The following is a 72,089-nucleotide window of genomic DNA, read 5'->3' on the forward strand; positions in this document are numbered from 1 at the left end:
CATCCACATTAGGCACACAAACTCTACCCTGCAACCTCAAAACTCCATCATCTCCTAAGGTAACCTGCTTGGCACCTCTAGGTTGCACAGTGTCTCAAAGGACACATAAATGAGAATCATCATACTGCCAATCTCGGATACGCTCCAACAATGAAGAACGATCGATTGTGCAAGCTAACACACAGCTGGGCTCAGAAACATCCAACCTCACAAACTGATTGGCCAAAGCCTGAACATCCAAAACAAGAGGTCTCTCACCGACCGGAATATAAGCAGGACTGCCCATACTGGCTGACTTCCTACTCAAAGTATCGGCCACCACATTGGCCTTTCCCGGATGATATAAGATGGTGATATCATAGTCTTTTAATAGCTCCAACCACTTTCTATGCCTCAAATTTAGCTCGTTCTGCCCGAACAAATATTGCAGACTCTTGTGATCCGTGAACACCTCACATGACACGCCATATAGATAATGCCTCCAAATATTCAACGCGTGAACAATGGCTGCTAGCTCCAAAACATGAACTGGAATGTTCTTCTCATGAATCTTCAACTACCGCAAAACGTAAGCAATGACCTTGCCATCCTGCATCAACACCGCACCAAGTCCAATACGAGATGCATCACAATAAACTGTATATGGCCTTGAACCAGTGGGCAAAACCAACACCGGTGTCGTAGTCAAAGCTGTCTTGAGATTCTGAAAGCTCGCCTCACACTCGTCCGACCACCTGAACTGGGCACCCTTCTGGGTCAACCTAGTCATCGGGGCTTCAATAGACGAAAAACCCTCCATAAACCGACGATAGTAGCCTGCCAACCCCAAGAAACTCCGGATCTCTGTAGCTGATGCGGGTCTAGGCCTGTTCTTGACTGCCTCTATCTTCTTCGGATCAACCTGAATACCCTCTGCTGATACAACATGACCCAAGAATGCAACTGAACTCAACCAGAACTCGCACTTCAAAAACTTGGCATACAACTGGCTGTCCTTCAAAGTCTGAAGAATCACTCTAAGATGATGCTCATGCTTCTCCCGGCTGCGGGAATAGATCAAAATATTATCAATGAAGACTATCACGAACAAATCTAAGTAAGGCTTGAACACTCGGTTCATCAATCCATAAAAGCTGTTGGGGTATTTGTCAACCCAAATAACATCACCAAGAACTCATAATGCCCGTACCGTGTGCAGAAAGCTGTCTTAGGGACATCAGATGCCCTAATCCTCAACTGATGGTAGCTAGATCTCAAGTCAATCTTCGAAAATACTTTGGCACCCTGAAGCTGATCAAAAAAATCATCAATCCTCGGCAATGGATACTTATTCTTGATTGTAACTTTGTTCAACTGCCGGTAATCAATACACATTCTCATCAATCCGTCCTTCTTCTTAACAAATAACATCGACGCACCCCAAGGCGAGACACTAAGTCTAATGAATCCTTTCTCAAGCAAGTCTTGCAACTGCTCCTTCAATTATTTCAACTCAGGCGTGGCCATACGATACGACAGAATAGAAATGCTCTGAATGTCTGAAGCCAAATCAATGTAGAAGTCAATATCCCTGTCGGGTGGCATACCCGACAGGTCTGAAGGAAATACCTCAAAAAATTCATGAACAACAGGCACGAAATCAATAGAAGGAACCTCAGCACTAGAATCACGAACATAGGCTAAATAGGCCAAACACCCCTTCTCGACCATACGCCGAGCCTTCATATATGAGATAACACTATTGGTAGAATGACCATGAGTCCCTCTCCACTCTAAATGAGGTAAACCTGGAAAGGCTAAGGTCACAGTCTTGGCATGACAGTCCAAGATAGCGTGGTAAGGTGATAACCAGTCCATCCCCAATATGACGTCAAAATCAACCATGTCCAGAAGTAACAAATCTACACGAGTCTCAAGACCCCCAATCACAAGTATACATGAACGATGGACTCAATCTATCATAATAGAATCACCCACCGATGTAGACACATATACCGGAGCACTCAAAGAATCACTAGACATGACCAGATACAGTGCACAATAAGATGACACATAGGAGTATGTAGATCCTGGATCAAATAAAACTGAAGCATCTCTGCTACAAACCAAAACAGTACCTGTGATAACTACATCGGAAGCCTCAGCCTCAAGCCTGGCTGGTAGAGCATAACATCGGGGCTGGGCCCTACCACCCTGAACTACATCTCCAGGACGGCCTGCCACTGGCTGGCCTTCACCTCTAATACCTCTACCTCCACCTCTAGCACCTCTACCTCCACCTCTAGTTGGTTGAGCGGGCTGTCAATGAACCTCATCACTCTCTCTCTCTCTCTCTCAGTGGGAAGTATAAGAAGAGCATGACAGACCAAATCAATAAACCTGGTCTCATACTGAGTGACAATCATAGAACCCTACTGGAGGAGCTCAAACTGCCTCCGATATATCTCTCTCTGGGTGATAGGGAGAAACTTCTCCAGAAATAGCTGAGTAAACTACTCCCAAGTCAAAATTGGTGATTTGGATGGTCTAGCCAAACAATAATCTCTCCACCAAGTCTTGACGGATCCAGACAAGTGGAAAGTAGCAAAGCGACCCCATTGGTCTCCACTACCCCATGTTCCTGAGAACCTCATGGCAACTGTCTTAATAATCCTGGGGATCCTCAGAAGATGCACCACTGAAAGTGGTAGTGAAGAGCTTGGTGAAACCTATCCAACCTCCACAAAGCATCTGAAGACGTAGTTGTTCTATCACCGGCTTGTGCTGCTGCTCGACTGAAGAAGCGGTACGCGACCTCACCATTCGCGAAAGGACAAGAGTAGAGGTTTCAATTTAGCATTGAGAGAACAAAATCTCACGACAGAAAAGAATAGATGTGAAGTTTTTCCTAACTCTGTAGCCTCTAGGGGATAAATATAGACATCTCCGTACCGATCCCTCAGACTCTACTAAGCTCGTCTGTGAATTGTGAGACCTATGTAACCTAGAGCTCTGATACCAACTTGTCATGACCCGGATTTTCTACCCTCGAGAGTCGTGATGGCGCCTACTGGTGAAAGCTAGGCAAGCCAACCATTTGCACAAATTACCTATTTCCCATTTTAATTCTTTAACAAGTGTGAATCAACAATTATAAACGGCGGAAATTTAAAGTAAGTGGAAGAAACGATAAATCATTTGAATATTTCCAATACAATTTCTTAAACAAAGACTACCCAGAACTGGTGTCACAACTTCACAAACGGTCTAGGAATACTACAAACAAGGTCTAAAAGATAAATGCAACACTGTTTCTGAAATACATAAATGAAACAGGATGAAAGGATATAGGGAGACGCTAGGGCCTGCGGACGCCTGCAAAACTACCTTGGATCTCTGTATGGATTGAAGGCAGCCACCCCAAGCTAAGGTCCAAAAGCTACTGCGTCGGTATCTACACATAGTGCAGAGTGTAGTATCAGGACAACCGACCTCCTGTACTGGTAAGTGCCTAGCCTAACCTCGGCGAAGTAGTGACGAGGCTAGGACAAGACTACCAACTAAACCTGTGCAGTTAAAGCATATATATATATATATATATATATATTAAAGCATATATATATATATAGCAAGTAATGATAAAGGAAACTAGCAGTTAAAGATGGGAAGGGGACATGCTGTGGGAGAATATTATTTACCAACAGTAACTCAGGAGAAAAGCAAAAAGAAAAATTTAAAATTCGCAACAGAAAGAACAAGGAAACAGTAACAAATCAATATCCACTATTTTCCTTTATTGTTGCGGGGCGCAACCCGATCCAAATCATAAAACATTGTTGCGGCGTGCAACCCAATCCATATCATATATCACTATTGCGGCGTGCAACCCGATCCAACTATAATATTATTGCAGCGTGCAACCCGATCCAAATATAATATTGTTGCGGCGTGCAACCCGATCCAAATATAATATTGTTGCAGCATGCAATCCGATCCAAATATAATATTGTTGCGGCATGCAACCCGATCCAAATATAATATTGTTGCGGCGTGCAACCCGATCCAAATATAATATTATTGCGGCGTGCAACCCGATCCCAATATACAATTCAATACCAATCACAAGAAAACCGACAAAGGAACAACAATATCCCGGCATGGGAATCAAAACATCATAATAAAATCAGGTAACAACAGAAAATCAGTAAATAAACATAAAGGACAACATAACTCAATTATCAGCAAGATTCAGGAAAATCAAGGGCAAGTGCACGACATCACCTTTTGTACTTTTACACTCTTCCTCACCCAAACAATAATCACAAGAAATAAGGACAAGGAAATAAATGAAATCACTATAAAATCCCGGCAAGGGAACAATATCAAAAATATCAACATCCCGGCAAGGGTGATAGCATTTAAAAGCAACAACATCCCGGCAAAGGAGACAATATAATAATCCTCTTCTCTTTTCCTTTTCACATTTACTTCACAACTCACTTCACAACTTGAGCCAATGCTCTATAAGGTTCAATTGTCAATTATACTTCCACAATTCATTATACAACTTGAACTAACGCTCCTCGATGTTCAAATATCACTATTACTTCCACAAGACTTGCTCAACAATAGAAATCATCACATAAGGCATGAACAATACAAACGGAGTCACATTAGTCAAATAAGACCCACGGGCATGCTTGACACCAACGTATAGATACTAGTCACCATGCTTATACGTCATACTCAACAAATAACATATAGCAAATAGGACACAACTCCTAATCCCTCAAGCTAAGGTTAGACCAAACACTTACCTCGATGTCACAAATACAATTCAAGCCTCAACTATCGCTTTACCTCTTGATTCCACCACCAGTTCGCTCGTATCTAGCCACAAGTTACTAAACTATATCTATAAATGCTAAACGAATCAATTCCAATGCATGAAAATAGGTTTTCTAAAGTTTTTTTCCCCAAAAAGTCAAAAATCGCCCCCGGGCCCACATGGTCAAAACTTAAGGTTCGAACCAAAACTCGATTACCCATTCCCCCACGAACCCAAATATAAAATTTGTTTTGAAATCGAACCTCAAATCGAGGTCCAAATACCCAAAATTCGAAAAACCTAGGTTCTGCCCAAAACTCCCAATTTCCCTCATGATAATCATTAATTTTGAGTTGAAATCATGTGAGAAGATGCTAAAGATTGAAGAAAACTAGTTAGAAACGACTTACAATCGATTTGGAAGAGAAGTTGTCTTTGAAAAATCGCCCAAGAGTGTTTTTGGTTTTGAAAGAGTGTGAAAAATGGTTGAAATGCGTCTAAATTATGAATTTACAGGTTGCTGGTATCGCAATTGCGACCAGGATTCGCAATTGCGAACCCAGAAGTCTGCTACTCTTGCATTTGCGAAGGGACTTTCGTATTTGCGAAGTCGCTTTTGCGATAAATCTATCGCATCGACACTGGGGAAATCCAGGCCACTTCGCATATGCGATGGCCCTTTTGCATTTGCAACGTCGCTTTTGCGATGACTGCTTCGCATTTGCGATCCCAAGGCAGACTAGGTCCCTTTCGCATTTGCGAATAAAATGTCGCATTTGCGACCAAGTCAATTTCCGGTCACCTTCGCATTTGCGAAGGACCTTTCGCAAATGCGATATCGCATTAGCGATAGAACAATCGCATTTGCGACTAAGGCTGCCCAGGTCCATTATCGGATTTGCGATGCTTCGTCGCAATTGCGAGCTCGCATTTGCGAGCCAGGCTTTGCAATTTTGAAGTCTGCGGACCTGAACACACCAGCTGAAAAACCTGCAACTTTCTAAGTCCAAATTCCACTCTGTGGCCTATCCAAAACTCACCTAAGCCCTCGGGGCTCCAAATCAAACATGCATACCAACCTAAAACACCATACGGACTTGCTCGTGCATTCAAATCACCAAAATAACATCAACAACTATGAATTTAGCATCAAAATCATGAAATCACTTAAGAACATCAAATTTACCAATTTTCTCAAATAAGGTCCGATTCACGTCATTTCAAGTCCGTTTCTTACCAAGCTTTACAGACTCAACTTAAATCACATATAAGACCTGTACTGGGCCCCGGAACCAGAATACGGGCCCGATACCACCAAGTTTCAACCACATGTCATTTCCAAAACTCATAAATAATTTCAGAAAATAATTTTCTTTAAAAATTCATTTCTCGGGTTTGGTACTCGGAATTCGATTCCGGGCATACGCCCAAATCTCATATTTTCCTACAGACCCTCCGGGACCATCAAATCACGGGTCCGGGTTTGTTTACCCAAAATGTTGACCGAAGTCAACTTAAATTCATTTTAAAGGCAAAATTCAACATTTTTCACAGATTTTCACATAATGGCTTTCCGGCTATGTGCCTGAACTATACACGCAAATCGAGGTGATGCAGAGAGAGGGTTTTAAGGCATCATAACGCAGAATTTATTTCTAAAGCAAGTGATGACCTTTTGGGTCATCATATCATCGGATCCTTTTCGCTAAAAATTTACACTATATACTATATATACTAGTTTAAAATTATTTTATATATATGTTAGATGTTAAATCCTCTTGACTTCTTTGTATGTTTACTTCATAAATTATATTTTGAATCTCTTTATTGAAATTTCTGACTTCACCACTGATCATGACATTTTAAGACCGTAAGTTCTAATATCTATCTTTGTCTTATTTTATATTCTGTCAAATACCGTCATATAAAATAAAACGAATGTAATACATTTGAAATATAAAGAACACCATCAAAGGTTGTGATAGGGCATGGCCTATTTACTAGCTATCGATTTTGCTTTGCATCTTTCTTCTGGATTTCATTCATATTTTCCTATGATTTCTGTGGTGATACTAATATTGTCTTTTTGTTTTTTGGACCCGAAGGTCTTTCGGATACAGCTTCTCTACTTCTTCGGGGTAGGAATAAGGTCTGCGTACACACTACCCTCTTCAGGCTTTATTAGTGGGATTTTACTGGGTTGTTGTTGTTGTTGTTGTTGTTAACCAGATATTTCCGGTTCGAGCCCTAAGCGTGAAGTCGCGTTGGTATGAATTACTTTTCCCCAAAAAGGGACTTTTCGGTGCAAATCCAACTTAGCCAGACACAAAAATAGGTACCGAACACCGGATTTAAATAAAAGACATACAGTCAAATATCTCTATAATAATCTCGTTTGTTCTGATTTTTTCTTGCTATTATAGTGAAGTGTTGTTATAGAAAACATATATTATAATATAACATAAAATTGGTTTCAAGAAATACTTAATTTTTAGAGTGAATGACTGTTATATAAGGATGCCGTTAGTTCTGGCCGTATAAAGGATAAATGAAAGAAAGGGATCAACGTCAGGTTAGCCATAAGCTACACAGAAACAAGCTTTTTATGAAGGATTCCATTCTCTACAAAATGGAAATGAGCTCCACACACCAGGGCTACCCCCATATCTCAGCTCCAGTAATCTCCACAGTCACAGATTTCAAAAACAAATCATGGCATTTTTTTGCTCTTCTTCATTGGCCATGTGTTTATCACGTGCCCTTTCAGAACCATCCACATCCTCTATCTGTAGTTCTTATCCACAAACAGATAGTGATGTTCTTCTTTCTTGATTTCTGTCTTGTTATTGGAATAGGTATTGCATAGTAATGAGTAATGAGTTTCAATAGTTTATAAATAAAAAATAAATAAGGCAGCTCGGTGTACAAAATATCTCGCGCTCACACAGAATTCAGGAAATGCTAGGCATCATACCCTGATTAATGTTGATTTCTTCCTCTGATTAGTATAGCCAAAGTAGTTTTCTGTCAATCTTATTTTACGTATTTACTGAATTATTTTACTCTATTGTCATGTAACTATCTCTAATAATCTAACTTATCATTTATTTTCCTCACATAAATTATACTTTGCCGTCCCAATTTATATGAAGGTGTTTGACTAGGCATGAAGTTTAAAAAAAAAGACTTTTGAAACTTGTGATCTAAAACAAATCATAGAAACTTGTGTAGCTAGAAATCATCTCATTAAGGGTAAAGAGAAAAATTTAAAGTTGAATATTACCACATATAGAAAGGTATTCCTTTTAGGGCAGGTTAAAAAAGAGAGTATCACACAAATTAGGACGGAGGGAGTATGTTTTCTAGGTTCTTTCATTTTAGTTGTGATGCAATCAACATTAAATTCATTCAATTTTTTTTTTACTTTATAAAATCAAGTTCTCATTTTTTTCATTCCACGCTTGTCTAATTTTTTAAACAAAGATGTTCATTAAATATATATGTATTTATTTAAGGCCTCTTATTAAGGCTTTGCTTTAGGTCTCGGATGCTATTATTGAGCCGACCCTGACCCTGATGCAAGTATTAGTGGCTAATTCCACAGTTCGAACTCATGACGTATAGGTCACGCAGAGACAACATTGACCGTTGCTTCAAGGCTCCCCTTCCGTTTCCGTAGTTTATATGTATGTATATTTAAGTACAAGAAGTGATAAGACAAAGCATCCCGCGTTCACACATGAGGGTCACTTTCCAATGGAGTGTGATGTAGGAAGCCTACCTTGATGTATCAGTGACTGATTTCACAGCTCAAAATCATGATCTATAGATCACACGAAAACAACTTGGCTGATGCTTAAAGATTCCCCTTCCCTTTCAGTGGTTTATATGCATGCATGCTTAAGTGAAGAAGTGATAGGACAATGCACATGCATGCAAAAGCTAATTTCACGATCTAAAATGAATGAATTCAAAAATGAGCATGATTTTATTATATATATTAAACATTTTTGTATACATATACATAATTTGAATCGGAAGCAATATATATTTAATTCATAAAACTCCAAATTTGCTCTTAAAAAGGAGGGTCATTTGCCTTGCTTTCAAGTTTGTTTGGTGTACTACAACTATACTTTATAAATATTTATAGATTTTCAAACAAATACAGAATTTAAGCAAAAACTATAAATTTATCTGAACTCGTACCTAATACACTAGCTCCGCTCTGCTCATCCAATTCTTATTGGCTCTGCAATAAAAAGAGACAGATTTTTCTTAATATTAAAATAGTGAAATAGTTGTACTATTTCCTATAGATTTGCTCCACTCGAGACATTCTTAAGTTTATTTCTCAGTTCCCCTTACCTTTTGCTTCATGTCAATCACATGGCAAACTCAGACCTTAGCTTTGGAACTTTCAAATATCAAAACTTTTTCCACTATGATATTATTGCTGCTATTTTCTTGACTTTCTTTTTTTATTTTGTTTTTTAAACCCCTTTTAATTTATTCTTCAACCTAATTAGTAGATTATAATCTGTGGGCTAATGATGGTTATGGCTTCAAAACAGCTGCCACAAAATGGTATATTCATGGGGGATACTAGCATAATCAGAGGTATTTAGATTTTAGAGTTGGGAATTTTAAAACAACGATCGCAGCAAGTGCTAATAATGCAACCTTTATTTTCCAAAAGCGGAAAAAATTTAAGTAACTATATAAGATAATGGTGTAAATTTATTTATATTATCAGTATATTTTTAAAAATTTTAATCGGTCATCATTAATACTTTTCATGGAAATTTAATTATCATATATTTGCCGTACAAAAATTCAGTAAATAAGTATAAATTGTTAATTTTGAATTCTGTAACTTAAAAAACTAAAATTTTGAATTCATAAACTTTAAATTTATGATTGATAACAAGCAGGAAATGTCGGTTGTCTAATGCCATTAATTAATAATTCCCTAAAGTTACCAATCATAAAAAAGTATACATATATCATATTCTAAGTACAAACTACAAGAAAGTGTTTTTTTTTTAATTAATTAACGATTTCCCATTTCAGGTATTTGTATTAATTCTTTCTTAGTACGGTAATAATATCAGATGGCTTTAATTTTATACACTGTATGAATTTTTTTTTACAGCATTAGGGCATATAAAAGCTAACTACCGGTATTCTTTATAATATTTAGTTGCTATCTCTTAGAAATATGAGATAGTAAATAAAGTAAGTAAATTATATAATAAAGTGCTAAACTATATCGAAAATGGAGAAAAAGTTTTACGCTATATATGGTTAACTCTATATAATCACGATATTTAACTAAAGTCCATACAAACTTGAGGAGTAAAACTTATGAGAGGTACCTTTGAATCTAATATTTATTGAAACAATCTAACATTTACTGAAATTTTGTTATTTTTATAGGTATATCTATGTTATGTGTCAAAAATGTTAGGTTCGGTTGAATTCGTAGCTCTAAAACTACATCCGGTACAGATTGGATTTAAACTTCATACTTCCAATATCTAAACTCTGAATCCTGAACTCTGAACTATAAACCCCTAATTCTAAACCCTGAACCTTGAAACTTTTAGGAAAAAGTGTGCGACACATCAAACATACTGTATTTACAATTCGTAGCATACTTTCAGCAAATTTACTATTCGTAGTTATATTTGAATTTTCTAGCAAATCTATGAAATAAGAGATTAATTATTTTGAACTGAAACAAGAGAGCAACAAGCTCTCATAGCTTAGCTGGTTAGAGTGTCTACATAGCTAGTGAAGGTTTTGAGTTCGAATCTCAATAAGAACATTTTATTTTTTTTGTATTTCAGTATTTCGCCTTAGTTGTATTCGCGTGTATACAGTTGATACACATTGTATCCTTTATACATACCCTTTTATGTCGCCTTGGTTATAAATACAATTGCGAATATAGTTGACACGGGCTGTATTCATTGCGCAACTCTGAAGCATGAACTATGAACCCTTATTCCTGAAGCATGAACCTTAAATCTTGAACTCTGATCCTTAAACCCTGAACTTTTTAGTATGATTCAAGTCTCTTTCCAATGTTTTTTTTTTTGGTTTCTCACCTGGTGTACGGTGCCTGCGTTGGAGCCTGACTATATCTGAATTCGTACCGCGTAGGGCCCTATTCGGGAGAAGCGCTCCCTACCAAGAATTTTTCCATACCCAAGGCTCGAACTCGAGACCTTTGATTAAGAGAGGAGCAGTCCCATCGTGCACCACATTCTTTGGTGGTCTCTTTCCTACGTTTGTTGCACCGACAATCCTCGTGAGTGTTTTAAACCAGACCTATAGTCCTAACTTAGAAAAACAAGACTTTGTCTGTTTGTTTTTTTTCGAGCCGTTACATTACTCTTTAACTATAAAAACGTTCCAAACATTTTTTCCTCTAAATTTCAACTCTTTTTCGTCCTATGAATTTGTCCCTTTGCATCACGGCCTTTCTATTAGGGAACAAGTTTCAATTATTGTTTGAAAAAACTTCCAAAAGCCATCATTATGTTAGCAAAGAGTCAAAATACATGAGTTAGAAATATACTTGTTGCTTGTAACCTAAGCAATATTTTTGACTTATAATGCATACTTTTGAATATGAAAGGGGAGTCTTGAAACAACGGTAAAACTTATAGGTAACAAGTTCGAGCTGTGGAGTAGTGGCTAATGCTTGCATTAAGGTAGATTGTCTACATTAATTACACTAGAGGCGGAGCCAGAACTTGAAATTTATGGGTTCGAAATTCTAAATCTTGTAAGTTACTATGTTCTAAATTAATAATTTATACATATTCAATGAATTTCTTAAGGCAAATATATGGTTAGGATCAAAGCTACTGGGTTCGGCCGAACCCGTAGGTTCTACTCTCCCTCCGCCCATGCATTACACCCCTTGGAATGCGGTTCTTTCCCGAACACTATGTAACCGTGAGATGCTTTGTGCACTGAACTACCTTTTTAATGTTGTCTATATCATACCCCTTGCGGTGCGACCCTTCTCCAAATTCTACGTGAATACGATATATTTTTGTGCACCGAACTACCTTTTGAATGCATACTTTGAATTAGTCCAAGAATTCGTATTAGCTAATTTATGATGCGTTAGTCTTTTTAGGTTGTTAAAGCCTATATTTAGGTCATTAAAAGGTTTGTACATGTGAATGTCTTTAGTTCTTTTTATAGCTATATAAACTAGATAGAATGTGGCCCTACTAATAGTTGGTAAGTTTTCATTTATGTTACGCGATTAATCCAATTAAGGGATAACTCCATATAATAAACTATTTTTATCGATTTCAAATCCACCTAACTCCTCTAATTCTCCCAAAAAAAGAATTTTCTTTTGTTGATATTATTGATTCAATTTAATGGAAAATCAAATTCCTTTTTATTTGTAAAAGTGACAAGTAAGTCAATAACAGAATCCTTTTCTCCCTCTTAACTCATATATAGCAATATTAATTTGTTTAACGTATTCATTACCGTTTCACCAAACGCTAGACTCTTTCCTCTAGTGGGATGGTTTCATGGCCAATAAGATATAATTTGAAAGCAAATTGAGTGTCACGAGTTTAAATCTTAATTATTTTATGATGGACTACTAAGTTGGACATATTTTGTTCTGCTATAAATTAACTATGCCGAAAGAGACGATAGCATACAAGGCTTTAATCAGATTCGGATTCAGCATTTAAAATTTATAGATTCCTATAATAATCTCAAATTTATATACAATAACAATTAGATTTAGTCGTCATTGTCATTGCCCCTTCTCCTTTATATTTCTTGACCCGAGGTTCTATCGGATATAACATCTTTGTCTTTTTAAAGGTAGAGGTAAGGTCTGCGTACATTATCCTCCCCAGACCCCACTTGTGGGAATATACTGGATTTATTGTTGTTATTGATGCTATTGTAACAACTGGATCACGTATTCAATCTTTATAGATATTTAATAAATTTTAATATATATATATATATATATATTAAAATTTATTAAATATCTATAAAGGTGTGAGGAAAAGTTATTGGGTTCTAGCGAACCCATACGTAATGCTTTGGAGCCGTCTCGGGCTTTAATGTTCTAATAATGTGGGCTAATCACTTTTCAGCTCTGTAATTAAAGTTAAAATAAAACGGGCTAGCTAGTTTTTGGACTGATCATTCAAAAATAGCCAGTATTTGCAAAGTCATTGAAAAATAGTCACCATTTTGCTGCAACAGGGACCGGTCCAGCATAACATACTAGAGAACGGTGCAACTGTGTATGAACTTCCAGCATATTATGCTGGAATTCCAACACGCGAAAAGTTTCAGCATAATATACTGGAGATTGGAGCACTTGTGTATGAATTTCCAGCATATTATACTGGACCAGTATATTATACTGGAACTCCAGTATATTATGTTGTAGTTCCAGTATACTTATGCTGGAACTCCATTATAATATACTGGAGTTCCAGTGTACTTATGCTGGAACTCCAGTATATTATGCTGCAGTATTTTCCGAATTTTGAACAATGTTTTGGTTAAGATTTATCTTTACATGAAAAGTAACTAAAATTCGATTATTTTTTAAACTATGACTATTTTTAAATGACAACTTGTAAATCTGACTATTTTTGAATTTCTCATGTACTTAAAAGGCTGTTATTGTCATGAAATTTCAAGTTCTATTAGTAAAATTTCATAAAAATATTTTGGAGTTTCACCTTAAACCCTAAATCCTGAACCCTTATCTGACTTTAATGACATATTTGCTTTGAGAAAGATTGAACATACAACAAGTGCTATTGGGCTGGCCCAGCATAAAAGTCTATGTAGATGCCAACTATTGACCATGTGGCACAAAAGCAAAATGGTGAACTGTGAACACATGGCTGCCACCTTTGTAGCCAAATCAGCAGTCATAATCATCTACTTGTAAAGTTTGTGGTCATGTGGATGTTTTTCATTCTCAAGCAACGTTTCATGCAATCACACAATCTACCCACCACTTTGAACTATACCCACAGTACCATATCGAAGCCAGAAAATTCGATAAGAGTGTCGTTGATTATGTAAAAGTATTCAAAGTCTATTTCTTATTAATAACAAGTTAATATTTTACTTTATATACAATATAATTATATTTTTCGGCGAAAGGTATTTAATTGACCACCTTAGCCATACATAGCTTCACCCGTGCATATAGCTATATGCCTATATCCATGGCGCTTCAACTCCAACTTAAGTACCACCGGACATTAAGTTACGCTGGGATGGATAGAATTAGTGGTGAAAGCAGGATTTTCACCAAAGGATTTAAAAAAATAAAAATAAGAAGTTAAGAGAATTCAATACTTAATATATATATATATATATATATATATATATATATATACATAAAAAAATAATTTAACCTTATATATAAAATATAATTTTTGGTAAAGAGAATTCGACAGAACCACCTTCCGCCCAGCTAGCTCCACCCCTGAATAGGATTCGATCAACTTTAATAAGAAACTTCGAATTCGATCCTTGTAAATGAAAAAAGTCGGCTAGAAAGTATTTTTTTTCTTTAATGCGCCTTACGTAGCACGAATTCAAATTAGTCAATGCCACAACATAAATTTCACACACCAAGTAAGAGAAAAAAAAACTCCAACCTAATAAAGGAAGATTTGTGGGAGAAATTCAAAAATAGCCAGATTTACAACTAGTCATTCAAAAATAGCACAGTTTCAAAAGTAATCAAAATTTAGCCACTTTTTATGTAAAGATAAATCTGAGCGAAAACACTGTTCAAAACCCGGAAAATACGCCAGTATATTATGCTGGAGTTCCAGCATAAGTATACTTGAACTCCAACATATTATACTGGAGTTCGAGGATAAGAATATGTTGGAGTTCCAGCATAAGTACATTAGAACTCCAGCATAATATACTAGAGTTCCAGCAAGTATACTGGTTCAACATAATATACTGGAGTTTGGAGAACTAGTGCTCCAGTCTCCAGTATATTATACTGGAGCCAGCAAAGTATACCGGTCCAGCATAATATGCTGGAGTTCATACACAGGTGCACCGAACTCCAGTATATTATGCTGGACCGGTCTCTGTTGCAGCAAAATAGTGGCTATTTTTCATTGACTTGGTAAACGCTGGTTATTTTTGAATGACCAATCCGAAAACTGACTATACCGTGTTATTTTTACAGATTTGTGGGTTTAACATGTGGGTCCTGAGATAGAGTATCACGAAAGGTTTCTGTTAATAACTACAATTAACTGATGCATTATTTTTTAATTTTGAGAATCCATTATCACGTAGCAATCCGCTTTTTCAATTTATATTATTTTCCCTCTCTTTCTTTTTTTTCTTCTATTTTTAATTATGTAAGATGCAATATCACTTTCTCTCCATTTAAAGGGGTGATACTATAATTTTAGTAGAAGAAACTGGTCTTAAGAAAATTTCTGTATTTTATTACTGTTCTCGTATATTATATAATACATTTTACCGATTTCATTTGAAAAGTGTCATATAACTAAAAAAATATTTTGTAATAAAAATCAAGATTAAAAGAGGAACAAGAACAACACCTTTATGACGGTTATCATATGTAGTTAATCTCAGAGGCGGAGTTAGGATTTCAAGTTTATCAGGATTCTAATGGTTTTAAGTTAATGGATTTTAAAATAATAATTTGTAGTACATATTTAATAGATTTTTTAAAGACAAATACATGATTCGAATCAAAATTATCGGGTTCGATCAAATCCGCTCCCAGCACTCTACAGCTCCGCCCCTTTGATTAATATATAAAGTTTTTATTCTATCTGCGTACTCTTATATTCATATTGAATATAAACATAAGAGCTAGCTATAAAATAAATTTAAAAATAAAATTTATTTTAATACTTTTTTGTCTATCATAATAAACTAATGATTCTTCAATTATAAGTATAGACTTCGTTTTCAACTAATCTTTTAGACGTCTCAAACACGCCAAAACGGATTTCATCATTTCTCTACGATGTGTTTCTTTAATTTAATTGGGTGCCATTTTAAAAGTGATTACTTTTACATTTACCTTTATATATTTTTCAAATCTTTTTGGCTTTAACGAAATTAATTCTAATACCGTCGGAAGGGTCTTACATGAAGAGTTTAAATTCTATACATCATTTATATAAGGAATTTTTATATCATTAGATCACATTTATATGTTGCAAGTAACTTGTCTCATTTTCGATATTACAAATTCAATTTTTTTAAAGCTCAGATATATATATTTTTTAGGTGACGTGATTGTTTAAAAAAATTCTTTAAACTGACAATATATATAATTTAAAATCTATTTTAATGTGTTTAATCCAAAATCATGTTTGAAGGTGGAAAAATATATCAGAAGACTCAAGAATATATTACTTATGGGAAATTAATATTGCATATTAGCATAAAATTTAAAATATAACATGTACTCTTAAAAATATGATGACATGGTGAAATTATTTAGTAAAATTGATCTCAAATTAATACCTGATAATTGGAGGAGCCAGCCACTATATATCTATCATATTAATTCTAATTAATTTTTTTCACTAAATGAAAAGACATCTAAAAGAAGCATGTCAAATTCTTTAATTAAGATCGATCTTCTCTTCTAAACACGCCACTAATTAATGGTTAGAGATTTAGCACATGCCATTAGTATTCAATTTTTATACTTAACTGAATAATTACACCTTCTCCATTAAAAAATTAAGGCGTACGCACGTTAAAAATTATTGCTAATTATGGTTGCATTTATTTTGGAAACATTCAAAAAAATTGATTTAATTTGTCTAATAGAAAAAAAAAATTAAATTTTTCTAAAAAGTAGTATACACATATTTACACATGACATGGAAAGTACTATAAATCACCATTTTGTGTTAAAAAAATTTTAAAAAAAAAATATTTGGAAAAGACATTTGATTGAGTTCAAATTTAGAATTTGTAACCAATTATATGTTCAATCTTTTGACTCTAATAAACTCTTTTAATCTGAAAAAGAAAATTTGAACGATGACTTGCTCGTGATATCGCCTATCAAATTGGGATTTACATATTTATATATTATGCTATTTAATGTCAGAGTATTATATGTTCAATTTTTTTGACTTTAGCAAACTCTTCTCAAATAATTAATAGGGATAAATAAAAGAAAGATTAAAATACAGGGAAGTAGCTATTTGTGGGAAACGTAAAGGATGAAGCCAACGTGAACATAATCAAAATATTTACTTATTAGGTGAATGCGTTTCAATCTCAAATAAATTAAAATCAGGTTAGATGAATTTTCACTATGTCGAAAAAAATATTTTTGAGATCTAAAGATTTTATTTTTAAAATCTACCAAAAAATAATTACAATCTATAAACAAACAGATTATTTGAGTATAGAATTTTAATTTAAGCTCTCAAATTTTATGGCTAAACGAGAATTTTATCACGTAACATCATCTTAAATTGTAAAGTGTCCCTAGGTGAACATATTTCAATAATACTTATATATGATGAATTGGCTAATTTTTAGCTGGCCTTTTTTATTCGGGTTTGAAATCGATAATATGAGCAAGTTTATATATACGGATTTAAAACTCAATCAAACTATTACTCTATAAGGCATATAAGAATAATACTTCCTCCGATTCAGAATAAGTGACTTTTTTGCCGTTTTATTTTAGTTCAAAATAAGTGTCGTTTTTATGTAATCAAGAATAAATTAACTATAGTTTCTCATATTTACCCTTATGTAGATATCCCAATGTGTCAAGTTAACAACATGCAAATTTTAATTAAGGATAATTTAGTCAGAATACTTATTTGTTTCTAGGAATTAGTAATTTATCAAGGGGTGTGCCACAGACAAAATAGTCACTTATTGTGGACCGAAGGAAGTATATTGGAGGAATTAAAATATATGATGAATCGATTAATTTTTAACTAGTTGTCATTATAGGCAATCTTCTTCCGGGTTGGAACCGATAATATAAGCAAGCTTAAGGGGTCGTTTGATAGGGTGTATACTGAATATGGTGTATTAATAATGTTGAGATTAATATTGCTAAGATTAGTTATGCTGTAATTAATTATACTAGAATTATTTCTTATCAACTGTTTGGTTTGGTATATTAAAGGTTGTGAAAGGGCAAATTCTATCTTTATACATGCTTATCATTGTATTAAAAATCATAGTATAGCTAATGCCATAATTTACTATGTATAAGAATAATACTAAATAGGGTGTATAACTTAAAGTCTAATACAAATAGCATTACCAAACAAGGGAGTAATAATACCAAAACTAATACATGTAATATTTTTCCTAATATATCTTACCAAACGATCTTTCAGGGTTCGTTTGGTATGAGGTATAAGAAGGTATAAGGGTGCTATAAAAATTTAATACCATCTTAATACTCTGTTTGGTTAGCAAACCAGGTATAAGTTATCCCGGTGTTAATTTTAACACCGGGATAACTTATACCTTATAGAAGGTGAGAATAATTAGCACCAGTATAACTTATACATTCTTTTTAGAAATTATGTAATTGTCATTTTTAATACACCATACCAAACAATGAATAATCAACAATCCCACCATAACTAATCCCAACATAACTTATCTCAATATAACTTATACCGGCATAACTTATACCGGTATAAATCGTATTCCAACCAAACGACCCCTTAATTAATTATAGTTAGATAATGAGTTAAGCTAAAAATATATTTTAATTCAGAAATTCAGGTACATATATGACTGTCTCGTGAAGCATGAAAATTAATCAAAGTACAGTATAAGGAGAAAAAAAAAGAGTTCCTTTCATTTTCTTTCCTTCTTCTTCTTCTTCTTCTTCTTCTTCTCTCTTTCTCTCTCTGTAAACCCCAACCCCTCTCTCTCTCTCTCTACCCAACTCACATTAATTCTTTGCTTCTACCTTTAAATTCACGAGATCCTCCATTTCCCTTTTTTCTCTTTACATTGTAAAGATTTCTCAGTTAATCCACCATTACACTTACAAATAAGAGAAAAAACCCAAACCCAGTTCAAGATTTGAGACTTTAAGATATACACATTGCTAAATTTATATATTTAAAAAAAAAATGTCGCATTCTGGAAAACCCATATCGGAAATGGGTTTTGACTCATTAGCTGATCGGTTGAGAAACTCATTACTGAGTAGTTGTAATATTAACGAAGAGAAAGAGGAGGAGAAGAATGATAACAAGCCCGATTTTCGAGAACTGGATCTGGGTTCACCCGTTTCACCATTGATGACCCGAACGAGTCGACTCAGTACCTCTACCACTACTACTACGACTACTACGACTACAAGTAGCAGATCTAGCTCATCATCTGGATCCGGGTCGGCTCGAAATGTGTTATGGTCGGGTCCTAGAAGATTGGATGCGAGCCATTCCGGCGAACTTTCGGGTTCGGGTTCAGTTGAGAGCTCGCCTACAGCACGTGGGCTCAAACCGGGTCATGGGCGGTCCGATTCGGGAAATGCACATCCGTTAATTTACTCCGGCGGATGCTCCGTCACTTCCCCTGTTGGTAATGCGCTTCCGGCCGGCAATATTTGCCCGTCCGGTAAGGTTTTGAAAACCGGCATGGCTTGTAAATCCACAAAGACTGATGTTTTAGGGACCGGAACGGCGAATTACGGCCATGGCAGCATAATGCGCGGCGGTGCGGGTCCAAAATCCGCCGTCGATGGCGGTTCTGGCCATACTATGAATTCAAGAGGATTTACTGTTGGTGAGACAGTAAAAAGAGGGATTTTTACTAATGATTCAGATGAGTTGAAAAGAATAGGGAATGAGAATTACAAGAAGGGTAATTTTATTGAAGCTTTGAGTATTTATGATAAAGCCATTGCTATTTCTCCGGGCAATGCTGCATTACATTGTAATCGAGCTGCTGCGTTAATGGCTTTGAATCGGCTAGGGGAGGCAGTGAAGGAATGTGAGGAAGCCATTAGGCTGGATCCATCGTATGTTAGAGCACACCAACGATTAGGATCTTTGTTACTTAGGTAAGTGATTTATAAAAAGTTTGAATCTTTAGAATCTATCCATATGCGCGTTCGCGTATTGGTAATGTGTTGAAGTTTGTGTACGGTGTATGGATATAAAAAATATCAAATTTTTAGAATCTATATGCGTGTTCTTCGCTTATCGGTAATGTGATGAAGTTTGTGAACGGTGTATTTGATATAAAAAAGATCAAATTTTGGAATCTATGTGTGTTTGCGTATTTTGGTAATGTGGTAAGTTGGTGTACGCTGTATGTGATATAAAAAAATATCAAAATTTAGAATCTATGTGTATCCACATATTGGTTATCATAAATCTTGGTAATGTGGTGAAATTTCTGTATTGAAGAGTAAGTGTTAAATGTGTTATTTTGATTAATGTTGCTGGCTAGGTTATTGGCTAATGTAAAACTTTCTTGATTGATGCTTGCTGTGTATGGTCGTATTGGTTATCAACAAATCTTGGAAGTGTGGTGAAATTTCTGTAGGGTGTATGAAAGATTACCAGTTAAATGCGTTATTTTGATTATTTTTTCTGGCCTAGTTATTTGCTAATGCGAAACTTTCTCGATTGATGCGTTATTTGACATTTGCCAAACAAATGTTAAATGGGATGCATGGAATGTGTTGATTAGTGGGTGGATGCACTTTTTGATTAACCAGATCTGATTGTTTTGAACGAACAAAAGTTAATGGTTTTGTCTGTTTGGATTTTTGTGGTCATTGTTTCTGCTATTTGTTCCAATGTTTGTCCCTTTTTTATAGGGCTATAGTTTCATGCATTTTATTGTTGTTCCCCTTCCACTTTTTAGTTTCTTCACGGATTGTAATTACACTTGCGACGGTATTCTCACAATTCCTTAACTGAATTAGATTAGTTTGCTTGCTTATTTTGCCTAGAACTGTAAGCAATCTCATTTCCTGTAAAACTTACAGTTTAGGACAGGTTGAAAATGCAAGGAGTCACTTTTTTTCCCTAGGTCATAAGCCAGATCAAGCTGAGTTGCAGAAGTTGCAAGCGGTGGAGAAACATATCAGCAGATGCACTGATGCCCGTAGAGGTAGAGATTGGAAAAGTACCTTAAGAGAAGCTGAGGCAGCAACTGCTTCTGGAGCAGATGCATCTCCTCAGGTAAAGCATTTCTAATGGTTCAGTTCCGTGACTAATTGGTTATGAAAATTTCAAGAGCTGATACTGAATTGCTGATATTGAAATTGCAGCTATTTGCATGTAGAGCGGAAGCTTATTTGAAGTTACACAAATTGGAGGATGCTGAATTGTGCCTATCAAAAATTAACAAGTTCGAACCATCTGCTGTAGCATGTCAGTCAAAATTTTTTGGGATGCTCTCTGAAGCATACATATTCTTTGTTCAGGCTCAGATTGAGATGGCTCGGGGAAGGTGAGTTTATGAATATAACATCTGCTGTAGTAGAAATAAGAGGTTCAGCAGGAGTATGAGAGAATGGATCATGAATATCTGCAGGTTTGAAAATGCACTGACTTACGTTGAGAGAGCTGCACAAGTAGACCCTCGAAGTACTGAAGTTTCTGCTTTACTCAACAATGTGAGGCTGGTGGGGCAAGCTCGTGGTCGCGGCAACAATCTATTTAAATCTGAAAGATATACAGAAGCTTGTGCTGCTTATGGGGAAGGGCTCATGCGTGATTCTTCAAATTCAGTTCTCTACTGCAATAGAGCAGCTTGCTGGTATAAACTCGGGCAGTGGGAAAAATCTCTGGATGATTGCAACCAAGCTCTCATTATCCAGCCAAATTATACTAAAGCTCTACTTCGACGAGCTGCCTCAAATGCTAAGGTGACATGCCACCTTCAAATCTTAGTTACTACTACTCTATGTTTTCCTTCTTTTTTTTTTATAACCGTGGTGTCCGGGCTAGCTTGCGCGAAACTAGATTAATTTCACGAGATGCTTGTCACCTCCCAATAGGAACCAGGTAATTCTGTCCACCCAGGCTTGGACAGATGGAAAGAAACCTAGTGTTTTTTGTCTCCGCTGATAATTGAACCTGAGACATCATGGTTCTCAACCCACTTTATCGACCAATAGGCCACACCCTTGGGTGCACTACTCTATGTTTTCCTAGAATCTGCTGTTTGAGAAAAGGATCATAAATTTGACCTAATACAATGAATTATAGCTGGAAAGATGGGCGGAAGCTGTGAGAGATTACGAGGTTTTGAGGAGGCAACTTCCATATGACAATGAGGTTGCGGAATCATTGTTCCATGCCCAAGTTGCATTAAAGAAGTCACGTGGAGAAGATGTTTACAATATGAAATTTGGTGGGGAGGTGGAGCTGGTTTCGGGTCTCCAGCAGTTCCGGGCTGCGATTTCATCATCTGGTAAGCTTTCCTGCATCTGTTATCTTAACCTTCCTTCTATCATTTACTATATAACTCAACAACTGCAGTTGGAAACTGTAGGTGCATCTGTGGTCCATTTTAAAGCGGCATCCAACCTACAATGCAAGCAGATATCCCCTTTCTTGGATACCTTAAGCACCAAATTCCCTTCAATAAGTTTTCTCAAGGTAAACAATCATATCCCTGAATTCAGAACTTTTACGTGTACAAGAGAGGAACGAAGAGAACTCATATTAACTTACGGTTGTCTTCTGTTTTCTACTGAAGGTGGATGTGGAAGAGAGCCCAACAATCGCTACAGCAGAGAATATTAGAATAGTACCTACATTTAAGATTTACAAAAATGGTAGCCGCGTGAAGGAGATGGTTTGCCCAAGTCCAGAGGTGTTGGAGTCATCGGTGAGGCATTACAGCATTTAAGAGTGCATTGCCATTTTTCATGGTGCTTCTTTGCCTATTGCCTTGCATTCTCTTGCAATTCCAGTTGCAAGATCACTCTGAAAACCGTCTCCACTCCCACATAGAAGGATTCAATATATACATGTGACATAATCACAGCTACGACAAAATGCTTTTATGAGCCGATTCAGCTATGCGCCTATTGTCTGCAGAGGGAAAATTTAGTCTCCTTTTTTTTTACCCTTGTTTATTCATTCATTCATTCCTCATTTCTGTTCAACTTCTTTTCCCGTCCCCCGCATTCTCTTCCATTTGTATTTTTAAAATTTTTAGCCTTTCCCCTAGGATAATCCATCTTCAGTTGTGAGAAGTAGTGAACATGTAGAATTGATATTTAGAGAGAATAGAAGCGGCTGACTGGATGGCGTTAGATGAGGATCATAATGTGTACATATACGATCATACACACAAACCGTTGGAGGCCGAGGAAGGAATATTGGATGTCTAGTGGGTAGTTATTGGTTTAGTGAAAGAAGGATGAATATGATTATGTTTCTTAGCTCAAGCATTCTATCAATAAGATTTCAATTCTTTTCCCTATTTCTTTCTCTTGATAACATTTAACTCATTCATGATCTATGATTTGCATTTCTAGTTTGAATGCCTTCTGAATGGTAGGCTGTGTACTGTTGATTTGAGTAGGGGTAATCTTGCCATTTAAATCTCAATTATAAGGGGTAAGGGTGATGTTTTTCGTTTTTTTCCGATGATCGAGAAATTTCCGAGTGTATTATCTAGCCGAGGGTCTATCGGAAATAGCCTCTCCACCCTCCCACTGCATATACATTACCCTCCCCCAGACCCCAGTTGTGGAACTCACTAGGTTTTTTGTTGTTGAGAAATCTCCGAGTGTGAATTGACACACTGTTCGAAACTCGGCGGGCCGCTCCCTCAAGTTATCATTGATGTTTGGTTCTTAATAGATGGCTATGTGGACCGCTTGATTTTTGGGGTTTTGTACTTTGGTAAAGTTCATAAGTATATGATTGTAGCTGTCCCTTTCTTAACTTGTCTACTCCTCTCCAAACTTTTTCTCATTAATTTGCCAATGTTATGGACCATTTGGTGATATGGATAGTATATACAGCTATGATACCTATTGCATATTCATTGTGTGTATATGCTATGGTCCCTCAAACCTAATACATCTTGAATATGTGCAAATGAGTAGCATGATTGCTCTTTAACTTTAAAGAGGGAGAAGGTCAGTTGTTTTTGGGGTGAGTCTTTTCCATCTTGGATGATCGGGCCGCTCCCGGGTCCTTCCTTTCTATTTCTCGGTCCTTCCTTTCTATTTCTCAGTAAGCGGACCGTGGGAGCATAGGGGGCGATATCTACGTTTGACTAATAGAAAGCATCTCTCTTTTGTCCCTCCTAACCGAACTCGCTTACAGCAAACTGGTATCTCTTGGGTAGCTATTGTTGCAAGCCTCAACGCTTTGGTAAAATGTCACAAGCAGGCATGACGGTTTCTTTACTTTTTAGTGGGGTGGAGGGCTTTTGTCTCAAGTACGGTAGGAAAAATACTGGAATGGTTGTTTTGTTTCAAGACGGGTCGAATAGTGAGTCTACATGCTAGTATGCTCAACAGTGGATATGGACTTAAATCGTGTAGAGTGGGGCGTCATAGAGGAGCTCTTATACCATAAAGAGTATAGGTTGCCGAACGGATACGGGCTCAAATCCTCTAGAATGAGGCGTGGTAGAGGAGCTCTGATACCATTAAGAGTACATGTTGCAGAATGAGTTAAAGGAGCTCTATATGATTAATGAACTATAACTCTTTATATAGAGCTAAGTTAAAATAAAAAAGATAGAGACAGATAAAGATGAAACATTAACCTAACAAACTTTTAAAATAATGAGTAACAAATAATATAAAAAGGTACAGAAAGATTATCAAAAGCTACTATGTTAAAGAGTCCATAAGAACCCTATTGTGTTCGGTCTTTTGATTGGAAACGCCATTTCTTTGATTGTGGCAAGCAATGCGGCTTAATTAAGTTCAAATTCTAAAACTAAGTGTGCGCTTGGTATGAAAAAATAATATTTTTCAATTATTCCATGTTTAGTTGGCTTAAATATTGTTCCTTATGAAGTCATTTTTCCTATAATTGGCGGAAAATAACTTCCTTACCAAAAGGAGAAAAAATATTTTCCAAAACTCTTTATCAAACTTTCCCACCCCATCCTCACCCCACCTCACCAAACCCAGCCCCACTCTCTCCGATCCCTCTCCCCAACCCCCTCGCCCCCTCTTGACCACCCCTACCCCTAACATCCTCCCCGCCACCCGGGCCCCTAGACCCCGACTTACCATCGTCTCCCATTTTTACTTGTTTCATCTCATATAGTATTTGCTTAAATTATATATTTTTCAAAAATATTTTCTGCTACCTAATCAAATCCAAAAAATAAGTAAGAAAATTACTTAGTTTTCAAAAAAAATATTTTTCAACTGCAGCAATGAAACAAACCCTACCTAAGTACAGACAAACAAACCCTAAAACTTTACAAACAAACTTCAAACTTTAATGAAACAAACCCCACTTAATTAAATTAGAGTTGAAATGAGTTGAGAATGAAGAAGACGACAATGTATGGAAAATGACTAAACACTAGAAAGTCCAAAATACATAGGCAGCAAAATTAAAGGAATCTATTAAATTAAAAAAATTGGGATTTGGATAAAGAATAAAGACACGTTGCTAAATGACACATCAATTCATTGTTACCATTCACAACTCATAACGTAGCAGTGTTTGCCGTACGAATTACGTTACAGAGAATAGAGGGAAAAAGATTTTTTGAGATTGATGTGTAATCAATACTTCAAAAGGAAAAGGAAATATATGATATCAGTCAATGGAATCATATCATTATTCAATATTATAGCCGTTATAGATCTATCTATCTTATCTATTGTGCACTAAAAATGTGGCTTTATGATCGATAAATTATATTGGGAATCATGAGATTTCGGGTTTATATCACAATAATAGCAATAATAATATATTCGGTATGTTCTCACAGTGTAGGGTCAGGCAGGGACGGAGACAGAGTGCGTGATACGGGTTTGGCCGAACTAGTAGCTTTTGTTCAAACCATGTATTTGTCTTAAGAAATTCATTGAATATGTACATCTTATTAATTTAAAATTTAGTAACTTAAAAATGATTACAATCCCGAACCCATAAGGTTCAAATCTTGACTCCGCCTTTGGAGTATGGGGAGGTAATGTATACGCAAACCTTACTCCTACCTTGTAGAGGTAGAGAGGGTTGTTTTCGGTCACTCCTCGGTTCAAGAAAAGTATTCATAGTAGATTTGAAAAAGAAAAACAGTAATGAAGAAGTCATGCTGAAAATAATAAAGGCAAGAACAGTAAGAAAACTGATATAATGAACCCAACAGATAAAATACATTATATAGGCCAAGGATTGGCAACGGACATTTCTAAAATGGGAATTATCAGGTAAATTCAATATAATAGACGCTTATTGGCATTCCGGCCTTCCTTCGCCTTTCAGGGCCTATTCGAAAGAAAACCCAGTACGTAAAGAATTCTTGTTCAAGTAGTTCATAACATCCATACATAGTGTTTTGATCTAAGGTTTCAATTCTTTCTTGTTTCAGCAATAATATATTTTTTCCATTTAATAATAGAGATCGAAGGCGGAGAAGATAATAATAATAATAATAATAATAATAATAATAATAATAATAATAATAATAATAATAATACGAAAATTTATAAGCAATTTACCTTTGTCTATAAATCACATTGAAGACATAAATATTATAATATCTTTTTATCTGTCCAAATTTTGGTAGATTGAATTAGTTAGTACTCCCTCCGTCTCATAATATGTGTCGTGGTTGCTAAAATAGTTGTCTTAAATTATTTGTCATTTTAGAACTTCAAGATAAAATTAATTATATTTTTTCTTTTTTACCCTTAATAATCAATTGCATTCACATTTAGTAAAAATATGAATAATGTCATTGATAGAGATGATGTATAAATTAAGAAAATATTTAATAATAATAAAGTAATCAAAAATAATTTTCTTAAGGAGCATACATAAAAAAAAATTACAATACATATTGTGAGACGGAGGAAGTACATATAAAACTAGCACAGATATTAAAAAAGACAGAATTTCGTATTTATCAATTTATTTATCAATCGTCATGTCCTGAATTTGGTATACACTTTTTCCAATATAGATGTGTCATGTCAATTGTGACTAGTGCTACTAATCCCAATGCCTTAATTCTTTTTTTTTTTTCTCTTTGGTCATTTCTAAGATTTTGACTGTCTTCATATTTTTGACTGGTGCATTTCATTGTATTCTTCCGATTTAATTAATATTTGAAATTTAATGACCGATTACGCTGAGTCGTGAAATTAGCCACTAATACTAGTATTATGGTGAGTTGCCTATACCGGTGCAGCCTTTTTTTGAGTCTGGGTAAATACGGGATACTTCATATACTGAAATGCCCTTTTTAATGACCTAGTTAATTCAAATTCATGCCAATAAGTTTACTAAAGGGAATAAAATACTTCATCTGTTCTAATTTATGTGAACATATTTTCTTTTTGGTCCGTGTCAAAAAGAATGATCCCTTTCTTAATTTAGAAATAATTTAGCTTAAACTTATAATTCTACCCTTAATGATAAGCTTTTATAACCACACAAATACTCTGGATCCCCTTTCTAACTTGTTTAGGACCACAAATTTAAAAATTCTTCATTTTTTCTTAAACTCCGTGCCCAGTCAAACATGTTCACATAAATTGGATCGCAGGGATTACTATCTATCGAAAAGTTTATTTCCTGAACTTGGACTCGAAACCTCTAGTTAAAGATAGAGTTATGACTAGAGTGATTTCAATCATCTAACCAGAGGCAGAGCCAAAATTTAAAACTTATGAGTTCATAATTTTAGTTTTTTTTAAGTTATTGAGTTCTAAATTAATAAGTTATACACACACACACACACTAAATGCATTTCTTATAACAAACATAAAATATAGACCAAAGTTACTGGATTCAGTCGAATCTGTACATTCATTTCTAGCTCGACCCTTGCATCCAACCTATGTTGTGTGGATTCTCCAAAATGTAGCTGCATCCATATCAGATCCTTAAAAAATACACTGCTTTTGAAGGATCCGACACGTATCTGGCCACATTTTCGAAGAGCTCGAGCAACATACTCTCCAACACATTCTTGGTGGCATATCTAGTTTATCTACTAGCCATTCCCATCAATTGAAAATGAACTTGAACTTGATGTATGGCCTACATAAAGATACATAAGTCACAAATGGAATAAAACTAGTCATTTGGTTGTAATACTTTCTTAATATAGTAAGTTACTTGTAGCTTAGAATAATCATGTATTGGTTTATCACCATATCATCAAAAGAATTAAAGAAGCATAATCAGTTGAGGAAGACAAGTAATTTCACTAGGAATTAGATGTGCATTTATTGGTATAGGCCTATAGGACAAAGATGTTTGACCAAATCAGTGAAGTTAAAAGCACAAAAGTGATTCCACATTTTGTCGTACCATAGTACACTTTTACTGCTTAAATCGAGGCGGATCTGGGATTTAAATTTTTTGGGTTTAATTTTAATACTTTTAGCATTGAACACATTATATTTTCAAAGTTATAGGTTTAAATCTACTATTTTTACAATTTTAATGAATTTTTACTCCGCGTCGAAAGTTATGAGTTCAGTTGAACCCGTCGGTAATATACTACATCCGCCTCTGGCTTAAATGGGCCTCAAAAACCTTAACTACCACATAAAGAAAAGGAAAAAATATCAAATTTGTTATTGTACAATTTGAAATTGAATAATTTTGACATTTGTTAACTTTTGATCTAATATTAATCCTCATTAAGAAAGTCTCATTTTTACTCTTGACCGCTCGTGAAACTCGAATTTAAGAGTACTTCTAACTTATAGTTATAATTTGAGTAAATTTGTCCTTTTATCTCGAATTATTTATATGCGTGGAGAACACTTATTTCATGTTGAAACTCCATAAAAAATAACGACAACGGTATAAATAGACCAAAAAATGTAAGAGGGAAAAATTGAGCAATTTCAATAAAATCCTTTTCAAGAATAAAGGACAAAAAGGTGCTTCCTCCGTTCACTTTTAGTTGTCTACTTTTTACTCTCCACTCCCTTGAAGTAAAATAAATAAAGTATGAATTTTATAATTTTACCCATAATAATGATATTATTTTCAAAAGTCTTGGGAAATAACTTGGGGAATGAGTAGTTAATGATTAGAGTAAAAATAAGAAAAAAAGATTGTCTTTTCTCTTGATTTAGTATAGCGGACTAGTAAGAGTGAAAAATATATTTTTAGTATAGTGGACAAGTAAAAGCGAAATGAGGGAGTAAATGATAAAAATTCGACTAGGCTAATCTGATTTGGGCAATATTTTCACCAACTTGTTGATTAGGTGCTGTTGGCCCTGTTTTGTGACTGAAGTAGTCACAGTTTTGGGCTCTTATGGAATTGCATTGGGGTATTATAACTTTTAGCCCGCGCTAGAAACTATTTACATCTGGTAGTCGAAAAACTGTATAAAACTTATATAATTTTTGTATATAACGTACATAATGAATATATATATAAAATTTATACATTTTTTCGGCTATTATTTTTACAGCGGCTATACAATGTCATTTTTCCAATCGCAATAGGAGCATTATCACTTTTAGCCCGCGCCAAAAACTATATAAAACTAGTATAATTTTTGTATATAACATACATAATGTATATATATACAAAAAATATATATAAATTTTATACATTTTTTTGACCATTATTTTTACAGCAGCTATACAATGTCATTTTTCCAATTGCATTACCCTCCAATTCCAAGCACAAAGCCATATGTTAATGAAAGAAAGTCTTTTCACCCTAATCTCATCGGGTGGGTATAGCACGTTCATTTTTAGGACACATAGGCTATTACAGACGCATCAAAAAAGACTTAGAAACACAAAATCCCAAAATGTAATCTATGCATAAGAACATGATTAGCAGTTGGAAATCAGAACATGATTAACCCTTAATAATGCAGATAAATATTTGCTGCAGCACCAATCCTCCAGTTTCAGGATTGCAACAAGGAAATAACTAGTCTCTCATATGATACTTCTTTCACTTCAGAACCGTTTCTGTTCTCATAGTAAAAACTTTCTTCAACTTGAAAAAAAAAAGGTGCAATATTTGATTATACAATTTCAAGGGTAGGGAAAATATTATAGATGGTAATCTGAAGCATTTAGCTTTCAGTCCTCCCAAGTCCCCTGATTAGACCGTTGATAAATTACATTCCACATCTTTTTTCTTTTTCTTTTCAAAATCACTTAGTCGTGCCGGTTCAGGCACCGCTCGCATACAGGCGTGTCCATTCTTTAGCTGCAGGATTGAAAAAAAAAAAAAATTGAATCAAGGACTGCTGGACTATTGACAAGACCAAATGCCTTCAATTTTCGACTGATAGAAAGAGCGGGAAGGCAACTTACCTGTTTCAACAGCTTCAGCCTCATTCGACTTCCAATGCTTCGCAATGTTCTCAGAGAGTGGATCATCTGGGTTTGGTGCACTCAAAAGTGCTTGAATGCTGAAAAAGGAACCAAATTATTAACATTCTAGCGCCTTAAGCCAAAATTTGGTGCTCATGTTCAAGAAGTTCCTTAGATCCTCGGGAAGAGCATGAACAAAAGCGTATGAAAAAAAATAATATCCAAGAGTACTCTGTATTTAATACCTCAAAAGAACGGTACGAATCTGAAGAGCAGGACTCCACTTGTCCTTAAGAATATCAAGGCATATCCTACCAAGCTTCATAACAATGGCCCATGCGAGTGAGTTAGCTTGTGGCTTAAATCTATGTATAACATAATCGAGTAACAGAACAAACCTTATCAATGTTGGGATGGTATATTTTGGTGAGAAATCGAACCTGTTACAGTATGCAACTTGATCAATGACAGAATTAACAGCGGCAACCATAATAGCCAAACTTAATTCACGTTTTAATCCATACTGCAAGCACGCACACAAGCATATTATCTCTACAACCATCATGTCCGATCGTACATGTTACATAGTGGTAAAAGCCCATGAATTGTCCAGAAAGGGCAAGCCTCATGCAAAGACCATGAAAGACTAGGTCGAGGAAGCTTCACATCCAGAAACTCTACCATGTAAAACACTTCCGAAAGCATGCGGTATTATGCAGATTTAGTGTCTTCGTATAGTACCTATATAAAATCCCGTACTTCCTCTTCCACTTTGTTTGGCATAGTTTGACCCAACACGAAATTTAAGAAAGAAAGGAAGACTTTTAAAGTTTGTGGTATCGATATGCTATTAACACATTGGCTATAAGACTTTAGAAACTTGTGGTCTTAAATATGTCATAACATTTGTGTGGCTGTAAAAGCTTCTCATTAAGGAAATATAAAATGTGCCGTTCTTTTGGAATGATTAATAAAGAAATAGCCCCAAACAAAATCAAATAGAGGGAGTACTATTTTTTGGTGCTGAACCCCAAGCATTTGAGAGCAAGTAACATAGAACATCTTAGCATCTCAAGGCATGAGGCATCTCTGTCCTCCATGCTAGGTGCAAGGTTGTACGAGGTTCTTTATCTTTGATTCTCCAACTGCTCCAATTTATATCTGGTAGTGTGATTTCCAGCCTAAGACAAGTAATCAACAATGTTTCCACATTACAGCTAGGTGTCAAGCCCCATACACATCACTTCCCTATAATTGACCATCTTACACCATTTTATCCACACACTATTCTTAAGTTTCTTCCCACAATTCACCATTTTTCTTAATATCTACGCTAGGATAAATCTGATTACTATTCAGCCTTTACCAACCGTAGAACTGTATCAGTTTTGCAACTCAGTTCCTACGGAAGGAAATCCGACGAATACTTATAGTAATATGAGCTAAACCAAAAAAATATTATCCGTGAAGTTCATGAAAGACTATCATCTTTAAGTTCCAACAAGAGAAACACTAGCTACAACTGTCCAAGCACCATTGTGACCAGTAAAATCTCAGTCAACAGTTACATTTGTTGATAGACAACCAAACTATTCTGAGGAAGAAAAGTTAAATAGAGTCCTGAAAGATTAGACAAGATACAAACCAATTGATCTAATGAAGTTTCAACTATAAACTTCTGATGAAAGAACAAAAAAATAGGACTACATCCACTATTAAGGTCATAAACAATTTCCCGGATTTTGTTGATCTGTGTAAATTTGTTCGGTGCTAACTTGTGTAGAAGTGAGATTAAATTAGTAAGAAAAATTTCACAACGGCATTTTTACAGCTAAGAAATAGAAAATATTTAATATTACCTTTAATCATAATACTTATTTTCAGATTTTCCTAGTATTTAGCCAGAACTCATAATTTCATCTAAGACCAACTTCTAGATAGCTCAAGTTATTGATAATACAACCCACTGATGGTGCACATAATTGGGAAAAAAAGAAGAAGCGAAGAGCAAAAGATCAGTACATCTAGAAGAGCGGCCTACAGTGACATAGTCCTAACACATACAATCATGTCAATATATTTATTGTCATGAGCTATATTATCCATGCGATACACATTGATATTGAAAGTTTATTAGCAAATAATATGATCGAGTTACAAAGTCTAAACCTGCACATATACTTAAATGGAATTTTTAGGTATTAGTACACGATGATGACAATGATTGAGATGGTAAAACTATAAAAGCAGCTAAGTTTGAAAAGTTCAGATTCAAATGTAGAAAGGCGCATCAGGAGACTTTAAATGTTAAACGCAGACGTTAAGGAGGTTGCAGTTAATGCTTCCTGATCAATCAGTCAAATCAAACTCTATACAAATGCAAGCAATATAATTACGGAATATGCAATTAGAGAAGCCTGTCTGAGACTCTGAGAATCTGCTGAAACTTGCCAAAAAATCCATTTATGTGTTCAAATACCTTCGGAGCAGCCATTGGGTACTCTTCAGGCAAAAAGAGTTCCAGTTTGAAAACACCTCCTAAACAAAAGCAGCAAGCAGCGAAATTAAGCAAAGAATATTTCAGCCAAAAAACAAACTGCACATGGTCATAAGATATAATTTCCAAAGTATACCAAGAACATATCACCTATAGTCCAACTATAAGGATAAATCAGTTGAACTAAAATTAAAGAAAGTAACATACATGCATATCAAAGCAAAACTAGAAGGCGAAGGATGGATATCTTCCATCTGAATGCTGTTTTTTTTGGCAATTAAAGAAGTTTTATTAATTATCGAGTAGCTGTACAAAACGAGGGCAACACAAACAAGTTCATGCCCCTCTCAAAAACTGTATCCTATGCAACTAGAAACCTTAAAACATCCGGACACCTATAGTGGACATCAAAACACCTATAATGAACAAATAGACTCAAAGAACCATATTCAATGAATTGTACAATGACAGATAGCTTTCCATTAAGCTGTAGTCAGAAATATGTCGAGACATACATAGCTAACATGGGCCGAATAGACACTGAAATAATGGGAGTTGGGACGTCTTTAGCAACTTAAATACATAAAATTGACAATTGCAGCCCCACATCCCACTGTCAACTGGTCAAGTTAACTTCAACCTCTGCAGGATTAATTAGTTAAACACTAGTTGATTTCATGTTTCATTTATCATTTCTAATATTAAATCAAAAACATCCAGAAAAAGAACTGAAATATGTATAAATAATTAATCATTTCTATACAATGTGAGGCACAATAGCAACATGGACTTTCGTCTACTTAGCCAAAGGGGAATCCATAATTTTGAGTTTACAGGTTCTAGATTCTAGAGAGGCCAGCTTACTGGGCTCTGGATAAATATATACATATTAAGTAGAGTCTTGGCAAAGCTACTGGGTACTGCCAAACTCGTGACTAGAAATCTAGCTCTGTGTACTTAGCATAATTGGCATAATTGATTGAGCAAATTACCTTCATAAGGAGATTGTGTTGGACCAAGAATCATGACATTGAAGTATCGCATATTTTCTTCCGAAGGAGATGCACTTATTCCCGGCGCTGCAGTTAATTTTAAACCACACTAGAAACTTTTAAATCTCTTAGCAATACATGTCGCAATCCAACTGAACCCAAAATCCAACAAAAAAAAACTAGCAATAAACTTCAAAGGAAATAACACTTGCTTGTACCAAATTTTACAAACGAATCACACCAACTATATACGGAAATTCGAGAAAGAAAAGCACAAAATTGCACTTTTGGATTAAAGAAAGGAGTAAAAAAGGTTCATGTGGTTAAAAAAGTAACTTTAATGCTTTGAAGTGTATTTGAAAATTCAGGGAATAACTGAGAATTGCATCTCGGACGGAAAGAAGAGGAGAGAAGAGGTTCATGTACCTAAATTGTTAAAGAAATGACTTCAATGCTTCAAAATAGAATCTTGATTTTAGATTTTCTAAACACAATTTAATTGGAGACAAAGTCGATAATTGTTCAGTAAGTAAATTCCAAACTTGTTGAGTTCAACTATTTAGATACTCTATATCCGTTCCGCTCTATCTGGGTGGGATTGCAGTACTCAATAAATTCTTTTTCAGGAAAGAAATACTCTATCCCTGTCAATTTATGTAGCACTCTTTACTTTTTCGCCAGTCCCAAAAAAAGGCCACTTTTTCTTATTTAGAAACAAATTATCTTTTGAATTTCTATTTTACCCTTCATAAATTAATTTAAAGCCACACAAATATCTATGATTTGTTTTAGACCACAAGTTTCAAAAGTCTTACTTTCTTTCTTAAACTCCATGCTGATTAAACACCGCAACATATACTAATACATGGCTTCCATAGAGATATCTTTGTATTCAGTTTGTCTTATTTTATGTGACACTCTTTTCTCTTTAACAATGACACATCTCTATTATTAAAAATAATTTAACTTTAAACTTTTCCATTTTACTCTTAATGAATGAGATTATTTAAAGTCTCACAAACATTACTTATTTTATTTAGATCATAAGTTTTAAAAGTTTTTTTCTTTCTTAAACTCAGTATCCAAACAAACAACATCATACGCATTGAATTGGGACGAAGATTTAAGGGTGAATTACCGGGTTCGCTGAGAAGACGTTGAGTTTCCTGTAAAATCACATAAAACCAAAATTCAGCAAAATTTAAACTGAATCGAACTCTGAACAGTAAAAAATAGATCAAAAACCCTAACTAAAAGAGTAATCAAACAATGAACATAAAAGATCAAAAGCTAAAACAGGAAATTAACCTTAATAATTCTTCGAGGAAGATTGCTATTAGCCATTGAATTGAATCGAATTTTTTTTTCCTTTTTTTTTTGGTCGCAGAAAGTTTACGCTAAGGGGCTCTTTTTTCTAGAGAGAGAAAGCAGAAATTGTAAGAGAGTTTCACACTCTTTCTCTCACTAAAAACCTATGCTTAATAGGGTTCCATTGAAATTCTTCTTTTTTGCTTTTTTATCGTGCCTTTGTATTATTGTTGCCAAAAAGTAAAGATTTTTCAGACAAAAAAAAAAAAAAAGGTTTTCCCACTAAAATTATTAATAAATTAAACAAATTGATAGTTGATTGTAAAAACTAAAAAATAAGTATATTTCAGTAAAAAAAAAAAATGCTTACATTAACAAGATCAACTTTGTTGATTATTCTTATAATTTTTAAAATATCATGTCATTTCTATAAGGATATTAAAAATAAAATGAGAAAATTAAGCTTTAAAATTTTCAAACATAGAAAGATGTTACTAACATTTATTTGAAAGGACAAAACAAGGAAAAAATATTATGTAAAATGAAAAGAGGTATATGTTGTGCGTTTAACAATTAAATTATATGTTATAAGTCTTTAAATTCAATTTGATGACCAATCAAATACTGACGAACAATAAATTAAGATAGAAAAAATACTTTATTTTCCGATTAGACTCGGATAATTTGTTAGTTAAAAGTCACACTTTAAGGTTTTAGAAAATTACCGGCAACGGCGGATTTAGAGCGGCCCCCTTTTTCAAAAAATTACATTGTGTATATAAAGTATTTTTTTTTTACCTTTATATATTATATTTTGAATCTCTTTAACATGACCCAAAAGCATAGCTTAATGGTCAAGGGGATTCAAAACTTTTGTAAGATCATTGATTCAATTCTCATTAGTTATAATCTTTTTTAACTTTTTTTTGAACCCCTTAGCAGGATTAATCCTGCAAGGTATACACTCGGTCGAATTTAGTACCTTTGGTTCAAAATATATATTTGTCTTAAATCCATAAGCTTCAAATCCTGGCTCCCCCCTATGAGTGTAAGTACTCCCCTACCCTTAACCAGAGATCTCGAGTCCGAGCATTTAGTATTTTTTTAATGGGGCATTTGCATCTATACCCGTTTTTTGGGTCACGTTTTAATTTGTGCTCGCTTTGCAAAAAAAAGTTTGTAATCGCGTAACTTCAACATACGGGGCTGAAGTAGCAAAGGCAATCACGCACATCATTTTAGTAGACGGGCCTGAAGTAACCAGCGTGCTGAAGTTTTTGTTTGTAATTGCTGAACTTAAGCATAATACCTATTTGTTCTCTATTTGCTGAAGTTTTTGTTTATAATTGCACTAAATAAGCTGAAGTTTTTTTGTCCTAGATTCATTAGTTTTGTCATTAAGCTTTTTCAAGAACAGAAATATTATTGTCTACTAACTTACGTACGTGGAAATATTCACAAATTATTCTCTACTAACTTACGTAATTATTTATAATTTATTTTTAAATAATCTGATAAACATATTTATGGCAATCATCCTATGAACTGAAGTTTCATAGCAGCACCAACAGTAGAAGAAGGAGGAGGAGGAGGAGGAGGAGGAGGAGGAGAAGGAGGAGGAGAAAGGGGCTGAAGTTGTTTAAAAAATGGGTACAAGTTGAAACCTTTTTTAAAAAATAGGTATAAATTAAATGGGGGCGACCAAATAGGACGCCCCGTGCAATTTTTACTTTTTTTAATACGTATGTCAATTTCTTTACACCACATGTTATATAGTCCAAGTTAGAAACAATAAGTTATGTCAATTGAGTATTGTTTTGATCCTCCACTGGACATTAGTAATGTAAAACACAGCATAATGTCTATAGGCGGATTTAAAATTTGAACTTTATAAGTTTAATTTTTAAATTTTTTAGCATTGAACTCATTATATTTTTAAAGTTATGGATTTATATCTATTATTTTTGTAAATTTTAACGAATTTTTAAATATAAATTTTTACTCCGTTGAAAGTTACGGGTTTAATTGAACATTATTATCACATTACATACGTCCCTGATAGTGTCTTCCCTCGATTTATGAAAGTTTCCTATAAAAATAAAGAGAAATTGACACCGTATAGCCGCTCTCAAACTAATAGCCGATAAAAGTACATTCTGTATACAAAAAACATACAAAGTTTATATATTTTTCGGCCATCAAATGTAAATAGTTTCTGACAAGGGCTAAAAGTGATCCCATTTTTTCGCAAATGCATAATAGGAAAAGAATGAATGAAGTTTTGGAGCAACGATAAAGTTATCATTGTCTAATTTATAGTTCACGAGGTTGAGTCATTGAAGCAGCCATTAATGCCTACATTAGTGTAAATTGTCTAGACCATATCTTCAGTGGCGGATCTACATGGTCTTCTATGGGTGCTCAAGCACCCATTATCTTTGATCAGATTTAGTAAATTTACATAGCCAATTATAAAAATATTTGAATAAATATTGAGTGAGCACCCACGACTAAATTCCTTTTTCCTCTTCTTTCAAAATTTTTATTAGCGAGCACCCATACCTTTAAAACCCTGAATTCGTCACTATATATTTTTCGAGTACGGCTCCTTCTCGAACCTTGCGTGAACACAAAATAACTTGTGCCCAGAAAGTTATTTTCAGCTGCAGAAGATGTTTTACAACAATACAGCAGGAGAGACGATGTCATAAACAATAATTAGAGAATCTGAGAAAGTGGTGGTGGAGCATTAAAGTATCAAACAATATTCGTTTAATAATATTAAAGTAATGAAATAGAATTAAAAAAAATTCATCCCAAAATAGCCGATGAAATATTATCTTGTCTTGTAGCTAAAAGTAAAAATAAATACACATTTTATTAAGCAGACAATCGTCAATTTGCAAGCGAAATATTTAATTTGCCTTTCATTAGCAAATTTATCAATATTTTCATTAATTAAAACAATATCTCATTTAGTGTTAAGAAAAATAAATCTTATTCCAAATTCTACAATGAAAAAAATAATATAATAAAATACAAATTGCCAACTGACGTTGCTTTATTTAGCAAGTATGAACAATAGTAATGCCCTAAAGACTATATCCACGTTTTGTAATGTGTTTTAAGTAATATAAGTTCATGCCTTTTATGTTCAAAAAAAAAATGACATTGCTTTATTATACCATATATTTTTCCTTTATTTCATAAATTGGGTCGTGGCAAAATGTTAATTCATATTAATTACTTAATATTATGAAAACAAAAAGAAAAAAAATACGATCGGAAACCCATGTTTCTTAAAATATAATCAAGATCTTCTCATTCAAACGATACACATGGAACTTTTCATTCCATATGAGAGTACATATACATGAGAAAATCCATCTTTCCTCATTCTTTATTTATTACATTAACCATCAAACAAAATGGGCAAAAGCTATTATTATTTTCACTTTTTTTTTTTAAACTTAAATTTAACAAATTTAGAATTCAAGTGGGAATAAACCCAACTCATCAAGAACTTCCTTGCAACCAGAAACAGCCTCAGATTTCATGAAGAAAAGTGCATTGGCATATCTAACAGCATTGTGAATTCCAACATTGTCACTGCACTCAATTCTGGCCTTTTCATAACCTGTGACAGCTTCTTTGCAATCTTCCCTTGGACTTTTTACGACCGTCACCTCGCATATATCGTCCTGGTGGTCACCTTCCACTGTCAATTTGTACTTGCCATCTTTGTCTGTCACGCCTTCGACCGAGAATGTCTCGATTTCTGTGCTGATGTTCCTGCATTGCAAGCGCACGGTGGCACCTGTCCCAATAACATAAGGCCGATCAGTATCTTTACAGTCGTATCTATTGTGCTAAGAAAAAAAAAGCTCTTCATTATGTTCAGTACAAGAATCTTCAAAACTCAATGTATAAATATATTAAACATTTAATTATATATAGTTTAAGCTGAAAGCAACAACTTAGATGTGCCTGCACCCTAGCTAGTGCTATGTTGCTTAAATTTTAATTTTTTTTTTATTGCACTCATGTTTTTGGAGGATAGAAATTTTGAAGATTTCGAGCAATAACATAAGGTCAGTATCATTATAGTTGTATCTATTGTGATAAGAAAAAAGCTTTTCATTATATTCAATATCCTACCGTAATTATTTTTATTCTATGTAATAAATAAATAAATAAATAAATTTAAATCTATAAATATATATAGCTTAAGTTGAAAGCAACAACTAAGATGCGTCTGCACCCTAGCTAATGCTATATTGCTTGAATTTCAAATAAATATCGTTGCACCCATATTGGATCCTCTAGAATATATTACTTTTGAAGGATAATAATTTTGGAAAACCCAAGCAATATTTCGTACCTTCAACGTTCTCGCTGAGTTTTGTCTCGAATTGGACACGGCACGTGTCACAGTAGACCTTGCCTTCAACATCAAAGACTTGAGGGTGGCAATGGGCGAAGTTGGCAAGGGCTACAATGCAGAGAGCAGAGAGGAGCAAAATAGCCTTTGCCATTTTAATTTTCTTTTTTTGTGTATTTTATTGACTTTTTTTCTTCTTCTTTTATTTATTGCTCCTTCTCTTTTTCTTTTTTTTGTGTGTCCTGTTTGAGTAGAATGAAATGCCCTTTTTATAGTGGGAGAACGTTAAGAAAAATATGGTGGAGCGATTATTTCTCATAATATTGTTCTAATAATGAAGTGAAGGTAGCAAATGACTCGTTCTTCCATTTATTTTTTGTGGTTGCAAAAATAGTAGTAATAATTTTTAGCCACAAATTCGGAATGGTTTAGAATTTGCATTATTTGAAGGGTCATGAAATATATTACAAGACTACAATATGATTAGGCATTTAACTCCGGTGGTATTTTATGTTGTGCTAAGAGATATAGGTAATCTTTTTTTTATATTAGTGGTGTCCAAGTCAACTTGCACGCACCACAACTAAAATTTTCTAATATAATTATGACTATTATTTTTTTTTATCAAAGTCATATAACTATGTTTTCTAACAGAAATATCATAAAATTTTCACCACCTAGCATAAAAAGTCGCAACTGTCGAAAAATTTAACTTTTCGGTGCAATAACTTTTTAATCCACCTTTTTTTTAAATAATAAATATTGACCCGATTAAGAGGGTATTGACCCGACCCAAAACCCATATACTTATGCAATTGGAAAGAATTTATCACAAGATCTTTCGATGCACTAATAACTAGTATTTTCTTTGTCCCAATTTATGTGGTGGTATTTTCTTTGATCATAAATTATATATATATTTTAAATATTTTAAAGTATCAATTATTGTACTTGTGGAAGGTGGAATTACAAATCTCCCGTGGTGCTTTTAAATTATCAATTATTGTACTATATATATTTTAAATATTTTGGTGACTCAGGGCCGATCGACATAATTAATAAAAATGGTGTGGACATTAGCATACAAAAAATCGAAGATCGTGTTGAATCCCTATTATATGGTCCTAAAACACCAAAAAATGAGGATCGATCATGGAGAAAAAAATGGCTACCATTCATTAGGTCGTTTCTGATGGGCCTGAAAAGTTTTAGGGAATTCGGGATCGGTCAACCGAATTCATGAAAATGACGTAGATATTAGCACACGAAAAATCAAAAATCGTCACGAATTCCTGTTTTATGGCCCTAAAATACCAAAAAACGAGGAACGGTCATGGAGAAGTAATGGCTATTGTCCATTAGGTTGTTCTGATGAGCGCATTTAGTTTTGGGCGATATAGGGGCTGGTCGCTCGAATTCATGAAGATGTCGCGGACATCAGCACACGAGAAATCACAAATCATGTTGAATTCTTATTTATGGCCCCAAACGCCAAAAAACGAGGAACGATCATAGAGAAGCAATGGCTATTGTTCATTAGGTAGTTTTTGATAGGCCCACAAAATTTTAGGCGATTTAGGGCTGGTCGCCTGAATTTATGAAGATGGTGTGGACATTAACATAAGAAAAATAAAAAATCATAGTGAAATCATGCTATATTGTCCTAAAACGACAAAAAACGAGGAACGATCATTAAGAAGCAATGACTATTTGTAACAACCCGATCGGTCGTTTTATGTAATTGTGCACTATTTACCCTTTTATTACTTCACACTTATGTGTTTATGTCTTTATGACTTGCTTGATTAGTTTCGTTCCGGAAGCATTCGGGTTGATTTGGACCCTTGATTCTAGACTTAGAAGTTTAAATTTGAAAATATTGATCAAATTTTGATTTTTGTGAAAATGACTCCGGAACTATATTTTTATGACTCCGATAGCTTCGTATTGTGATCTCGGACTTGGGCGTATGCCCAAAATTGATTTTGGAAGTCCGTAGGCTGATTTATATTGATTTATCAAAATTTGGCAATTTTAAGTCAAAAAGTTTGACCGTAGGTTGACTTTTAGCTATTGAGCTCGGAATTTGATTTTGGGACTTGGAATAGGTCCAAAATTTAGAACTTGTTTGCAAAATTTGGCATCGTTCGGAGTTGATTTGATAGGATATGGATGCTTAGTTGAGATTTTAGAAGTTCTTGAAAATCTCTTTGAAAATAATGTATTTTAGAGTTCAATTCGTAGTTTTAGATGTTATTTTTGTGTTTTAATCAAGCGAGCGAGTTTGTATGATGTTTTTAGACTTGTGTGGATGTTTAGTTTGGAGAGCCGAGGGCTTGGGTGAGTTTCAGACGCTTAGCTGAGTGTTGTTGGAATCAAAGTTGCTAGTTTTTTTCTGCACATGCCTCAGATCTCGCATTTGCGAGGTCTTAGTTCGCATTTGCGAAGGTAGGCCAAGTCTGCTGGGTTTGCAGGTGTTCGCATTTGCGAAGTTCTTCTGGGATGGGCTAGGTTCGCAATTGCGAGAGCATCAAGGGTCGTAAATACGGTCCCATCTTCGCATTTGCGAAGATTTGCCCCATGCCTTCAGTCCGCAATTGCAAGGCTTTATTCACAATTGTGACATCTGCAACTGATCAAATAGCTGGGAGACTGGATTTTTGCATTCATTCTCTCATTTTTGAACCCTAGACCCGGTAGGTGGCAACTTGGAGAGGGGATTTTCACCTACAAGCCTTGGGTAAGTGATTCCAATTGATTTCTAATCATATTTCATCAACATATCTTAGATTTTAACATCAAAATCATGTGAATCAAAGTAGAAATTTATGAAACTTTGTCAAGTTATTGAAAAATAAGAAATTGAGTTTTGAGAGTCGATTTGGACTCGGATTTTGAAACTAATCACATATATGAACTCATGGGGTCATGGGTAGATGGAAGCTACCATTGGACGCGAGTTTTGACAGGGCAGGCTCCAGGTTGACTTTTGTTGATTTTTTGGGAAAAATATAAAAATCCTATTGCAATTTAATATCCTAGCATTGTTTGATAATATTGAGTCGTTTTTGGTTAGAGCCGTGTGGAGGTGGATTTTAAGGGAAAAACTATTTTTCGAGTCTTGAATTGGCCTAATTGAGGTAAGTGTCTTGCCTAAATTTATGTGGGAAAACTTCCCTTTAGGATTGGTATTGTTTGATTCAATCGTGCTAAGTAAAATTCGTGTATGCAAGGTGACGAGTGGGTACACTGGTTGTACATAGTATTTGACTGGTATATGCTACTCAGACTATTTCCACGCTTTAGTTGAGATGCCATGTTATGTTCTAAATTCTCATAGTCAAATTATCCTTAATTGTGTTAGACTATCCTTAAATACCTTAATTGACTTGTTTAGTATTTGTTCTACATTCTACTTGCTAAATTGCTCCCATGCTTTAGTCGAAATGTTTTCCCCTTTATTGTTACATGTTATCTCTTCATTGTTAATTATTATTGTTTGAATTAATTGTTCGTGTTACCCTTTTACTTGTTGACTTCCATTATATGAGACTTATTGTTGAATATTATTTCCTTTATTATGAGTTAGTCTTATCTAATATCGCGGTGATGCATTATTTTCTCATTGTTGAGTTATTTGATGTTGAAGTTGTGAGAGTCGTTAATATGTTAAGGCGATGTTGGTTATTGTTGAAACATCTATCTTATTGAGTATTTTCCATCCATTATGCTTGTTGATATTCTTGTATACGTTGTGGTGGAGCCATGGGCTATTCTTGTAGAAATATTGATATTGTTTTTGTTGGCAAGTTGTGATATGTGGACACTTGTGGTCCGAGTTGTTATTGTGATATGATATTGATGCGCATGCGACGGTATAAGGCTTGGGTTGATGTGCATGTAACGGTATAAGGTAGGACTTATGCGCGTGATTGCTTGTAGGGGAATTATGTGAAGCCATGCGACATCATAAAGTGGACTAAAGTACATGTAGCTTTTTCGAGAAAACTGTTTCCAAAACCTATTTTCAAATGTAAGGCTCACACGACGATATATGGAAGGATTGTGATTGATATTGAGAAATGTGATTATACGAGGCAGTACCACGGTTTGATTTCATTATACACGAGGTCGTACCTCGTTGTGTTTCTTGCTGTTTGTTCCATGTTGCAAAGTGTTGTGGAAGGAATATTTCGTGTTGCTTCATTCTTTATTATTCTAGCAGGTGTAGTCCGTACATGATCATTGTAGCACTTTACTTCTTTTATGTTATTTCTATTGTTAACTTCCGATACTAGTTCTTGCTATTATCTTTTTCCGAATCAGTTATTCTTTACTTTTCGTTACTTATCTGTATTATATTTTTATATTGTCTATTTCATTTCCTAGTAGGTGCTTTGACTCGGCCTCATCACTACTCCACTGAGGTCAGGCTTGATACTTACTGTGTACCATTGTGGTGTACCCATACTATGCTTTTGCACATCTTTTTGTGCAGATCCAGGTACACCGGCTCGTACCGGTCGATAGAGATCTCCTGCTAATTGCTTTTACCCGAGACTTCAAGATATGCCTGCTCGGCGTTCGCAGGCCTCGAAGTCACTTTCCCTTATTTTAATTAATGTTATATTTCTTTTCGGACAGTAATATAGCAGTATCTAGTTGCATATTATAGAGCTTATGACTCAGTTCCACCGGTTTGGGGTGTGTATTTGTGAGATTCTGTTTTCAGGAGGTTTTATCTATTATTTAGTCATTTTCAGTAACTTATTATTATATATCCGTTCAGATGTTGTTATTTGTTAGGCTTACCTAGTTGTAGAACCTAGGTGCCATCACCACATCCTTCGGAGGAAAATTGGGGTCGTGACACTATTGTTCATTAGATCATTTTTTATGAAGCCAAGAAAATTAGGCGATTCGGGGCCGCTCGCCCTAATTCATGAAGATGGCGTGAACATTAGCACACCAAAAATCAAAAATCATGCTAAATTCCTATTTTATGGCCCTAAAATGCTAAAAAATGAGGAACAATCGTGGAGAAGCAATGACTATTGTTCACTAGGTCATTTTTGATAGACCCACAAAATTTTAGGCGATTCGGGGCTGGTCGCTCAAATTCATGAAGATGGCGTGGACATTAGCAAATCGATAATCACGTTGAATTTCTATTTTATGGTCTTAAACGCCAAAAAACGAGGAACAATCATGGAGAAGCAATGGCTATTGTTCATTAGATCATTTTTGATGGGCCCACAAAATTTTAGACGATTTAGAGCTGGTCGTCCTAATTCATGAAGATGACATGGACATTAACACACAAAAATCGAAAATTGTGCCAAATTCATATTTTATGGCCCTAAAACACCAAAAAAGAGGAACGGTCATGGAAAAGCAATGACTATTGTTCATTAGGTCGTTTCAGACGGGCCTACAAAATTTTAGGCAATCCGGGGTGGTTGCCCGAATTTATGAAGATGGCGTAGATATTAGCACATGAAAAATCAAAAATCGTGGCGAATTCCCGTTTTATGGCCCTAAAACACCAAAAATGAGGAACGGTCATAGAGAAGCAATGACTATTATTTATTACATTATTTCTAATAGGTCCATAAAAGTTTAGGTGATTCGGGACCGGTCGCCTGAATTCATGAAGATGGCGCGAACATTAGCACACGAAAAATCAGAAATCGTGCTGAATTCCTATTTTATGGTCCTAAAGCGCCAAAAAATAAGGAACGGTTATGGAGAAATAATGGTTATTATTCATTAGGTTATTTCTAATAGGCCTAAAATATTTTAGATAATTTAGGGCCCGTCCCCTGAATTTATGAAGATGGTGCAGACATTAACATATGAAAAATAGAAAATTATGCTGAAATCATGTATTATTGCCCTAAAATAACAAAAAAACAAGGAATGATCATGAAGAAGCAATGACTTATTCATTAGGTAATTTATAATTGGCTCACAAAATTTTAGGCGATTTGGGGCCGACCGCCCTAATTCATGAATATGGCGTGAAACAATAGCACACGAAAAATTGAAAATCGTGCTAAATTCTTGTTTTATGATGCTAAAATCCCAAAAAATAAGGAATGGTCATGGAGAAACAATGAATATTTTTCATTAGGTAGTTTCTGATATCCCACAAAATTTTAAGCGGTTTAGGGCCAGTCGCTCGAATTTATAAAGATGGCATGGACATTAGCATACAAAAAATTGAAACTCATGCTGAATTCCTATTTTATGGCCCTAAAACACCAAAAAAGAGGAACGATCATGGAGAAGCCATGACTATTTTTCGTTTGGCCATTTTTGATGGGCCTGCTAAATTTTAGACGATCCGTGACTGTCGCCCGAACTCATGAAGATGGCATGGACATTATCACACGAATAATTAGAAATCGTGCTAAATTCCTGTTGTATGGCCCCAAAATGCCAAAAAATGAGGAACAATTGTGGAGAAGCAATGACTATTGTACATTAGATCATTTCTGATGGGCACACAAATTTTTATACAATTCGGGGCCGGTCACTCGAATTCATGAAGATGGCATTAGCATACAAAAATTGAAATTCGTGCTGAAATTTTATTTTATGGTCCTAAAACGCCAAAAATGAGGAACGATAAGGGAGAAGCAATGCCTATTATTCCATAGGTTTTTTCTGATGGGGACACAAAATTTTAGGCGATCCTAGGCCAGTCGCCCCAATTCATGAACATTGCATGGATATTATCATACAAAAAATCGAAAATCATGTTGTATTACTATTTTATGGTCCTAAAAAAAGAGGAACGATCATGGAGAAGTAATGATTATTTTTTGTTAGGTCGTTTCTGAAGGGCCCACAAAATTTTAGGTGATTCGGAGCCGATCTCCCGAATTCATAAAGATGACATGGACATCGGCACACGAAAAATCAGAAATCGTGTTGACTTCTTGTTTTATGGCCCTGGAATACCAAAAAATGAAGAACAATCATTGAAAAGCAATGACTATTGTTCATTAAATTTTTTCTAGTGGCCGCATAAACTTGTAGACGAATTGGGGCTGTTCGCCCAAATTCAAAAAAATGGTGTAGACATTAACACAAAAAAATCGGAAATCGTGCTGAATTCCTATTTTATGTCCCCAAAGCGCCAAAAAACGAGAAATGATCATGGAGAAATAATGGCTATTTTTATTAGGTCATTTTTGATGGGCCTACAAAATTTTAGGCAATTCGGTGCCGGTGGCCAATTTGTGAAGATGGCGTGGATATTAGCACAAGAAAAATTAGAAATCGTACAAAATTCCTGTTTTATGGTCCTAAAATGCCAGAAATAAGGAAAGGCCATGGAGAAGCAAAGACTATGTTCATTAGGTCATTTTTGATGGGCCCACAAAATTGGCAATTCGGTGCTAGCCATCGGAATTCTTGAAGTTGGCATTGATATTAGCACATGAAAAATCAACAATCGTGTTGAATTCCTGTTTTATGGTCCTAAATCACCAAAAATGAAGAATGGATATGGAGAAGCAATGGCTGTTGTTCATTAGTCCGTTTTTTAAGGGCATACAAAATTTTAGGCGATTCGGCGTCGATTGCCCGAATTTATAAGATGGCGCGAACATTAGCACATGAAAATCAGAAATCGTGGTGAATTCTTGTATTATTGCCCTAAAATGCCAAAAAAATGAGGAACGGTCGTGGACAAGCAATGACTATTTTCATTAGATCGTTTCTGATGGGTTTACAAAACTTTAGGCTATTCGGGGCCGATCGCCTGAATTTTTGAAATTGGCGTGGACACCAGCACACAAAAAATCAAAAATCGTGCCTAATTACTATTTTATGGCCTTAAATGCCAAAAACGAGGATCGATGATGGAGAAGTAATGACTATTATTCATTAGGTCATTTATGATGGGCCCATAAAATTTAAGGCGATTCGGGGCCAATTGCCCGAATTCATGATGATGGTGTGGACATTAGAACATTAAAAATGAAATCATGCTGAATTCTTGTTTTATAGTATTAAAATGCCAAAAAAATTAGGAACAATCATGGAGAAGAAATGACTATTGTTCATTATCGTTTCTGATGAGCCCAAATTTTTTTAGGAGATTCGGGGCTGGTCGCCCGAATTCATAAAGATGGCGTAGACATTATCATACAAAAAATCGTGTTTCATTCTTGTTTTATAGCCTTGAAATGCCAAAAAATAAGGAACGATCATGGAAAAATAATTACTATTGTTCATTAGGACGTTTCTGATGGGACCTCAAAATTTTAGGCGATTCGATGCATGTTGCACAAATTTATGAAGATGGCGTGGATATTAGCACATTAAAAGATTTAAATCTTATTGAATTCCTATTTTATGGCCCTAAAATGCCAAAAAAGATGGTTGATCATGGAAACTCAATGACGATTATTGATTAGGTCATTTTTATGAGCCCAAAAAATTTGAGGTGATTCGGCAACGATTGTCGGAATCCATAAATATTGCGTGGACATTAGCTCGCGAAAAATAAAAAATTATACTAAATTCCTATTTCATCGAAAATGCTAAAAAATAAGGAACGGTCATATAGAAGCATTGACTATTTTTCATTAGGTCATTTCTGATGGCACATAAAATTTTAGGCGATTCGGGGTCGGTCGCCCAAATTCATAAAGATGGCATAGACATTAGCACAAAAAATCAAAAATCGTGTTGAATTTCTAGATTATGGCCCTATAACGCCATAAAACGAGGAATAGTCATGCAGAAACAGTGACTATTATTTATTAGGTTGTTTCTGATGGGCCCACATAATTCTTAGGTGATTCAGGGCTAGTCGCCCGAATTCATGAAATGGCGTAGACATTAGCACTTAAAAGATTACAAATCGCGCTGAATTTGACCCTAAAAAATACAAAAAATGAGGAACGGTCATGGATAAACAATGACTATTATTCATTAGGTTGTTTCCGAATGACCCACAAAATTATAGGTGACTTAGGGCTGGTCACCCCAATTTATGAAAATGGCATGTACATTAGCACACGAAAAATAAAAAATTATGCTGAATTTTTGTTTTATGGCCATAAAATGCCAAAATGTGAGGAACAATCATGAAGAAGCAATGACTATAGTTCATTAGATTGTTTCTAATGGGCCCATAAAATTTTAGACGATTCGGGGTTGGTCGCCTAAATTTATGAAAATGGCATGGATATTAGCACACGAAAAATTGGAAATCGTGCTGGCGAAGTGAGGACTATTGTTTCTTAGGTCGTTTTTTATGGGCCGGTAAATTTTTAGGCAATTCGGGTGCGGTCGCTTGGATGTATGCAGATGCACACAAAAATCTGGGAGTCGTGCGACATTCCTATTTTATGGCCCGAAAACGCCAAAAAATAATGAATGATCATGGCGAAGCGATGACTATTTCTCCTTAGGTCATTTTTGATAGGCAGATAAAATTTTAGTAGACTCGGGTCGGTCGCCTGATGCAAACAGATGGTGTAGGCTATAGTATACGGAAATCTAAAAATCGTGCGACATTCCTATTTTATGGCCCTAAAACGCTAAAAAAAATAAACGGACATGGATAAGTAATGATATTGTTCATTAGGTTATTTCAGAAGGAACCACAAAATTTTTGGCGACTCGAGGTCGGTCGCCTAAGTTCATGAAAGTGACGCGGACATTAGCATGCAAAAAATTCCTATTTCATGGATCTAAAATGCCAAAAAACAAGGAACTGCCATGATGAAGCGATGACTATTGTTTCTTAGGTCATTTTTATGGGTCGGCGAAATTTTAGGCGATTCGCGTCCGGTCAATCGGATGCATGCAGATGGCGTCGGCTATAACATACAAAAATCTGGGAATCATGCTTTGTCACGACCCCAAACCCGGACCCGATCGTGATGACGCCTCTCGTGAAGACAAGGCCAGCCGACACATTTCCAATCTAGTTTTAAGCAATTAAACAATAAGCATTTAGTCTTAAACATGATATAAATCCAAAAGTAAGCAGTGACAATACAAAAGAATTTGCGGAATACCACCGAACAAAGCCCGATACCAGGGTGTCACTAGTCATGAGCATCTATCAATCCCAATACAAGTCTGAAAAGTCTATAAGCTATTACAAGTGATTGAAAAAAGATAGAAACAAGATAAAGGGGTAGTAACACGGGACTGTGGACGCAAGCAGCTACCTCGTGAACTCTGAAGTCTGTTGGGATCTCTCAACTCACGCTAGCAGGATCAGCAACGCCTAAATCTACACATGGGGTGCAGGGAGTAAAGTGAGTACTCCAACTCAGTGAGTAACAATCATAAATAAATACTAAAATCAAGAAATCACGTAAGGCACATTACAGGCTATAATGAGGCAGTAAAAGCCATTAAAACAGTAAATCAGTAAGGAAATGTGAAAGTCATTTTAGTTCAACTTAAACTTCATGAAAAGCCTTTTCAATAATTACGCAAGTAAATGATAGGCAATTAAGAAAGATAAACACATAAAGGTTCGCCCCTCGGGCACAATATCAATGAATCCGCCCCTCGGGCAACATCTTAGAACAATACCAGCCCCTGGGCTATATCTCACATCACAATGGGTACCCGTGCTCACTAGGGGTGTACAGACTCCTGGAGAGGCCCCTTACGGCCCAAGCGCAATTTCAAGCCATCTCGTGGCATCATCACTAGGCTTTCGGCCTCATATCAACAAGCCATCTCGTGGCATACATATCTCAGGCCCTCGTCCTCATAATTATAATCAGTGTTTCCTCACAACATAGGCCCTCGGCCTTACTTAGTCAAAATCCTCACAAGCCACTCGGGCAATAGTAAAACATGATTTTCAGCCCAAACTATCATTTAAAAGATCATTTAAGTGTTAAAATAGAGTAAACATGGCTGAGTTATGAAAATAGTGGAATATAGCATGACTGAGTTCAAGTATAAAGTCAAAACAGTGAGAAAATATCAATAAAAAATTCCCTAAGGGTTCAAATAGTTGGCACGAGGTCCAATTATGGCGTTCAATCCAAATATGATGTTCACAAATAGATTTAAGTCAAATACGCAGTAAAATAGTCATTCGGGATGGACTAAGTCATAATCCCCAACAGTGCACGACCCCACGCTCGTCATCAAGCATGTGCGTCACCTCAATATAGCACAACGATGTGCAATCCGGGGTTTCATACCCTTAAAACATCATTTACAATCATTACTCACCTCAATCCGGTCCAAACTCTAGCCCGCGATGCCTTTGCCCCTCGAATCGGCCTCCACTCGCGTCGAATCTATCCAAAAATTAGAACCACGACATCAAAATATGCTAAGGGAACGAAGCCTAAGCAAAAATAATCAATTTACAACACAAGTCCCGAAATTACCAAAACCCGACCCCCGGGCCCACGTCTCGAATTTCGATAAAAATCACATCAATGGATTCCTTATCATTCCCCGAGTTCATACATATCAAAAGTACCAAAATCCGACCACAAATGATCCCTCAAATCCTCAAGTCTAGGTCTCCAATACCAAGCCCTAGTTTCCCCAAATTTTAACCCTTAAATTCCATTAATTATAGCTCTAATTCGTGAAGTAATACCATAGGAACGAGTTTTAGGTCCAAAATCCTTACCTCAATGAAGTCCCCTTGAAATCCTTCTTCAAAATCGTCCAAAAAGCTTTAAAGCCGACTTAGAAATGGTGAAATAGCTCAAAAATCGCGAAGGAAACAATTTATACCTTCTGGCTCAGGGATTTCGCATCTGCGGCCAATTCCCGCTTCTGTGGTACCGCTTCTGCGGCCAATGAACCGCTTCTGCGGTTTTCACTAAAGCGGCCAAAATCGCATCTGCGATGCTCACTTCGCACCTACGCCATCGCAGGTGCGGTTACCCAACCGCTTCTGCGGTCACAACCTACCTTACCTTCTTCCGCTTCTGCAACCTTCTTCCTTGTATCTGCAGCATCGCACCTGCGGTCCCCAATCCGCAGGTGCAAAAATAACAGAAGTAGAAAATCTGTAGCTACACCAAAATTCCAAACTTCTCCGTCAACCATCCGAAATCACCCCGAGGCCCCCAGGACCTCAACCAAAAGCACAAACATATCCCATAACCTTATTCAAACTTATACCAATCTTCAAAACACCTCAAACAACATCGAATCAACCAAAACGCATCGGATTCAAGCCTAAGTTTCTAAAATCTTCCAAATTTCGCTTTTGATTAAAAACCCAACCAAACCATGTTCGAATGACCTGAAAATTTGCACACACATCCCAAATGACACAACAAAACTACTGCAACTCTCGGAATTCCATTCCGACCCATATATCAAAACCTCACCTATCAACCGGAAATCGCCAAAATACCAACTTCGCCAATTCAAGCCTAAATCTACTCCAAACCTCCAAAACTTATTCCGATCACACTCATAAGTCCCAAATCACCTCCCGAAGCTATCCGAACCCTAGGAACTCACATCTGACCCCTCTAGCACATAAGTCAACATCCGGTTGACTTTTCCAGCTTAAGCTTTCTCAAAAGAGACTACGTATCTCAAACCTTTCCAAATCCTTTCTGAACCTGAGCCAACCAACCCGATCACATATAGAACCGATAGAGAAAGTAATATGAAGCAGAAAATGGGGAAAATAGAGCGGTAACTCATGCGACGACTGGCCGGGTCGTCACATGCTACATTACTATTTAATAGCCCTAAAATACCTGCAGAAGGCATGGGTTATAGCACAGAAAAATCTGGGAATCAGCCAGAATTAAAGTTTTATGGCCCTAAACACCAAAAAATGAGTAACGGTCATGACGAGGCGGTGACTATTATTCCTTAAGTCAATTTTTATGGGCCGGCAAAAATTTAGGTGGTCCGGATTCGATCGATCGTGCCCATGCAGAAGGTGTGTGCGATAACATTCGAAAATCTGGGAATCATGCCGCATTCCAGTTTTATGATCCTAAAACGCTAAACAATGAGTAACAGTCATGGCGAGGAGGTGACTATTGTTCCTTAGATCGTTTTGATGGGTCGGTAAAAATTTTGGTGATTTGGGTCCGGTCGCCTGGGCCCATGTAGAGGTATGGGCTATAGAACACAAAAATCATTGAATCGGGACGAATTCCTTATGTTGTTTTTGATGGAATGAAAAAATTTTAGGCGGTCCGCATCCAGCTACCCAGGCCAATGCATAAGGCGTAGGCCATAACCCACGAAAATATGGGAATCGTATTGAATTCATGTTTTATAGCCCTAAAACACCAAAAATGAATAATGGTCATGGAGAGGCAATGACTATTGTTCCTTAGGTCATTTTTGAAGGGCCAAAAACTTTTTAGGAAATCCAAGTCTGGTAGCTCAGGCCCACATAGAAGACTTGGGCTATAACACACAAAAATCTGGGAATCAGGCGGAATTCCAGTTTTATGGCCCTAAAATGCCAAAAATGAGTAACAGTCATGGCGAGGCGGTGACTATTGCTCCTAAGATTATTTTTGATGGGACGACAAAATTTTAGATGGTCTGGGTCCGGTCGCTTTGATCAATGCAGAAGGCGTAGACTATAGCACATAAAAATCTAGAAATCATGCGGAATTCTAGTTTAAGGCCTTAAAATGCCAAAAAATGAGTAAAAATAATGGAGAAGCGGTGACTGATATTCCTTAGGTTATTTTGACTGGCCGACCAAATTTTAGGCTGTCCAGGCCAGATCGGCCGGGTCCATGCGGCAGGCATGATCTATAGCACACGAAAATTTGGGAATCGGGCAGATTTCTAGTTTTATGGCCCTAAAACGCCAATAAAAAAGTAACGATCATGGCGATGCGGTGATTATTGTTCCTTAAGTCACTTTTGATGGGCCGCAAAATTTTGGGTTGTCCGGGTCTGGTCGCCCAGGCCCATGTAGAAGGCGTGGGCTATAGCACATGGGAATTGGGCAAAATTCAAGTTTTATGGCCCTAAAAATGCCAAAAAATAAGTAACGTTCATGGAGAGGGGTGACTATTCGTCTTAGGTCATTTTTTATGTGTCGATAAATTTTTAAGCGGTCCAGGTCCGGTCTCTTGGGCCCTTACAGAAGGCGTGGGGTATAGCACATGAAAATATATGAATCGTATAGAATTCTAGTTTTATGGCCCTAAAATACCAAACAATGAGTAGCGATCATGGCGAGGCGATGACTATTGTTTCTTAGGTCATTTTTGATGGGCCAGAAAAATTTTAGATGGTCCTGGTCCGGTCGCCCCGGCCCATGTAGAAGGTGTGGCCTGTAGCACAAGAAAATTTGGGAATCAGGTGGAATTCCCGTTTTATGGTCCTAAAACGTAAAAGAAGAGTAAAGGTCATGGTGAGGCGATGACTATTTTTCCTTAGGTTATTTATTATGGGCCGGAAAATTTTTAGGCGGTCCGGGTCTGGTCTCCTAGGTGCATGTAGAAGGCATGGGCTACAACAAATGAAAATCTAGGAATAGGGCAGAATTCAAGTTTTATGGGCTTAAAATGCCAAAAATTGAGTAACGGCCATGACGAGCTGGTGATTATTGTTCCTTAGGTCATTTTTATGGCCAAAATTTTTTAGGCGGTCTAGGTCTGATCTAAAAAATGAGTAACAGTCATGGCGAGGTGGTGACTATTGTTCCTTAGGTCGTGTCTAATAAGCCGACCAAATTTTAGGTGATCCGGGTCCGATCGCCTGACCACATACAAAAGGCGTGGGCTATAGCACACAAAATCTGAGAATTGGGTGGAATTTCAATTTTATGGCCCTAAAACGCCAAAAAATAAATAACTGTCATGGCGAGGCAGTGACATAGTTCATTAGGTCAGTTTTGAAGGGTCGGTAAAATTTTAGGGAGTACGGCCTTAGTCGCCCGAGCCCATGTAGAAGACATGGGCTATAACATATGAAAATCTGGGAGCCGGGCAGAATTTCAGTTTTATGGTCGAGATACTGCAAAAAACGAGTAATGGCTAGGTGGTGACTATTATTCCTTAGGTCGTTTTTGATGGACCAGCAAAATTTTAGGCGGTCCGGTTTGGCCACCTAGGTCCATGTAGAAGGCGTAGACTATAGCACTGAAAATTCGGGGATTGGGCGAAATTCTAGTTTTATGGCCCTAAAACGCCAAAAAACGAGTAAATGGTCATGGAGGGGTGGTGACTATTTTTTGTTGGGTAATTATTAATGGGCTGACAAAATTATAAGCAGTTCGGGTTTGGTCACCGGGCCCATGAAGAAGGTGTGAGATATAGCATATGAAAATTTAGGAATCGGGCGGAATTCCAATTTTATGACCTTAAAACGCTAAAAAATGAATAACGATCATGGCGAGACGATGAATATTTGCTCCTTATGCCAAAATTACAGGCTGAATAAATTTTAGGCGGCCCGAGTCTGGTCGGCCAAGCCCATACAGAAGGTGTGGGCTATAACACACGAAATTTTGTGAATCGTGTGGAATTCCAGTTTTATGGCCCTAAAGTATCAAAAAATGAGTAATAGTCATGGCAAGGCTCACTTGTTACTTAGATTATTTTTGATCGGCCGGCAAAATGTTAGGTGGTCTGGGTCCTGCCGCCCTGGCCTATGCAGAAGGCGTGAGCTATAACACACGAAAATCTAAGAATCGGGCGGTATTCAAATTTAATGGCCCTAAAACGCCAAAAAATGAGTAACGTTCATCGCGTGGCGCTGACTGATGTTCCTTAGGTCGTCTTGACTGGCAGGCAAAATTTTAGGCAGTCCGGGTCCGATCGGCCAGGCCCATGTAGAAGGCATGGTCTATAGCACACGAAAATCAGGAAATCAGATGAATTTTCAGTTTTATGGCCCAAAATGCCAAAAAATAAGTAACGATCATGGCGAGGCAATAACTATTGTTCCTCATATCTTTTTTAAGTGGCCAATTTTTTTTAAGCAGTACGGGTCCGGTTGCCCAGCCCACCAAGAAGGCGTGGGCTATAGCATATGAAAATTTGAGAATCGAGCAGAATTCCAGTTTTATGGCCCTAAAAGTAACGGTCATGGCGAGCCGGTGACTATTGTTACTTAAGTTCGTTTTGATGGGACGACAAAATTTTAGGCGGTCCAAGTCTGATCATCCAGTCCCATGCAAGGCGTGGGCAGTTTTATTACTCCTTAGGTCATTTTTGTTAGGCTGTCAAAAGTTTAGGCAGTCCGGGTCTGGTCACCTGGGCACATGCAGAAGGCGTAGGCTATAACACACGAAATCGAAAAATCGCCCGGAATTCTAATTTTATTGCTTGAAAATGCCAAAAACGAGTAACGGCCATGAAGAAGTGGTGACTATGGTTACTTAGGTCATTTTTATGGGCTAACAAAACTTAAGGCGGTCCGGGTCTGGTCGCCTCGTGCGGAATTCTAATTTTACGGCCTTGAAACACCAAACAACGTGTAACGATCATGGCGAGGCATTGATTATTGCTTCTAAGATCACTTTTGATGGGCCGACAAAATTTTAGGCAGTACAGATCCGGTCACCCAGGCCTATGTAGAAGGCGTGTACTAAGTACATGAAAATCTAGGAATCAGGCAGAATTTTAATTTTACATCCCTAAAACGTCAAAAAATGAGTAACAGTCATGGCGAGGTGGTGACTATTATTCCATAGGTTGTTTTTGACGGCCGACAAAATTTTAGGAGGTCAGGTCGCCTGGGCCCATGAAGAAGGCGTGGGGTATATCATACCAAAATCTGGAAATCGGGCGGAATTTCAGATTTTTATGGCCTTAAAATGCCTAAAAAGAAGTAAAGGTCATTCCGAGATGGTGACTATTGTTCCTTAGGTTGTTTTTGATGCAAGACAAAATTTTAGACCGTCGTAGTCTGGTCACTCGAGCCTAAGCTGAATGTGTGGGCTATATCACACGAAAATCTTGGAATCGTGTGAAATTGCAATTTTATGGCCCTAAAATGTTAAACAATGAGTAACGATCATGGTAAGGCGGTGACTATTGATACTTATGTTGTTTTTTATGGGCTGATAAATTTTAGGCGGTCCGATTCTGGTCGCCCGGCCCCATGTAGAAAGCGTGGGCTATAACACGCAAAAATCTAGAAATCAGGCAAAATTCTAATTTTATGGCTCTAACACGCCAAAAGAGAGTAATGGTCATAGAGAGACCATGACTATTGTTCTATAGGTCATTTTTGTGGGCCGGCAAAATTTAGGCGGTCCAGCTCCAATCACCCGGGCCCTACAGAAGGCTTGGGCTATAGCACACAAAAATCTGAAAATTGGGCAGAATTCAGTTTTATGGCCCTAAAATGTCATAAAACGAGTAACACTCATGGCGATGCAGTAACTATTGGTCATCAAGTCATTTTTAATGGGCTGACAAATTTTAGGTGGTGCGGGTCCGGTCGCCTGGGGCTATGCAGAAAGCGTAGACTATAACACATGGAAATCAGGCGAAATTCCAGTTTTGTGAACCTTAAAATATCAAAAAATGAGTAACGGTCACGGCAAGGCAGTGACTATTGTTCCATAGGTCATTTTTCATGGGTCAAATTCTTTTTAGGCTATTTGGGTCCGGTCGCCCGAGCCCATGCAGAAAGCGTGGGCTGTAACACACCAAAATTTAGGAAACGTGTGGAACTCTAATTTTATGGTCCTAAAACGCCAAACAACGAGCAACGACCATGAAGAGCCGATGACTATTGTTTATTAGGTCAATTTCGATGGGTCGGCAAAATTTTAGGCGGTCCAGGTCCGGTCGCCCGGGCACATGTAGAAGGCGTGGGCTATAGCACTTGAAAATCTGATAATCGACCGAAATTCTATTTTTACGGCCCTAAAATGCAAAAAAAAAAAAATGAGTAACAGTCATGAAGAAGCGGTGAATATTGTTCCTTAGGTTATTTTTGATAGGTCAGAAAATTAGGCTGTCGGGGTCCGGTCGTTGGGAACTAGGCAGAAGGCATGGGCTATAACAGACGAAAATCTAAAAAACGTGCGATATTCCAATTTTATGTCTCTAAATTGTTAAACAATGAGTAACGGCCATGGCGAGGAGGTGACTATTTATCCTTAGGTCATTTTTGACGGCCAACAAAATTTTAGGCGGTTCGAGCCCGGTCACTCGGGCCCATGCAGAAGGCATGGGCTATAGCACGCGAAAATTTAGGAATTCGGCGAAATTTCAGTTTTACGACCCTAAAATGCCAAAATACGAGTAACCGTCATGGCGTGGCGGTGACTATTGTTCCTTAGGTAATTTTTTATGGGCTGGCAAAATTTTAGATGGTCCGGCTCCGACTTGGGCCCTACAGAAGGCTTGGGCTATAACACACGAAAATCTGAGAATCGGGCAGAATTTTAGTTTTATGGTACTAAAATGCCAAAAAATGAGTAATGCTCATGGAGAGGCAGTGACTATTGTTCCTCCGGTCATTTTTAATGGGTCGATAAAATTTTAGGTGGTATGGGTCCGGTCGCCCGGGCCCATGCAAAAGGCATAGGCTATAACACACGAAAATCTGGGAATCCAGCGAAGTTCCAATTTTATGGCCTTAAAACTCCAAAAACGAGTAACAGACATGGTGATGTAGTGACTATTACTCCATAGGTCATTTTTGATCGGCCGAAAAGTTTTTAGGCGGTGCGGGCCATGTAGAAAGCGTGGACTATAACACATGGGAATCAGGTAAAATTCCAGTTTTATGGCCCTAAAACACCAAAATATGAGTAACAGTCATGGTGAGGCGGTGACTATTGTTCCTTAGGTCGTTTTTTATGGGTCAGAATTTTTTAGGCTGTTTGGGTCCGGTCGCCCGAGCCCATGCAGAAAGCTTGAGTTATAGCACACGAAAATCTGGGAATCGAGCGTAATTCCAGTTTTACTGCCCTAAAATACAAAAAAATATTAACGGTTATAGCGAGGCGGTGACTATTGTTCCATCGGCCATTTTGATGGGTCGACAGAATTTTAGGAGGTCCGGGTCTAGTCGCTTGGGCACATGCATAAGGCATGGGCTATACCACAAAAAATTTGAGAATCAGGCAGAATTCTAGCTTTACGGACCTATACCTTAGGTTGTTTTTGTTGCGACGGAAAATTTTTAGGTGGTCGGGGTCCGATCTCTTGTGCCTAGGTAGAAGGGGTGCGCTATAACACATGAAAATCTAGGAATCGTGCAAATTCTAGTTCTATGGCCCTAAATCTTAAACAATGAGTAATGGTCTTGGCAAGGTGGTGACTATTGTTCCTTAAATTATTTTTGATGGGCTGGAAAATTTTTAGCTCATCCAGGTCCCGTTGTCGGGCCCATGCAGAAGGAGTGGGCTATAGCACATGAAAATCTGGAAATCGGACAAAATTCCAGTTTTATGGCCCTAAAATGCCAAAAAACGATACTCGGTCATGGCTTGGTGGTGACTAATGTTTCTCATTTCATTTTTGACGAGCTAGAAAAATGTTAGGCAGTCCGACTCCGGTCGCCCAGGCCCTGCAAAATGCTTGGGAAATATCACATGAAAATCTGAGAATCGGGTAGAATTTCAGTTTTATGGCACTAAAATGCCAAAAATGAGTAATGGTCATGGAGAGACAATGATTATTGTTCCTCAGATCATTTTTAATGGGTCAAAAAAAATTTAGGCAGTTCGAGTCCGGTCGCCTGGGCTCATGTAGAAGGCATAGGTTATAGCACACGAAAATTTAAAAATCGGGCGGAATTCCTGTTTTATGGCCCTAAAACGCCATAAAATGAGTAACGATCATGGCGAGGTGGTGACTATTGCTCCTTAGGTAATTTTTAATGGGCCAACATAATTTTAAGTGGTCCGGGTCCGTTCGCGAGGGCCCATACAGAAGGTGTGGGTATAACACACGAAAATGTAGGAATCGTACGGAATTCTAGTTTTATGGCTCTAAAATACCAAACAACGAGTAAAGGTCATGGCGAGATGATGACTATTTTTGCTTTGGTCATTCTTGATAGGCTGACAAAATTTTAGGCGGTCCAAGTTCGGTTGCCTGGGCCAATACAGAATGCATAGGCTATAGCACACAAAATCTAGAAAACTTGTGAAATTCCAATTTTATGGCCCTAAAATACCAAACAACGAATAACAGTCATGGTGAGGTAGTGAATATTGTTCCTTAGGTCGATTTTGATGGGCCAATAAAATTTTAGGCGGTTCGAGTTTGGTAGACCGGGCACATGTAGAAGGCATACATGAAAATCTGGAAATTGGGAGATATTCAAGTTTTACGGCCCTAAAATGCCAAAATATGGGTAACGGTCATGGCGAGGCGGTGAATATTATTGAATAAATTGTTTTTGACAGGCCGATAGAATTTTATACAGTCGGGGTCCGGTTGCCCGGGCCTAGACAGAGGGCCCAGGGTATAACGTACGAAAATCTAGGAGTCATGCGATATTCTAATTTTATGGCTCTAAATCGTTAAATAACGAGTAACAGTAATGGCGAAGTTGTGACTATGGGGTCCATATTTATCTGGTTATACCCTGAGTATGCATCTACAAAACTTAACAGCTCATGTCCTGCGGTAGAATCAATTAGTTGATCTATGTGCGGCAAAGTGAATGAATCTTTAGGACAAGCTTTATTTAAGCAAGTATAATCTACACAAACTCGCTATTTTCTATTCGTTTTTGGTACTACCACAATATTAGCTAGCCAGTTAGGATATTTTACCTCTCATATTGACCCAATTTTTAAAAGTTTTAGTACCTCATCTTGGATCACCTAATTTTTAAAGGATCCATGTTTCCTTTTCTTCTGCTTGAAAGGTGGATATGATGGGTCCTCGTTCAGTTTATGAATCATCACCTCCGGTGGTATACCCGTCATATCTGAATGGACTAAGAAAAGCAATCTGAGTTTGCTTTTAAATATTCAATTAACTTACTTTTCATTTCTATGCTCAGGTTTACTCCGATGTAAACTTTTCTGTTCGGCCAGTGTTTAAATAGCACCACCGAATCAAGTTCTTTGGTAGTTGTCTTAATATTTTCATTTTCTTCTGGCTCTTGAATAACATCGGGTCTCAAATCAATGTTAGTTTGTGCTGGAATGCCTTCTGTTGAGGTTTGTATTGCAACATCCTCAACTGAACTTTGTAACTGCTATTTCTTGCCTTTCACCTCGCTTACCATGCTGTTACCAACTACTGAATTGATACTCCTAAAAGCTTGTTGATCTCTAAGGATTTGACGGATCCCCTACTGTGAAGGAAATTTGATAACTTGATGCAATGTGGATGGTACAACATCCATATCGTGAATCCATGGTCTCCCCAAGATTATATTATAGGCCATATATGCATCTATCACCTGAAACTTTGTATCTTTGATAAGCCCTTCTATAAACATAGCCAACACTACTTCTCCTTTCGTGATAACACTTGAATTATTAAACCCAGATAAAGTCAGTGCCTTTGGTATCATCTTGTAGTTAGCTTGCATCTCATCCACCACTCTTAGTAAAATGATATTCGCGGAACTACCTGAGTCAATCAAAACTCGTTGTACGTTAGTATCGTGTACAAGTAAAGATATTACCAGTGCGTCATTGTGAGGAATCATCAAGCCGTCCGTATCTTCATCATCAAATGTTATACTGTCTCCTTCCAAGGTTTGACGTATTCGCTTCCCATGAGTGACTATGACTTTCGACATCTTCTTTGCTACTGTATAAGTCACACCATTGACCTCGTCTCTCCCGGTTATTACGTTAACTGTTCTTTTTGGAGACGGGGATTTTGGAGGTTCTTGCCTATTCTTCATATATGATTGCCTACCTTTCTCGATGAACAGGTCAGTTAGATAACCTTGCCTTAACAAATGCTTGACCTCTCCTTGTAGTAACTTGCAATTAGCTTTTCTATGGCCGTGATCGTTGTGAAATTCACACCAATAATCTGGATTTCTTTTGCTCGGGTCTGACCTCATTTCCTTAGGCCACCGTACCTTATCTCCCGTACCTCTTAAAACAACCACCACTTCGGAGGTACTGACATTAAAACTGTAATCTCCGATTCTCGCATGTGTGCTAGAATTGTCTCCTCGCACATCCCGTTCCTTTCTGAATCTAGTTGAGGAATCCGCATCTTTTTGCCTTGACCTTGATTCATATTGTAAGTTTTCTTGTTTTGAACGAGAATCTCGACATGCAGGACCCATATAAGGCTCGTACCTATTTTTCTCGGTGCTTTTTTATGATTCTAAGCATCTTGAACCTACTCTTTCATCAACTCTTGGCTATAGAACCGTGTCTTCCTCTATTTGCAGCTTCGTGCTATATCTATTATACATGTCGTTCCAAGTTATTGTTGGAAATTCTCGTAAACTTTCCTTCAGTCTCCTCGTGGCTTCTGAACTTCTCTCGTTTAGATTGCTTGCAAATGCCATAGCTGCCCAATTGTCAGGTACTCGTGGTAATATCATCCTCTCCTGCTGGAATCTATCCAAAAACTATGTGATTAGTTCTATGTTTCCTTGTTTTACCTAAAAGATGTCTTCCATCCCTTTTCAACTTTTTGAGCTCCCGAATGTGCTTTTATAAATGAATCTGCAAGCTCAACAAAAGAATCAATAGAGTTTATAGGTAAGAGATAATACCATATTAATGCTCCTTTCATGAGAGTTTCACCAAATTTTTTAACCAAAACTGATTCGATTTCTTTCTTGGTTAAATCGTTGCCTTTCACGCCAGTTGTAAACACAATTACCTAGTCTCGGGGCTCAGTTGTTCCATCATATTTTGGAATATCAGGCATTTTAAACTTCTTAGGAATCGACAAAGGTGTTGTACTTGGCTTCCAGGGCTATTGTGAATATTGATTATCAATATCTGCTCCTTTAATCACGGGTAGTACACTAGATGTTTGTTCTATGCGATTATTTGCTCTTTCAGCTGTTTCTGTAAAGTTAGTACCAAACTTTGTAAATCAGAATTATTTGGTATACCTGACCTTCCATCACAAGATTCATTGGGAATTCCTCCACTTCCTGAATTGGCAAGCCTTGAGCGTGTGTTTTCTATGGTTGCGATATTGTTTGGAGGAGGAGTTGGCGGCGTAGTTGGCAATCCCTTAACAAAGGCTTGGAGAGCGCTGTTCATGTGTTCTGCGATCAATTATTTTAAAGTGTCTTGTTCGACAGTCTGCTCATCCCCTTGATGATCATTCATGTGTGATGTTGATCTTTCAGGTGTCCCCTCTTGGGACTGTCGAGGAGATTCTTGTGGTAAAGGGATTGGTGGAGTTCCTCCCTCCTATAGATTTAGCTAGTTACTTTCGTTGACAGTTGACATGATTGGTTGTCAGAAAGAGAATTTGAAAAGTGAAATGATTATCAGTTTTTCCGGTAACGGGACCAATTTGTTTAACCAAAAAATAGGTTTCTTGATCAAAATCTAAATTTAAAAGAAAATGGGTTACTGATAATCAAGTTTTATTTCACTTTCACAATAATATTTATGGAAAATAGTAAAAATGGCAAAAGAACTAATTGATGGTCAAATTGTAAAATCAAGATAGAGAATTTCGAGAAGCAAAAAAATAAAGAGTATATTTCAGTAGTACTTGAGATCTGTCCTTACAAATAAAATTTTGTATCCTTATATAGGAGTGTACAATCGTAATGATTTTCCCACATAATTTGGGTTTATTACTGGCATTAATGGTATTGATTGCCCATTATCTCAGATATCTATAACTGGCATATTTATAGCGATAAATACCCTATAACTATTTCGATTCTCCTTCCTTATTTACTTCCGGTTCACGTATCTTTCCTTCTTTTTGATCTTTATTCATTTCGTCCTCGCCTTTTTCTCTGTCAACTGTTAGGCCCGGTTCTCTTCTCCATATTGTCTCGTGGGTGTTTCTCCCTGTGCCTTCCTCTCTCAATTAATTCTTTCAATTGAGAATGCCATTTGTCGCTATATCACTATTCCACGTGTCATGTTATGTCAGCATTCCAACTTTCCACGTGTAATGCCATTTTACCACCAATACAGATAGTCCCCCTACTTTTTGGATATTATCTATTGAATATTCGGGAAGTGGAAAATTTTTATGGCGGGAATTCTTTGCCGCCGTTTTTCAAATACAATCATGTCTCCTTCAGAACCTGTGCGACACATATCACGTCTATTTAATTCTCATGCCACGTGACTTCTACTGATTGGTTCTATAGTTTCTCAATGCTTTTTAGGGCTTTTCTGCAGCCATGTCACTCATGAAGTGACAATTCTATTATGATGCTTCATAATGACCTACCTTAACAAAGGTCGTGTCTTCTTATAAATATTCCACTCTTTTTGATTTATTGAAGTCTTTCTTCTTTCATATTCACTTCCATCTTTTTGGTTTACACTCTTCTGCATCTTTTCCCTATTCTTCTTTGGACAATCATGTCTTCCCCAGATCCCCGTAAGGTTGTAATTGTTGACGAGTTTATTCCTTATAATGCTCCCACTAGAAGTAGAAGGGGTGGTAGGCTTTGCAGTCTTGGTTCTATATCTAACCGTGGTTCCTCTTCTCAAAGTAGTGCTACTAATCCATATTCCTCTAGACCTAGGGCTCCTATAACCCCTAGATCTTCTTCAAGAAATAGAGATTTAACTGAAACTGTGCATGAACCCACAGTTGCAGAAATTGTTCCTCAAGAGTTTTCCTTTGTAACTGATCATGAATCTATAAGAAACCAAGTTTCTTCCATAGCTTCCCTCAATCATGCCGACATTTATCCAAGTTTGATTACTACTGGTCTTCTTTATCTTGTTCAAAGAGAGTGTCATTGGAAACCTGATTTCCTAGTTTTAGTTCCTGGTGCCAATTAGAGAATTACTTCTTACCATGTCGATTTCTCTTTTGTCTATACCTACCCTTTCACTCTAGGGTTCAAACCCCCTATTGATCCTGTGATCCTTGAGTTTTGTCATTATTTCAAAGTGTATCTTAGCCAGATTGGCCCCATAGTATGAAGGGTTGTTGCATGCCTTCGTTATTTGGCAAAACTGGTTTTCGTGCCTTTTACTTTTTGGCACTTGCTTCACTTATACTCCCCAAGCTATTTTGTGAAGGTGTCTTTTCTCCCGTGGCTAGAAGTAAGAGAGTTTTGGTTAGCCCTAAAGATGATCGAGATCGTGGCTGGTATGCTCGTTTTGTTGCTGCTCCCACTAGTAGGTTAGTGGGCGAAGAAAACATGCATTTCCCAGAGAAATGAAAATTTTCACATAAGTTATTTCTCTTTTGTTTTTGAAATATCTCAAAAGACTTTATTATAATAAAATACCTAACCTTTTAGCATCCATAGAAGTTTTTGATGAAATTCCCAACTTCCGTGCTTGGGTAGAAAAGATTTTAACTGTTGCACCTATGGAGAAGAGCTCCTGGAAATATCTTTCTCAAAAAATTGGTTGGAAAGTAAAGACGCACGGTACTTTTTACCTTTATTGTTTCTTTCTTTCTCTCTCTTATTTATTCATATTTTCACATCTTTCTCCTTTTTAATAGGGTTTCCCATTCGTTGTATTAGTCTCACGTCTGTTCCCTCAACCAGGCTTTCCGTGAGTCTTGCTCAGGAAAGAATTTTAAGTGCTTCTTCTTCTAATAGGAAAACTGATGGTACTCGTGGCTCTGAGGGTGAAGAAGATCCAGAGGAGGGTTCTTTAGTGCAAAGACCTCGAGTTAGGAGACACGTAATTTTTGATGATGAAGCCACTCCTTCTCATGCCCCTCTATCGAGTTTATCCCCTTTAGACTTTTGGATGAGCCAGAGAGTGACCCTTTAATGATTTCTGATGATGATGTTGTTGATCCTCCCCTAGGTTCTATTGATAGTTTGTTTGCTCATGGCTTCGAGGGTAATGAAGCTCTCAGGCTTGTTTTTGAGGAATGACTCTTGCTACTCTTTCATCTTCGGTTTCCATTACCCCTACCTGTTGCTCCTCCTACTGCTCCTCCCGTAGATGCGTCCACCTCATCTGCTATTCCCGTGGTTGCTTCTCATACAGAGACTGGACCCTCCAGCAGTGGGTTGACAGTGAAAAGAGTTGTTGTGGAAGTCCCCGAAGGTAGGAGTTTACTAAAGAAATTGGGTCAAGCTGATGTGTGGTTAAAGCCCTTGATTGGACCTGTAGAGATTAAGAACTTAGTAAGCCATAACTCCCTGAATTGGATGAATGATATTGTTCATTCTTCTTTAAAGGTACAGTTTTACTTATACTTCCTTTCCTTTTTCTTTCTTATTCATGAACCTTTCTGTTTTTTTGCAGATCAACTTGATTGACACTAAACTTATGAAAAAGGATTTCTCAAGCATAGCAGTAAGTTGTAGACTTTCACACCGAGGTTGATAACTGAAAAGGTCAATTCGAAGGTCTTCAATTGGAGAAAGAGGTTCTGGCAGAAGAAAAGAATGTCTTAGAGCAACAAATGAAGATGATTGCTGTTGAATTAGCAGTTGAAAAGACTTCATCTAGCCAAGTTGGAAAAGACAAGGATATACTTGAGTCCTCTTTTGCTGAACAACTTTCTAAGGCGACTGAAGAGATAAGGAGTTTAAGGGAAATCCTTAATCAAAAAGAGGTGTATGCGGGAGAATTAGTTCAAACACTTACTCAAGCTCAAGAAGATCTCTGTGCCTCTACTGATAAGATTCAATTGGAAAGATCTCTTACTCTTTTGAAGACAGCTTATGATGCCTCTAAAGCAGAAAAAGAAGAGCTGAGGGCTGAAATTGATCAATGGGAGAAGGACTATGAGATTCTTGAGGACAAAATATCATTAGATGTGATCTGGGCCTTTTTAAACACTCACCTTGAGACTCTGATGAAAGCCAACCAGAAGGCTTTTGACCTTAAAGCTGAGATTGTTAAAGCTAAAGAAGCAATTGATAAAACTCAGCAACGTCAAAGATTTTCTTCACTCGAAGATGAAGGTCCCACAGGTGATGGAAATGCACTTGTTCCTGGTGAAGCTAATGTCCAAGCCTCTTCTTTTCAAGTTGACCCTTCTACTCCCGTTACTGATGCTCCCGCAGATGATGCCCCTTAGTTTTTTCTTGATTTCATGTTTGTTCAACTCTTGGGAAGTTTATTTTGTTTTTGGTTATCCCTAGCTTGTTTTGGGGTTTAATGACAAACAAGTACCTCTGTTTTTTCCCAAAGTTTAATATATTTGTTTCGGTTAGTTTCACCGTTTATTTTGATATCTGAGCTTTTGTTTTGCTATTTGATATTTGAACTTGCATTTAAAAATGCTTTAATAATATGTGATTTTGATAAACACAAATTTTTATAAAAGAGGCCTTTTTATATAAGCGACACTGATGAAGATGACGTCTCATCTTCATTTCGGTGTAAATACATGAAAGATGAAATAGACAAAAAGGAAACAATTTGAGGAAGTTTCATTCTTTGAACTTTCAAATAAATTTCGTATATGATTTTCTCTATTATTCATACAATACTTTCACAACCGCTTTCTTTGTAGTAGATTTTCAGATACAAAATTGGGTTTTGTTATCCCGTGATTAATTTTGGCCTTAACCAAAAAACTCGTAGGAAATTGGATCATATATTGTCTCCTTCTTGCGAGTTCACACCTTCTCAAGGTTTCTTCAAGGTTTTTGATTCTTACGCTTAGGTTTTGACTCTTAAGCTTGAGTTTTGACTCTTAGGCTTCTTTATCTATATGTATAGTCCCCCTAGTGTTAGATCTTTGAAGTATAAAAATCTCATACGCTGGATTTTTCCTTCCTTTTGGTCCATCCCTGAAAAGGAAAATACACATGGGACTTGGAGGTATATGTTTAGATAATGATTGCTTAACCTCTTTTTTCCATCAGAATGGTTGTAACCTAGACCGGGAATAATTCAGTGTTCTGCATGTCTTTCGGGTCTAATATCATCATTTGGTACGGGCTAGCTTTTTGTCTATCATTTAAAATTATTAGTAAAATTCAAAAGAAAGAATTAAAATTATATCTGAGTGATACCTGACCATGGGTACTTCCTTTGCCTAGAAGTAATACTTCTTCAAATGAACAGCATTCCAATGTGATGGTAGTATGCTACCATCCATGGTCTCCAACTCATACGCCTCTTTTCCAGCGATGCCTCGAACCCTATAAGGGCCTTCCCAATTTGGACTTAACTTACCTGCATCAGCCATTTTCGGCGACTGAAACACCTTTTTGAGGATGAAGTCCCCAGTCTTGAAGTACCTCAGATTTGCTTTCCTATTATAATATCGTTCAATCATCTGCTTTTGAGCCGCCATCCTTATTAGTGCAGCTTCCCTTCGTTTCACTAATAAATGCAGGCTCACCTGCATTTCTTCTTCATTTGCTTCCTCAGTAGCATATGAATATCTCATACTTGGTTCACCTATTTCAACTGGAATTAGGGCTTCAGTGCCTTAGACGAGTGAAAATAGAGTCTCGCCCTTACTTATTTTTGCTATTGTTCGATAAGCCCATAATACTCCTGGTAACATGTCTGGACAATTGCCTTTTGACTCCTCTAATCTTTTCTTCAAACTATTAATAATAACTTTGTTTGTTGACTCAGCTTGCCCATTAGCTACGGGATGGTAAGGTGCGGATATAATTCGTTTAATTTGCCAACTTTTGAAAGAATTCTGTGATTTTTGTGCCTATAAATTGAGGGCCGTTGTCACACATGATCTCCTTTAGAACTCCAAAACAACAGGTAATGTTTCGCCAAATAAAGTCCCTGACTTCCTTTTCTTGCGCCTATTTGAAAGCTCCTGCTTTTACCCATTTTGAAAAATAATCCGTTAAAACCAATAGAAGTTGTACCTCTCCTTTGGCTTGAGGTAACAAACCTACGATATCCATGCACCACTTCATGAAAGGCCATGGCGCGATAACTGAATGTAACAATTCTACTGGGTGATGCATGTTATTGGCATATCGTTGACATTTATCGCACTTGGCTACAGATTTTTCTGCTTCTTCTTCCATTTTTGGTCAATAGTATCCCACTCTTATTAAAGTTATCACCAATGATCTTCCCCCAGCATGATTGACACAATGCCCCTCGTGTACTTCCCTCATTACATATTCTGTTTGTGAAGGACCAAGGAACTGTGCTAAAGGTCCGCCGAACATCTTTCAGTATAAGTTCCCACGAATTAAGCAATACTGGGCAGCTTTTTGGCGAAGTACTTGTGACTTCTTCTTGTCTTCGGGCAAGATTCCGTACTGCAAAATATTGACAAACTCGTTCCTCCAATCCCAAGTTAAATTATTAAAATTTACCTCGTTCTTGTCTTGATCGAGTGCCAAATGTATTACAATAGCATTTTATGCATTTGTCATTTTCGTAACAAACACGAGATTGGCCAACACATCTGCCTTTGTGTTATCCTCTCTTGATATTTGTACGGCCTTCCACAATTGAAATTCTCTAACTAATTCCCATACCTTTTCCAGGTATTGTTGCATTCGTTCCTCTCTTGCTATGTAAGTCCCCTGCATTTGGTTAACTACTAGCTGCAAATCACTTTTGGTTACAATCTGTTCTATGCCAAGTTCTCGTGCTAATTCCAGACCTGCAATCATAGCTTCGTACTCTGCTTCATTATTAGTGATAGGATAATATTTTATTGCTTGTCATATGACTTATATTGATGGTGGAATTAAAATAATGCCTAAGCCCGCTCCTTTAACATTCGAGGGCCCGTTAGTAAATAAAGTCCAAGTCCGCGGATTAGATCCAGTAAATACCTGTAATTTTATTTCTACTTCAGGAACTAAATTTGTGCTAAAATCTGCTACGCAATCTGCTAAAACCTGTGATTTTATTGCAATTCTGGGCTAGTATATGATATCATACTCACTGAGTTCTATTGCCCACTTAGATAACCTACCGGATAGTTCTTGCTTATGCAATATATTCCTCAGGGGAAAGCAGTTATTACAGAGATAGGATAATATTGAGAATAAGGTCTTAATTTTCTAGATGCCACAATTAGTGCTAAAGCAAGTTTTTCTAGATGGGGGTATCATGTCTTAGAATCTAACAAAGATTTACTAACATAATATATTGGAGGTTGTTTACCTTTATCCTCTCGTACAAGTACCGCACTTACCACCACTCCTGACACAACAAGGTAGATAAGCAGCCTTTCTCCATCTTTCTGTTTGGCTAGCAAAGGTGGATTTGTCAGATACGATTTTAAGTCCCTGAGGGCTTGTTGGAATTCATCAGTCCATTCAAATTGATTCTACTTTTTCAACACTGAAAAGAATTTAAAACTCTTCTCTGATGATTTTGAAATAAATCTCCCCAATGTTGTTATTCTTCTTATTAATCTCTGCACTTCTTTTTTGCTTGTGAGTACATCAGGTATTTCCTCGATAGCTTTGATTTGTGCAGGATTTACTTCATTTCCCCTATTAGAAACAAGAAACCTAAAAACTTACCTGAAGATACGCCAAAAACACATTTTTTTGGATTTAGCTTCATATTGTACTTGCAGAGAATCTAAAAGTGTTCGACAAATGCTAGAAATGATCTCCCACCTGTGCCAATTTGACTAGAATATCATAAATGTAGACTTCTATAGTTTTTCCCGGATGTTCTTTAAATATTTTAGTTACCAATCTTTGGTATGTGGCTCCAACTTAGACCAAAAGGCATGACTTTGTAACAGTAAGTTCCCTGTCTGTGATAAAGGAAGTTTTTTTCTTCATCTATGGGTCCATCTTTATCTGGTTATATCCTGAGTATGCATCTAAAAAATTTAATAGCTCATGTTCTGCGGTAGAATCAATTAGTTGATCTATGTGCGACAAAGGGAATGAATCTTTAGGGCAAGCTTTATTTAAGTAAGTATAATCTACACAGACTCGCCATTTCCCGTTCATTTTTGGTACAACCATAATATTAGCTAGCCAGTTAGGATATTTTACCTCTCGTATTGACCCAATTTTTAAAAGTTTTTATACCTCATCTTGGATCACCTGATTTTTTAAGGATCCTTGTTTCCTTTTCTTCTGCTTGAAAGGTGGATATGATGGGTCCTCGTTCAGTTTACGAGTCATCACCTCCGGTGGTATACCTGTCATATCTGAATGCGACCAAGTAAAGCAATCTTAGTTAGCTTTTAAAAATTCAATTAATTTACCTTTCATTTTTGTGCTCAGGTTTACTCCGATGTAAACTTTTCTATATGGCCAGTGTTTAAATAACACCACCGCTTCGTGTTCTTTGGTAGTTGTCTTAATATTTTCATTTTCTTCTGGCTCTCGAATAACATCGGGTCTCGAATCAATGTTAGTTTGTGCAGGAATGCCTTCCGTTGAGGTTTGTATTTGCAACATCCTCAACTGAACTCTGTAACTACTATTTCTTGACTTTCACCTCATTTACCGTGTTGTTAGCAACTACTAAATTGATACTCCTAGAAGATTGTTGATCTCCACGGATTCGAAAAATCCCCCATTGTGAAGGAAGTTTTATAACTTGATGCAATGTGGATGGTAAAGCATTTATATCATGAATCTATGGTCTCCCCAGGATTATATTATAGGCCATATCTGCATCTATCACCTGAAACTTTGTATCTTTGATAAGCAGGGCTCAACTTGCTTGCACGCTCAAAATGCCAAAATAACTGTTACGCAACGCCTTCCTGATGATCTTTGGAAGGGCAACGTAAGGCTAAGCAACCGATGTCAGTGCGGTTGCTGTCCGCCAATGAGGTCCTCGCCGCACGCTAGACTAGATTGTCAGTGCCGTGCGGGAAAACCAATGTCGTGGGCAATTGCGGAAGCTTGAGAGAGAATTGGGTTTTGAATGCTGATGATGATTTTATTGATGACTGAAAATGATGATTACAATGATGTGGTGTCGAGGGGGAGAGACACCAGAAAATGCTGATTGAAATGTTTGATTGTTTGGTCCCCCTTAATAATGCTTAAAAAAATAAACCAACATTACAAGACTAGTCCTAATAAAGCTGTAGAAGCACACTGAAATGAAAATGATGTAAACTAGCCTATGATTACAATGAAAAGGACTTAGATTATTACAAGGAAAAACTAAGTCCGATGGCAGCATCTTTGTCTTGCGGGTCTGCGCGCGCGTTGCTGTGGGCGCGCGCGACACTTGATGTGCTGGCCTGAGGCTGGGCACTGGTGCTTGGCATCAGGGTCTGTGCGCGAGGCGCTGCTGGAATGGGCCTGCAGCTGGGCGCTGGCGAGGCATCAGGATCTGCGCGCGCGGCATTGTCAGGGCGCGCGGCGCTGTTGTCATTGGCCAGCCCTTGGGCGCTGGCGAGAGGCATCGGTGGGGCGATAGAGGCACATGCGCGCTTGTCACTTGGCGCAGCCAAGACCACGGGGCCGACCATGGCGCTAGGCATTGTGAGGCTTGCTAGGCCGCCATGGGGCGCGGCCAAGGGGTCATGGGGCATGTCTGGAAAGCAGCCCATGACATTCTCCCCCACCTGAGTTGGCGCCGTCCTCGGAGCCTTATGATGATGATGATGATGATGATGATGATGTTTCTGATGGTT

The 72,089-nt window shown here is 36.8% G+C and overlaps 4 protein-coding genes across 4 annotated transcripts; 1 reads left to right on the forward strand and 3 right to left on the reverse strand.

The window, feature by feature from the left end:
• The first annotated feature begins 18,659 nt into the window (after positions 1–18,659).
• Positions 18,660–23,306, forward strand: LOC107817124 (TPR repeat-containing thioredoxin TTL1). Its single transcript, XM_075217374.1, has 7 exons — positions 18,660–19,919; positions 20,856–21,051; positions 21,141–21,322; positions 21,407–21,740; positions 22,084–22,288; positions 22,370–22,476; positions 22,577–23,306. Exons 1-7 carry the CDS (start codon positions 18,985–18,987, stop codon positions 22,727–22,729), a joined length of 2,112 nt encoding a protein of 703 aa, XP_075073475.1. The 5' UTR covers positions 18,660–18,984; the 3' UTR covers positions 22,730–23,306.
• Positions 23,307–29,819: 6,513 nt separating this feature from the next.
• LOC107817127 (ubiquitin-conjugating enzyme E2 36) lies at positions 29,820–35,320 on the reverse strand. The gene is made up of 8 exons (XM_016642900.2): positions 35,139–35,320; positions 34,969–34,996; positions 33,831–33,917; positions 32,821–32,879; positions 30,740–30,781; positions 30,587–30,660; positions 30,342–30,439; positions 29,820–30,234 (listed from the first exon to the last, which is right to left on the reverse strand). The coding sequence occupies exons 1-8, from the start codon at positions 35,172–35,174 to the stop codon at positions 30,197–30,199; spliced, it is 462 nt and encodes a 153-aa protein (XP_016498386.1). The 5' UTR covers positions 35,175–35,320; the 3' UTR covers positions 29,820–30,196.
• Positions 35,321–38,433: 3,113 nt separating this feature from the next.
• On the reverse strand, positions 38,434–39,762 carry LOC107817126 (anther-specific protein LAT52-like). Its single transcript, XM_016642899.2, has 2 exons — positions 39,520–39,762; positions 38,434–38,955 (listed from the first exon to the last, which is right to left on the reverse strand). The coding sequence occupies exons 1-2, from the start codon at positions 39,671–39,673 to the stop codon at positions 38,624–38,626; spliced, it is 486 nt and encodes a 161-aa protein (XP_016498385.1). The 5' UTR covers positions 39,674–39,762; the 3' UTR covers positions 38,434–38,623.
• Positions 39,763–60,753: 20,991 nt separating this feature from the next.
• Positions 60,754–61,713, reverse strand: LOC107817125 (uncharacterized). Its single transcript, XM_016642898.1, has one exon. It carries the CDS (start codon positions 61,711–61,713, stop codon positions 60,754–60,756), a length of 960 nt encoding a protein of 319 aa, XP_016498384.1.
• Positions 61,714–72,089: the final 10,376 nt, after the last annotated feature.

Source organism: Nicotiana tabacum, chromosome 1, assembly GCF_000715075.1.
Source record: "Nicotiana tabacum cultivar K326 chromosome 1, ASM71507v2, whole genome shotgun sequence".
Classification (NCBI taxonomy): Eukaryota; Viridiplantae; Streptophyta; class Magnoliopsida; order Solanales; family Solanaceae; genus Nicotiana; species Nicotiana tabacum.

Bases quoted from the DNA above. Each gene is read 5' to 3' on its own strand.
- LOC107817124 (XM_075217374.1), top strand. From the start codon at position 18,985: ATGTCGCATTCTGGAAAACCCATATCGGAAATGGGTTTTGACTCATTA. The intron at 19,920-20,855 runs GTAAGTGATTTA...TAAAACTTACAG, and splicing joins TTAGGATCTTTGTTACTTAG to TTTAGGACAGGTTGAAAATG. The intron at 21,741-22,083 runs GTGACATGCCAC...AATGAATTATAG, and splicing joins GAGCTGCCTCAAATGCTAAG to CTGGAAAGATGGGCGGAAGC.
- LOC107817127 (XM_016642900.2), bottom strand. From the start codon at position 35,174: ATGGCTAATAGCAATCTTCCTCGAAGAATTATTAAG. The intron at 33,918-34,968 runs GTAATTCACCCT...AATTAACTGCAG, and splicing joins ACGTCTTCTCAGCGAACCCG to CGCCGGGAATAAGTGCATCT. The intron at 30,440-30,586 runs GTATTAAATACA...TTCCTTTTTCAG, and splicing joins ATTCGTACCGTTCTTTTGAG to CATTCAAGCACTTTTGAGTG.
- LOC107817126 (XM_016642899.2), bottom strand. From the start codon at position 39,673: ATGGCAAAGGCTATTTTGCTCCTCTCTGCTCTCTGCATTGTAGCCCTT. The intron at 38,956-39,519 runs GTACGAAATATT...TTATTGGGACAG, and splicing joins ACTCAGCGAGAACGTTGAAG to GTGCCACCGTGCGCTTGCAA.
- LOC107817125 (XM_016642898.1), bottom strand. From the start codon at position 61,713: ATGGGTCCTGCATGTCGAGATTCTCGTTCAAAACAAGAAAACTTACAA.